The sequence below is a fragment of the Mesoplodon bidens genome (assembly GCF_964165515.1).
Source record: "Mesoplodon bidens genome assembly, chromosome: 7".
Classification (NCBI taxonomy): Eukaryota; Metazoa; Chordata; class Mammalia; order Artiodactyla; family Ziphiidae; genus Mesoplodon; species Mesoplodon bidens.
Genome location: NC_138164.1, coordinates 114,949,240 through 115,017,246, shown reverse-complemented (window position 1 = coordinate 115,017,246; position 68,007 = coordinate 114,949,240). Strand labels below are relative to the sequence as shown.

General features: G+C 62.0%; 3 protein-coding genes and 1 long non-coding RNA gene across 6 annotated transcripts; all 4 read right to left on the bottom strand.

Annotated features, from left to right (window-relative positions):
- Positions 1–11,547: 11,547 nt before the first annotated feature.
- IGF2 (insulin like growth factor 2) lies at positions 11,548–21,457 on the bottom strand. Of its 3 annotated transcripts, none has more exons than XM_081241040.1 (4): positions 20,512–21,457; positions 17,519–17,681; positions 15,331–15,488; positions 11,548–14,904 (listed from the first exon to the last, which is right to left on the bottom strand). In XM_081241040.1, exons 2-4 carry the CDS (start codon positions 17,673–17,675, stop codon positions 14,665–14,667), a joined length of 555 nt encoding a protein of 184 aa, XP_081097166.1. In that variant the 5' UTR covers positions 17,676–17,681; positions 20,512–21,457; the 3' UTR covers positions 11,548–14,664. The 3 variants fall into 3 exon arrangements, with proteins under 3 accessions (XP_081097166.1, XP_081097167.1, XP_081097168.1); XM_081241041.1 differs by having other exon boundaries at positions 15,331–15,479; positions 20,512–21,456; XM_081241042.1 differs by lacking the exon at positions 20,512–21,457 and adding an exon at positions 19,550–19,641.
- Positions 21,458–30,099: 8,642 nt separating this feature from the next.
- On the bottom strand, positions 30,100–31,561 carry LOC308621010. Its single transcript, XR_014016369.1, has 3 exons — positions 31,474–31,561; positions 30,603–30,756; positions 30,100–30,181 (listed from the first exon to the last, which is right to left on the bottom strand). It is a non-coding gene; the product is annotated as an uncharacterized lncRNA (long non-coding RNA).
- A 9,294-nt stretch (positions 31,562–40,855) lies between these two features.
- Positions 40,856–41,692, bottom strand: INS (insulin; the record flags this gene model as incomplete). Its single annotated transcript, XM_081241043.1, has 2 exons — positions 40,856–41,001; positions 41,506–41,692. The coding sequence occupies 2 exons, from the start codon at positions 41,690–41,692 to the stop codon at positions 40,856–40,858; spliced, it is 333 nt and encodes a 110-aa protein (XP_081097169.1).
- Positions 41,693–44,028: 2,336 nt separating this feature from the next.
- On the bottom strand, positions 44,029–51,164 carry TH (tyrosine hydroxylase; the record flags this gene model as incomplete). The annotated part of the gene is made up of 13 exons (XM_081239887.1): positions 44,029–44,375; positions 45,268–45,401; positions 45,705–45,800; positions 45,995–46,051; positions 46,567–46,636; positions 46,762–46,897; positions 46,988–47,133; positions 47,514–47,564; positions 47,860–47,927; positions 48,151–48,239; positions 48,506–48,680; positions 49,479–49,670; positions 51,075–51,164. The coding sequence occupies 13 exons, from the start codon at positions 51,162–51,164 to the stop codon at positions 44,216–44,218; spliced, it is 1,464 nt and encodes a 487-aa protein (XP_081096013.1). The 3' UTR covers positions 44,029–44,215.
- Between the last annotated feature and the right edge of the window lie 16,843 nt (positions 51,165–68,007).

Sequence of the window (68,007 nt, the reverse complement as noted above, 5' to 3'; positions counted from 1 at the left end):
CCCCAACGTATCTCTCTCCCCCTTGTCCACCCTGAGGTTCCCCGCCCCGCACGCCCATCGCTGCCCCATAAGCCCCGACTGCAGGCCTGGCAGCGGCCGGGCTCCTTTGGTTCTGGGAATTCTTTTGACCCCCCGGTGAACCGCTGAGAGCAAACACTGGCCTCTGTGCTAATTACAAGCAGAGCGTGGAGGGAGTGTGCGGCCCTGGCTGAACCGCCCTGTCCCGCGTCCCTCGACCTGCGCAACTTCCTAGAATGTCACAGGGAATTAGGCCTGAAATCCCTGCGCGCTGGGAGGGGTTTCCATGGAACTCATGGTGGGCAGGAGTGACCAGGATTAAGGGGCCTGAGCCCCCTCAGGCTTCCTCTCCCGGGAACCCCCAAGGTCGGGCGGGATGGGTGTTGAGCGCTCCAGGGGCCCTGCCCGAAAGCGGCCCCTTCTCTTCAGCTGTGCCTGGAAGCGGCTCTTGCCAGCAGGGCCCCGTCGCCCACAGGACGGGGTTCCTAGCCCTCGACCCTGAGCTCAGGGCATCTCCCAGACGCCCGCGGCCTGCAGGACCCCGCCTGTTCGATGCCTCCAGGTCGGGGTACTGGCCCTGGTAGGAGGGCCCTGGTCCAGCTGAGAGAACAGACTTGGCGCTGACCTGGCCCACTCCTTCTTCCAGGCCCAGTGGAGGAGACCTGCCTGTCCCGTGACCCAGGGGAGCGACCCTGGACACAGGGACACATGCCTCCTTCCCTCTGGGCCCCTCCTCCAAGCTTCTGGCGGTGTTTCTTGGGCCCTGGATCTGGGAGAGGCCTGGAGGGACTCCAGGGCACAGAGTGGCTTCCCTAGGCAACCTTGAGTGACCTTGACCTTCCTCACCATCTCCATCTTCTCACCTGGACAACAGGGCTGGTGACCACAGAGCCTGCCTTCCGGGGTGTTGAGAGGATGCAGGAGGGTGTGTACAGACAGCCCAAGAGCAGCCCTGGCCCCTGTGAGCTTTGGAAACATGCCGATAATTCTCACTCTTCACGTGAGGGGTCCAGGAGAGTCTGGGGGGATCCGCAGCAGGTTCACCTCTGCACCTGTGGCAGGGACAGTTACGCTGAGCTGGAAGTGAGGCTGCACCCGGCAGGGGCTGGAGATCCGACGCCACACCCCAGCCACACTGGCCCCCAGCTTGCCCTGGGGTGGCAGGGAGACAGCAGCGGGGTCCAGAGCACTGGAGAAGCGGAGTCCGGGACTTCCCAGGAGAGACTGGCCCACAAAGGTGTCTTGCCTCAGACTAGGGAGGCGAGAGGACCTGGGCCTGCCTCTCGGCCTTGGGAGGGAGTGGGATTGCCAAGACCGTGAACCCCGTTATTCTCCGCAGCCCGTCATCACGGAATCGGCTCATTAAACACCTTGTTAGTTGTCCAGCTCTCCCTCCAGATGGTGAGCTCCCAGGGCAGCCAGCCCACCAGTCCACACGGCAATGGCCAGCCTAGGGCCTGACGTCGGGCACTCAGGAGCTATCAATGACCGTTGACGAGTCTTGACCTTTCTCGGGAGACCATCTGCAAAATGGGGGGAATGGGCTCCACTTTGAGGATTAAATGATAGCACAGATGTACTGCGCAGGAAGTTTCCCCCGTTGGTGGAAGCTTCTGGGTGAAGGCTGACTTGTAAGTAGTAATTCTGGCCAGAAAAAAAGTCACCTCGGGTGTGCAAGGTGAGGGAGATGGGAGTTTCCAGCACCCAGAATGCTGGCTTGGGCAGCTGAGTGGCTGGGACAGCCATTCCTTGAGATGGGGAGCCCAGAAGGAAGGCCACATGTGGAACGTGAAGAATTTCGGGTGCCACTGGGTAAATGAGCAGACACTGGATCCATGGTCCTGACCTTGGGCAAGTGGAACCAGGATCCACGGTTGAGAGTCTTCAGGATGTATGTGATCACTGAGGCTGTGGGAGGATGCCCTTCCCCAAGGGGAGAAGTCCAAGGAAAGAGAGGAGAGAATGTGCTAAGGTCAGGACAAGGCAACCAACACTTAAAGAAAGGGGGACAGAAAAACTCCCAGAAGATGGACAGGGAAATGACCCTGCAGCCACAGCAGCCAAGAGGAAACCATGTCTGAAGCCTTGAAAATATGGTTCCATTGTCTGCTGGCCTCCATGGTTTCTGTTGAGAAGTCTGTCACCTTCAACACATTGTTCTTGGTTATGTAATATGTCCTCCTTTCAAATCTGTCTTTATGAATTTTCATTTTCATCAGTTGGACTTCAATGAGCCCAGGCACGATTTTCTTCAAATTGATCCTATTTGGGGTTTGCTGAACTTCATGAATCTGTAAGTTTATATTTTTAGTCAATTTGGGCAGGTTTTAGCCATTATTTCTTCAATATTTTTTCTCCTCCATTCTCTTGCTTCTCCCCTTGTGGGACCTTAATTACCCATGTGTTAGACATTTTAATACTATTCATGTGACCTTGAGTCTCTGTTCTTTTTTTTTAAATTTTTTTTCTCTTCTTCTTTGCATTGGATAACTTCTGTTGACCTACCTTCAAGTCCACAGACTCTTTCTTTTGTCATCTCCATTTTGCCCCTAATATCATCCAGTATTTTTTTAAATCTCAGAGGTTGTATTTTTCTGTCTTAAGCATCCACTTAGATATTTTTAATATTTTCTATTTGCTGAAATTTTCTATCTTTTCGTTCATGTGTATGTGTTTTCCTTTATCTTCACTGGCATAGTTATCATAGCTCTTTTAAAGTCCTTATCTTATCCAGTATCTGAGTGACCTCAGAGTTGGTCTCGGTTAATTGTCTTTCCCCTTGAGAGGAAAACACATGTTCCTAGCCCTCAGGCGTGTCATGTAATTTTGGATTGTATCATAGACTTTGCAACTGTTATGTTGTAGAGGCTCCCCATGCCAGGAACGTGAGCAGAGTTTATACTTAAAATTTGTAATGTCCCCTTCTCTGGCTCTTTTTGGGACTCCCATCTCACTCACTGATAACCTTGATTGCCCCAGGCACCTTCTCCTGGTTCCTCCAGCCAGAAAGATTGGGATTTTAGATGCCTGAACTGTACTGTGTCTGCCCTTCCAAAATGACCTGCTTTTGCTAACTAACTCGCTAGAGCCCTTGGGTAGTTTTTTGTTTGTTTGATTGTTGTCCAGGTTTATGATTGTTATCTTCAGGAGGGCTTGTTTGTTAGAAACTTACTAGTCCATACAGGAAGGGTAATCAAGAGAAGTTTCAGGATGGGGGTGGGGGTAGGTGTCAGCAGCAGCAAATGCTCCTGAGAGGCCATGTCTTATAAAGAAAAAAATGTCCATTGAATTTGACTGCAGGGATGTTGGTGGTGCTGATGAAGAGAGTCATTCCAAGGGTAGTGGGATAGCAGGGTGGGATAGATATGGCAGGGTGAATCATAAATATCCTCTCTTGTGTTAAGGAAATTTCTTTTTATTCCTAGCCTAATAAACATGTTTTATAACTGGTAGTGCAGGGGACTTCCCTGGTGGTCCAGTGGGTAAGACTCCATGCTCCCAATGCAGGGGGCCTGGGTCCGATCCCTGGTTGGGGAACTAGGTCCCACATGCTGCAACGAAGACCCAACGCAGCCAAGATAAATAAATAAATAATAAAATAAAATATTTCGGGGCTTCCCTGGTGGCGCGGTGGTTAAGAATCTGTCTGCCAATGCAGGGGACACGGGTTCGAGCCCTGGTCCGGGAAGGTCCCACATGCCGCGGAGCAACTAAGCCCATGCACCACAACTACTGAGCCTGTGCTCTAGAGCCCATGAGCCACAACTACTGAGCCCGCGAGCCACAACTACTGAGCCCGTGTGCCACAACTACTGGAGCCCGTGCATCTAGAGCCTGTGCTCCACAACAAGAGGGGCCACCACAATGAGAAGCCCATTCACCGCATCGAAGAGTAGCCCCTACTTGCTGCAACTAGAGAAAGCCCGCGCACACAACGAAGACCCAACGCAGCCAAAAATAAATAAATAAATAAATTTTAAAAAGACACTATACACTGTAAAAAAAAAAAAAAAGAAAAGCTACACATATAACTGGGAGTGCACTCTAAATTTTATGGAACATGTTTGGGCACTTATCTATATTACTATATGGCTTTTCTTCTCTTTTCTATCATACGGCCTATTAACGTGATGATATTAATGGATTTCTTAATGTTGAGTCATTTTTGCATTCCTGGAAGTAAACTCTACTTGGTCATGGTGTATTATTACTCTAATTCAATACACTGCTGGATTTAATTTGCTCATTCTTTTATTTATAAGTTTTGTGTCTCTCTTCACATGTGAACTTGGCCTGTGGTTTTTCCTTTTTTGTACTCTCCTGATTGGGCTTTGGTATCAGGGTTATGTGAACACAGAAAATGAATCAGAATTTTGTTCATCTTCTGTGCTTGAAACATTTTGTATAGTATCGGAATGATCTTGAACATTGAAAAAAAGAACTTACCCATAAAACTCTCTGGGCCCTGTGCCTTTTTCTAGGGTACGATTTTATAGCTTTCAGTGGGCAACTTGTTTATTGACAGGTTTAGATATTCTAGGTCCTTAAGACAATTTCCAGATACATATTCAGTTAAATAAGACCTGTAAATTCCATTTAATCAACAAATATGTTTCAATTCCTATTATGTTCCAGACTCTAAAGGCAGATATATTTCAATCTGAATCAGCATATAGAATGTCTACGAGGATAGACATTCAGTAAATTTCAGTCTCTTTGCTTTCCTCCCTCCTCCCCAACTAGGGATGTCACAAGTGACAACACAGTGGATATCCATTGACCTGCACTTGCCTTATACACACCCACATGTCAATTCATACATGTATCTATCCCTGTATCTACCTATTCATCCGTCCATCTATCCACCCACCCGTCTACCCACATGTACATACATACGTACATTCATATGTACATACATCCGTCTACCTGTCCACCCACTCACCCATCTGTCCATTCAGGGCAACCACACTGAGTCTCTACTCTGCAACAGATACTGGTCTAGGTATTGGGGTCCATGGAAAGATAAGCGAAGTGCTTAAGTGCTGGAAGACCAAATAAAGGATCAAAATGGCCGCAGGAGGCTACAATACGAATAGAACTGAACAAGATAAGATGCTGTGCTAGGATCCAGGGAACCAGGGGTCCAGAGCGGCAGATTTGAGTGACTGATTTCGGGGTGGGCCACCCGACCTGAGCAGGGCGGGTAGTTTTCAGCTCCTGCTTGGAGGAGGCAGCCTGGAGAAGGAGAGGTCCAGGGTCCCAGGTGAGAAGCCCCCTGGGGGGTAACTCCCCCGACCTGGGCATGCCCTCAGCTCTGTTGTCCCTGCTACCCTTGAGTTGACACACCAGATTCCTCCTTCACTATGATTGTCTTGAGGCCAGGAATGGAACCTTATCTGTCTCCGTGGCTCTGGGGCCTTGCTCAGAGCCCGGGCACCAACGTTTACAGGATAAAAGATGAGGGAAAGGAGGACCAATGGCTGGGAGGCAGTGCGTGCTCACACGGATGCTGCAGAGAACTGGGTAGGGCACTGCCTCAGCGTGGGTCTGGGTTTCTTCCCCTCCCACTGAAGCTCTGCACCCAGGTCCCCGGGGGTGGGAGATGCCCCCACAGCCTCAGCTCCCACCTGCTGGAACCCCTCAGCACACAAGAGGCCTGGAGAACCTTTCTTCCCCACAGCTGCCCAGCAGGGGCGAGACCCTGGCTGGGGAGCATCCCAGGCCCCTGGGCTCCAGGAAGGTGGGGGTGGGAGCGCTTGTCCTCCCTCCTCCCCTCACCGGCTCCGCTGAGAACCAAATCGCCTTATCAGAAACTCCCTCGAGTGACTGGTTAACCAAATAGCTAGAATTCCTGCTCAGAGGCACATCTGTTCCTGATCGAGGGGAGGCCAGGGATGACAAGGAGGGGAGTGGGGAGCAGAGGTACAAGGCCAGGCCTTCCCAAAGTGATGCCCGGGCCAGACCACGGGGAGCGGGGTGCCGGCCTGGCAGAAGCAGACCGGATTGTCTCCAGGGCTGGGGGCAGGACAAGCCCATGCCTGCACCACCCGCCAATAGTGGGGAGCTGGGACCTGCCCGCCAGAGTGGGAGGGAGAGGGATGGGAAGCACCCCACCCCCGTGCACTGGCTCAGGGATGCTGGGCCGCACCGAGCTCTTCCCAGTGGGCGTGCCTCCCCTCGGGGCTCTGGCCCCTCCACCCCCTAACACACCCCCAACCCTCAGGCTCCAGCTGGTCCCACGTGTAGACCATCCCTAGAACGGCACCTGAGCGGCTTTGCTGGTGGAGACCACAGGTCGTTCCAAAGCCGCCCGTGCTCTCCCCTCTGCCCAGAATGCCCTTCCGGCCTCAGCATCCAGCCAACTCCTCTGTGACTTCATTAGCAGACCCTCCCCATCAGGTGGTCCTCCTCGGGTACAGGGGTTTCCAGGGCGCCTCTGCCTCACCCCCACTGGTGTGACTGCGGATCTGCTCCACGACACCCGAGCCCTCAGCCCAGGAATTCCTTCTTAGGCTCTGGCTCCCCGGCCCCCAGCGCGGAGCACGAGATAACGGAAGGATGAGAGAGGCCTCGCAGGGAGAAGGCAGAGGAGGAGGAGACAGGCTGAGGCCGAAACAGAGGAAGGGATGAAGACGGAGGCCGTGAGGGGGAATTGCACGCAGCGGTCGCAGTGGGAAGGGCCCAGTCCCTCCTGCCGGCCAGAGCCCCTCGAGTCCTGCCTGGCACCCACCTCTGGGCTCCCGCGTGGGCCTGGGAGGAGCCCTGCCTCGCCGTCCCCCAACCTGGGCTGGGACCGCCAAGCTCTACACCTGCTACTTCATGGACACTAGCCTTCCCGGGTGCCCGCCCCCAAGGCAGAGCATGTGCCCCCCACCGTGGGCTGCATGCTGAGCCGGGTGAGGGCACATGGGCCCTGGGCCTTAGGGCAGGGAGGAGCGGGGAGAAGGGGCTGCTGCGCAGGGCAGGTGGGCGATGGACCGAGTCCGGCCACCCCGTGGCTCTGTGCGAAGAGGTGGGAGCCGCGGGGGCAGCGTCTGCCCACCTCCCCCTCTGGGCAGGGCTGTGCGGCATCCGCAGTCCAGCTAGATGGAGGGGCACTTCCAGCCCCCAGCACGCTCCCTGTCACCAACACCCCGGAAGAGGCAGCCTCCCGTCACTCCAGCCTGAGGAGCCCCCCACCTCGGCCAGGCCCCTGCACCCCTTCTGCGAGGCCGCCCATCGCGGAGGGCCTGGCCTAGGGCGAGGGCCAGTGTAAACAGATCATTTCTGTCTGCCTGGGGGGTGGGGGTGGGGGAGTTGTCTTGAGCTTTGTTATGTTCTGAAAAAAAAGGCAAAAAATTTGGGTCACAAACCACAAACTGTTTTGCTTTCGGCATAACTGGCACAAACAGGCATTTTCTCTGTGGTTTCTGGCCGCCGAGGCCTGGGCTGTCTGGGGCTGGGGCGGGAGAGGCTGGAGGCTGCGCTAATGAGGCCAGAGGGGGCTGGGCAGGTAGGGGCCAGGCCTCCTGGGGTGGCCTGTTGGCCTGTGGCCCCCGCGGGGTGGCCACACCTGTGCAGGAGTGCCAGCTGGGTGCTAGGCCCAGGCAGCCAGGAGGAGCGGGACCCCGGGAGCCAGCACCAGCCAGGCAGGTGGACACAGATTGCTGGGGGTGAGGCCTGGGGCCCAGGGCCACATGCACACTTGCCGAGGCAAGGAGGCCTGCCTCCGGGAAGGCGGGGTTCTCCCCTGAAGGCAGAGAGCAGACGGGGCTGCGTGACGAGGGGTCCCCAGGGGTTGGTATGATGGGGTCCCTCCCCACACCCTCTGGGGCCTTCTCCCTGGCTGGCTTTGCGCTGTGGGCTTCGCTGAGAGCTCCGGAGAGCTTGGGAGGACCTGACAGGAGGTGAAATGACGCACCTGTGGTTACGGCATGTCTGGGGGTCACGGGCAGGGGCTGCAGGCCAGACCGCTGTCTACACGGGAGGGGCCGCTCTGGACACCAGAGACCCAGGAGTAGGGGCTTGGTGAGCCAGGACAGCACAGAATGATGGAGAGGACACAAGGGCGGGGGGTTAGACGGCCCAGGAGAGAGCAGCCAGCCTGTGTGAAGCCTGAGGGGTCAGGGGGTGGGGACCGAGACACGATCCACCGAGAAACCGGAGGGTGCCAGGTGCTTAAGACCCCAGGAAAGCCTGGCCTGGCGTTTGCCCTCTACCCAGCGGCCCACGGGAGCCATGGAGGGTCCTAAGGGGAGAGCAGCAAGCTGTGGGCCTGCAGAGCAAGCTTGCCTAGTCGCACATGGAGAGTGTCTGGAGGAGAGACTGGAGCAGCGTCCAGCTCCCAGTGGGCCTTGGCGACCAACTGAACGTGGGGTTAGGGGGCAGAGGACCATGGAGCAGGTGTGGGGTGGTGGCCACGAGCGTGCTCCGGTCAAGGGTCTGCAGCACACTGAAGCAGCTGAACAGGCCCCAGAAGGTGCCATGCTGCAGCTCAGGTGAAAACACCAGGTGGAGACACAGGTGGGGTCAGCAGCGGGGAAGCAAGGCCAGTGCCTCCAGCTTAGCAAACTCGGTCTCCTCCCATGGCTCACGGTCAAGCCTTGGTGTCCTCCTGCCCTCACCCTGTCCTCTTCACTCAGCAAGTGGTCGGGGGACCGGAACACACGGAGTGCTCCTGAGAGGGTGCTCAGGGCACCCGAGGGGGGTGCAGTTCAGCACCGAGTGATGAGGGCAGGGCCCAGGTGGATGCCGGCAGGGAGAGGGGTCCAGGCAGAGGCAGCCCGTGCAAAGGCCCTGAGGCAGGAACATGCATGTGTGTTCAACCAGCCCAGCGGTGGGTGGGCCAGGGTGGCCTTGCAAGTCATCGCGAGGACTCCGTTTGTCTCCAGGGAAGCCAAGAGCAGGGGTGGGACCTGGTCTGATGTTTTAAAAGACCACCTGGGCTCCGCGTGGAGGTCAGGAGTGGAGACGGGAAGGGACCATCCTGAGGGGAGGTGCGGGCGTGGCCACCTGCTGGGCTCACTGCAGTGCCCTGGGCCTCTGGGACAGGGCCAGGCAGAGGAGGTGTGCCCTCGTGTAACTCGTTTCCTCAGCGACCACAAGCTGGGTGGCTTAAAACTATAGAAGTTCATTCTTTCTCAGTCCTGGAGGCCAGAGGTCTGAAACCAGTTTCACTGGACTCAACTCAAGGCGTCCTGGGCCAGGCTCCTTCCAGAGGCTCTAGGGGAGGGTCCCTCCTGCCTCATCCAGCTTCTGGGGGCTCCTGGCTTGTGGCCGCATCCCCCCAGTCTCTGCTCTGTCTTCACACGGCCCCTCCTCTGTGTCCTCTCTCCTCTCTGCCATGGTAGGAGCCCCTGTCCCTGGATCTGGGCCCTCCCTAAATCCAGGATGGTCTCACCTCCAGGTCCTTCACTTCATCACATCTGCAAAGACCCTTTTTCCAAGTCAGGGCACATTCACAGGGGTTTAGAACGTAGACACGTCTTTTTGGAGGACACCTTTCAGCCCACCCCGTGGGTGCCCTTAAATATTCCTTGAATGAAGGACAGTAGCCTCTGACCTCATCTCCCACACTTCCCCCGCGCCCCCCGCGGCAGCCCCATCCCCAGCCCCGGACTCCCCAGGTCCTGCTTCACCCCTCCTCCCAGGAGACCCCACCCCCACCCTCACCTCCTGAGTCACTTTCCCCATGAGGTCTAGCCACTGGAAAAAGCACCCCAATAATTCCCTCCATGACACCGAGCCTGGGGTGCCCCGCACATGGGTGCTCATCCACACATGTGAATGAGTGGATGAGTGAATGGATGAATGGAGCCCCGGGGTAAGCTGAGAGCTTGCAGAGCGTGTGGAGAAGCTGGCCAGATCCAGGGCACGGATCTGGGACACGGCTGGGCCAAGCAGAGCAGAGTGGGGGCAGTGATGGCGGTGGGGGAGGCTTGGGGCTAACTCAGGAGAGCCGCGGGAGGGCTGGCTGTGCCCTGGTCGTGGCGGTCTTGGGGCAAGCAGGGTGGGGGCAGAGGCACGGGCGAATGGGCTGCAGTGAGGGTGAGCAGGCTGGGTGATGGGGCAGCTGGGAAGGGCAGGGGCTGCCCAGAGCTGGAGGAAGGGAGACCCTGGCCCAGCATCCCAATGGTCCCGGGAGGGGCCCCGGGCAGGGCTGCAGTGGACCTTTCGGGGGTGGGTCCTACCTGGGGTTGGCAGGAGACAGACTCCAACCTGGTCTGGGGGTGGGCAGGGCTAGGCAGAGGGTCCCGAGCTGGGTCCACACCCCAACCCCCAGGAGTGTCTCAGCACCTCCTTGGCTGCCGGGTGGGGGGGAGCCTCTGCCCCGCCCTGGCCCCCAGGCTCCCCTGAAGGGCCCCGGCTGCCCAGAGGGCACGGTGCGCCCCCATCCAGCTCGCTCTTTCCCACCTTCCCAGCCCTCCTCATTCTTGATCCCACCTCCTCCAGGCAGCCCCTCCCCACCCCCTGGCTGAGTTCTCAGGGAGCGGGGGCAGCATGGCTGCCCCGGGGACGCCATCCAGACCCCAGAGGCCACAGCCCAGTACCAGGCCGGGAATAAGTTCCAGAGATGGAGTGAACGGATTCAGGTGCAAGGCCTCCCCCCCAACCCAGACAGGGGCTGAGAGCCCTGGGCGCCCACTGAAGGCTGCCCAGCCCCCGGGCACAGCCCACCGCCATCTCCCCACTGGGCACACCTGCTGACCAAGGGCTTGGGGATAGGTGGGGTGAGGGGAGGGCCCGGGCAGGCCTCGAGCATCTTGGATGCCAGCCTCTCTGCCTTCTGAGGGGCACGAGGATCCTAAAGGTCAGTGGTCAGAGTGGTCTGGTCGGCGGTGCAGGGCTGAGCGAGGGAGGGGGTTTCCAATGCCCTCTGATGCGGCCTCAATCTTGGGGGCACGGGGAGCCCATCTGCGTGTGCAGGTGGGCACACAGGTGACAGGTAGCCCTGAGTCCCTATCTGTGGCAACAGCTACAGTTTCCGGAACCTTTCAGAACCTGGCCCACGCCCTTCCCCCTGTCCCCCGAGGCTGGGAAAATTCCCTGGGGTTGACAGACAGCGACGGCATTTTAGTCCTCATCAGTGGGCTCTTGGAAAAGCCCCCCGGGACCCCTCCCATCGCCTGGAGCCCGGTCTTTGAGGATTTGGTTCGAGATGGTCCCAGAGCCTCCCGAGATCCACGACAGTGGCGGCACCACTGCTGAGAGCCGCGGGTCTTCGGGCTGTCCCCCCTGCACCCCATCACTGTCCCATGAGTCCTGTACACCCGCCTTCACTTTTTCTCTATTTTTTTTTTCCTCTTGCTTCTCTGATCGAATGAATTCTGCTGCCCTGTCTTTGAGTTCACAGATTGTTTTCTTCTGCTTTATCTAGTCTACTGTTGAACCTGTATGTTGAATCCCACAGGGGCCCAGAGGAGGGGTCCCCAGCTCCAGGGTCTTCCTGCCCCCCTTCCCACCTACCCTGCCCCCTCCCCAGGGCTCAGACCTCCCCTCCCTCCCTCCACCAGGTATCCAAGTGAAAAAAGCAGAGGGCTCAGAAGAAAATAAATTTAAATGCTTTATTAGGATTGCGAGCGTTAAAAGTTAAAGACAAAACCCAAGCTGTGGATTCTGTCAGAAATAGCATGTTAGGGGCGAGTGGAGGCGAACACGGCCGCGGGATGGACTGGGCGGTAGGTGACACTCGGTGTTCTGCGCGTGGGGGTCCTCAGATGATGGCGTAGAGACCCAAGAGGGGGTCCCGCTGAAGACAGCTGCGGGGACTCGGGGAAGAGACACGATGGAGGGCCACAACCAGGGCATGGAGGTCGGAAGGGGCCCGGGTCGGGATGGTGATGACCCACAGAGAGCTGCTCACTGGGGGACACAGAGGAGCCTCGGCAGACGCCCCCAGAGCCCCCACCCAATCGAGGCAAACGGAACCCTGGGTGGGTGGCATCTGGCTGAGTGGGAAGATAATTTGGGGTGCCTCGAAGACAATTTGGATCTCAGGCCAATCTGTCTGGCTTCTCCGATTAAGACAATTTAGCTCTTTGGGCTTCTGTCCAATGGTCCAAATGGCCCACTCCCCGGGCGCTGGCCGGGGGACCCTCTGTGTCTTGGGTGGGCTGTCACGGACCGCCCCCTGGGTCGTGCCAGCCCCGTCACCGGGGCCCAGAAGCTTCGGGCCTCTAGATTGCTAGTCAGGCTGCCGTGCAGGGGGGCTGCACTGGGGGCAGAGGCGGGGGTGAGGTAAACCTCCCAGCCGCCCGGATCCCTGCCGCAGCCCTAGGCGCTGAGATGGTGGCTGGCTCAGTACCGCCAGACCCAAGGGCCTCGGGGCCCAAGCGACCCCAGCTGTCGGACACACTCGCAGCTCTCCTGCTCTGCGGGGCTCGTGCCCTCCGGACCTCTCCTACTGCCCGGCATCACCCTACCTGGTCACCAGGAAGCCCTGCGGAGCTCCGAGCTTCCTGGGGCCCAGACAGGGCACTGAGGAGGCGGGCAAGCTGTCACCGAGGGGTACGGGGAGGGCTCCCCAGGTGCGCGGAAGGTGGCCACCTGCTCCCGCCCGATGGAGTCCCTTGCTCAAGCATCTGTAGCCCCTTCCCCCCCGGCCGGCTGGGCCAGCCGGGGGCCCCACCTTGGTGGCCTCCGAGCACCTTCCTGACACCTGAAGAGACGCCTCCCTGCCCCCTCCTCCGCCCCTCAGGACCCCCGGGGACCAGCCACCGTCCCCGGGGGCCAGGCCAGGCAGCGGCCGTCTCCATTCCCCTGACCTCTCGGGGGGCACAGTGGCCAGCACCCCCACGGAGGCTCCACTCTCCACTCAACCCAAGCGACAGGGACAGGCGAAAATCAAACCAAGGGTGATAAATGGCGGGGGGCAGGATGGCGGCGGGCGCCGCGGGTGACAGGTGGTTGGCTTCATGCGTTCCTTGTCCTTGGTCACTGCCCCCCTGTTACACGGGGACGGGAGTAAGTTTAATTTGGTACATGAGCGCGTAAAAAGCTAAGGAGGGATAAAAAAAAAAAAAAAGGAAAAAAGCCCCAGGAGAAGCCAATTAAAGGGGGGAAATAGATCAATTGGCGTCAATTTGGGTTCCTGATTCGATCTGTAATTCTGCACGTCTCCTCGTCAATCCTTCCTCCTGACCATTTTGTCCAAACCCTTGCTGAACCACTTCCTACCCCAGAGCATCCCCCCCCAGCCCCCAATGCCCCCCCACCCACCCCACCAACCTCCAGACTTCCCACACTCCCCGTCACCCTTGCCAGCCTCCAGGGGGCCCTCATTTCTGACAGGCTCCCCGAGAAGGCTGGCAAAGATGATCCCTAGGTGTGCTGGGGGGGGTCCCCAGATCTCACAGGAGCACACCTAGGGGGTCAGGCGACGCGGTAGGGCATGTCTTGCTTGGCCACAGCCACCTCCAGTCCGGCCAAACCCGTTCCTCGCTCGGCACGATAGTAGGTGCCTGGATGCCAGTGGGGTCTGAGGGCATCGGGACTCTCACTGCAGGTGCCGTGGGGTCAGGACGGGTGCCGAGAAGGAGGGGGGATCTTCCTCATCTCGGAAAGATGGAACCACCCGCGCCTGAGCCTGGGACACACACCCTCCCACCCTAGGGCGCATCCCAGGGGACCGGAGGGGAGCACAGGACGTGAAAACCTCTTTGCAGGTCAGCTTAGAGAAGAATTTGGGATGGAATGCGGTCTCATCCGCACAATGCTGGGTTTGGGTATCCCACATATCTGGGTGTGTGTGCGTGTATGGATGCACGTGAGGGTTGTGGATGTGTGTGAGCTTGTGTGGATGAGTGTGTGTGAGGGTGTGTGTGTGTGTGTGTGAGCGTGCAGGGTTGCGTGTGGGTGCGTGTGCTTTCAAAGGTGAGAATTCAGACGTAAGATTTTGGAGTGTGTGGGCGTTTATGCCAATTAAGTTTTATCTGCGCGAATTCGGGTTTTCTGTTCCGTGCACCGCTCCTCGGGTCTTGCTGGGCCCCCCCACTGCTCCACAGCGGTCTCAGTGATGGAAACTAGGGGGAGGAACGGGTTTGGGTCTTTGGTGTCACATTGCCAGAGCCCAGCGAGGGTCTGGTGAAGGAGGGAGATGGCTGGCAAGCAGTGACAAGCCTACCTGCAAATTTGGTGCCTTCCTTTCTCTTGGATGGTCAGCTCACAGCCAATTGAAGTCCAGGTCCGAAAGGAACGAGAAGGAAGGGTGGGGGCCAGATTCTTTTATTTTGCCAATTGTTTTGAAGCCAATTTATTTTTAGTATTTTTTTTTCAGCTAATTGATTTTTTTTTTAGGGTTTTCTGGAAAGCTAGTTAGCTTTTCCGGTGTTGCTAAGAAGCCAATTCGTTTCAAGGGGGCCGACATGTTTGTGATTGCAATTTTGGTTGTGTAATTTGGGGGTAATTTGGGGGTGATAATTTGGGAGAGAGAGCTAAAGCCAATTGGTTTTGTACATTTTTAAAGATTTTGTTGATTCCCTTAGCCCGATGGAGGGGGCCAAGGAGAGACCAGCCTGACGTGGGGAGGTTGGGGCACGGGGGCCAGGTCGGGGGAGCCCGCAGACAGGACGGTACAGAGGTTTTAGAGGTGGGACCTGATGGAAAGGTCCCGGTCAAGAGGAGGTCACGAGTGGATGGTGCCACTTTGCAGAATTACGACAATTTGGCTCACTTCCGATGGCCGGATGCCTCAAGAGAGGCGCCCCCGTGGGCGGCGGGGTCCTGGGTGGGCAGGGCGATCAGGGGACGGTGACGCTTGGCCTCTCTGAACACCTCCAGCTCCTTGGCGAGCGTGCGACCCCGGCGGGCTCGCAGGAGGGCAGGCAGACCCCTGCGCAGGCGTTGGGCGGACTGCTTCCAGGTGTCATATTGGAAGAATTTGCCCACGGGGTATCTGGGGAAGTTGTCCTGAGAGGGGAAGGGCCGGTCAAGGGGTGCCAGGCCCCCAGCCCCTGCCCCCAAGCCACCCAGGCCCCGGGGGGACATCTGGGCAACCTGCTGGGCGCTGTCCCTAAACCTTGCATTGTGCCCGATGTGTGACAGGTCAGTAACTCCCCCGGCTTCTGGCCAACGCCACCACGGGGGGTGGGGTGGGGGCACGTGGCAAACATGTAAAGGACTCCCTAGCCGCGCTTCCAGCTAAGGAGCTGCCGCGCCCTGGTCCCCTGGCTTAGAGGTAACAGCCCCGAGGGGCTCCAGAGAGAGGGGAGGGTCCCGGAGACCCCGGTTCCCCTCACAGGGGCCGGGCCATCCATGGGCTCAGAGCTGGGGGGCCGCCTACGGGCCCAGAGCTGGGGGACCGTCCACGGGCCCGAGCTGGGGGGGCCGCCTTACCGGAAGCACGGTCGGAGGGGTCGACACGTCCCTCTCGGACTTGGCGGGGGTGGCGCAGTAGGTCTCCAGCAGGGCCAGGTCGCAGCTGCGGAAGCAGCACTCTTCCACGATGCCACGGCTGCGGCGGTTCACGCGGCTTGCCGGCCTGCCTGGAAGTCCCACAGGAGGAAGGAAAGGGCACGTCAGCACCAGCGCCCCAGGGTCTCCCCAGGGTTCCTCCAGCCAGCCCCCCGCCCCTGCCCTTGGGACAGGATGCTGGTCACCTTGCAGGGACAGCCAGCCTCGGCCTGGAGGGGAGGAAGAAAGCGAGAAGGGGGCGCGTAGGGGCCCCAGAAAGGAGAGAAGGGACAGCGGGGTGAGCGCGCTCCAGGACCAGCCCCCTGGCCTCTCGGTGCCTCCCTCGTCGTATGTAAAGTGGGCACGGCCTCCTGGTCCACCACCAGGGGCTGTTTGGAAAATGCACGGGGCCCGGCCCCACATCCTGGGATCCCAGGGTCCTGACCCAAAGGCCGACTGGGACCCAAGTGCCATCCCCGAACCAACCAGGAGCCTGGGTGCCTGCGGCCCTAGAGACGCCGCGGAGACAGGTAGGAATGGGAGGAAGAAGGAGAAGACGGGAGGAGAGGAGTGAGGACCTGCAAAAACCACGCCCTCCTTTCTTCCCGTCCTCCCCCTCTCCTCCACGCACAGGCTCCAGACTCAGCTGCAAGGAAAAGCTCCCGGCCTGCCTTCCGCCGTCGGTGGGGGGAGGGAGAGGAGCCCCTAGTAAGGGGTCCAGGTGCAGGGTCGAAAGGGTTGGGGGCTCAGCCCGGCCCTCCTTTCAGGGAAACCTGGTGCCAGGGGACCACTCCCCGGGCAAGGGCCAGTCAGCACCAGACCGTACGGTGCCATCTCCTGCCCCCAAATGTGGCAGGAGACAGAGGCCACAGGAGAAGCCAGGGCAGGCAGGGGCCTCAGAAGCGTCAAGAAGCAGGAATGCTTTTTAAAGAGAAGCTTTGACATGCCAAGATGGGCATTTTCGGCCCATTTCAGAGGGTGGGTAAGTAAAGGCTGCAGAAAAGGTGCCTTGTGGTGGGTGATGGGCTGGTTATGATGAGCCTTACGGCCATTGCCTGCTTGTCCCGGCCATGTCCCCACCCACACCCAGCCCTGAGTGGTGTCTGGCTGAGCCCAGGGGGAGCACACACTCCCTCCCCCCTTGAGGGTCAAGAAACTGCTCCCCAGTTTCTCCCGTTATCCAGATGGACACTCTCCGGAACTCCCCTGACCCGTCCTACAGTTAAAGAAACTGAGGCCCAGATTGCTGGGAAGCGAGGGCAAGAGCCCACACCCCGAAGGAGAGGTCACCTCCAACGGGGGACCCGCCCTGCCACACAGGGCACAGGGGCGAGGAAGAGCCGAGGTCTCTGTGTGCCCAGCCAGCTCCCGCAGGTCGGGAATTAGAGAGGAGAGTGAGGAACAGCCAAACCACTCGGGCCGGCAGACGGGCACCCTGCATTGTGCCCTGCCCCTCGGGTGCGGACCCCACCCAGGCCTGGGGGCCCCGGCGGTCCCCTCCTGTGGACGGAGCCGAGCGTCCCCCAGCACGTGGGGCATGCACACTCACGCCACCAGCAACGTGTACTTTTATTCTTATTGGTTTTCAACCCGTTTGATTCCATTTAAAATCTAACCATCCACGGGTATCTGCCCATTGCCAAGATGTGGGCAAAAAGTGCGGGGAAACCAGTGCCCTCAGCCCTGCCCGTGGGCAGGTCAGGGAGAAGCAGGAGGGGAAGGGCTGCCTCCCTGCGGGGGCCTGGGTCACCCCGCCCAGAAGCCCGGCCTCCAGCCCGCTCTGCACCCCACCCGCACCTGCCACTTAAGGTCTGGTCCCCCTGTAGATACCACCGTCCACTCTCCCTCCCACCTTGAGTCACGTTGCAAGAAATCAGGGAGTGCGGGCACTGCCCAGGCACACCGTAAGTGCCTAATAAATGTGGACTGCAAGGACGTGACTGCGCTCTCAAAGGCTCAGAGCAAGGGCCCCGGGCTCATTCACCTCCAAGGGGCCTCCCTGGGCCCGACCCCCAGGCCAGGTGGGCTGAAGGACCTGCAGAGGTGTCTGACGTGCGGTAAGGAGGACTCCAGCATCTATCGAGCACCAGCTGTGTACACCCCTCCGCCCTTGCCCCGCTGAGCTACTTACTGAAGTAGAAGCCGCGGTCCCCGCAGACAAACTGGAGGGTGTCCACCAGCTCCCCGCCGCACAGAGTCTCACTGGGGCGGTAAGCAGCATAGCAGCACGAGGCGAAGGCCAAGAAGGCGAGCAGCACCAGCATCGACTTTCCCACTCGGATCCCCATTGGTGTCTGCGGGCGGAGACAAGAGGCGTGAGCCCGCCGCCCACCACGCCCAGGTGCAGGCCTCTCCCGCCGCCTGCCCGCCAGGGCGTCCCAAAATGCTGGCCCAGCAAGGGGACGAGGGCCTGCCTGCTCCCTTTGGGGCCACTAAGCCCAGCCATCTCCTAATTTAAAGTCCAGTTACAGTTTTAAAGCATGGCTTTCTCCTTAATCTTAACTGTTTTAATTACAGAAGAACAGGAGCTTTCACTGCTGAGGCAGGCAGGATGCAGAACTGCCCCATGTGAAGGACTGTGTGTGGAGCACATCTTTGAGGGGCACCAAGTGCTAGTCAGTAATTTCACGTGGGGATCACTGTCCCCACCGTTATTAATGCAGGGGCTCAGCCACACCCAGAGCTGCAGGGGCCAGTGCTGGACACTGGACCTGGCCTCCATCCTATGATGTCATGGGGGCGGGGCCGGTACAGGGCAGCGGCCACTCCTCGGGCCTCCCAGCGCCAGCCAAGATGGCAGACGGCCCCACCCCAGCACAGAACATGTGCATCCCAGAGGACCAGCTAAGCAAGGATGCCAGGAGGACCAGCCTCCCTCTCAAAGCAACAGGGGGGTTCTGCTGGGCCAGCACCACCCTTCTCCTTCCCGCACCGCCTTTCCCACTCTCTCAGTCTGAGGCTGAGCAAAGCCTGGGTCGAGGGTCCGACGGTCAGCACGGCGGTGCCAGCCACGCTCCCAGGAGCCTCCTTCTCCTACATCACTTAGTCCCTCGACTCCAGTCTGCCCTGGGCACCCCAAACACACATAAAAGCCAAAAGCCTCCTTTCCAGGCCTCGCATCACACTACCCAGGGCCAGGGACCTCAAAGTCCCTCCAGGACCACCAGACCCTCTCCCCATTTGGGGTACCCAACCCCACCCCAGGAGCTGGGGAGAACAGATCAGGCCACCTAGAGGCCAGACCCCAGGTCCCTCAGGGCACCATCTAGAAGGAGAGGCACATCTCAAGACACACCCCCTCGCAAGGCTTTGTGGCTGCAGACCTGGGGCAAGGGTTAACCAGGTCCCCTAAGGAGTCGGGGGGCTTGAAAGGGACCTTGACTCCTCTTGAGACACAGCAAGCCACCCCTGCCCCTCCAAAAGGTGGAAGCTCCCCAGGCAGGCAGCCCCAGCCTGCCCTCTGCAGGCCCAGGTACCAGCCCCTTCTGGGGGGACAGTCACGGCCGGGTGCCCCTGAGCCCCGTGGTACCCGCAGGCTACCCTAGTAAGGGCCTGGGTGGAGCTGCCCACGTGTGTCCCTCTTAGGCTGTGCACCCAGTGAGCACAGAGGCACCGAGCAGCACGCCCCTTGCCAGCCTGGAGCAAGGCTGCTGCATGCTGGGCCCAGGGGAATTTTGATGCAATAAATCGTGTAGGAAATGAGGGGCTGAGGAGGAAGCACAGTCTCGCTCAAGCTCCTGACGAGCAGGGCCAGCTCCATGGAAGATGGAAACCGCCGCCTGGCTCAGCTCACCTCCTCCCTGCACCAGACCCCAGCCTGTCTCCCGACACCCCAGTGCCGCCCCACCCCCTCCAAATTCTAAGAACAAATTTGTCCAGCTAGGGACTCGGTGCCGTCCGAGCGGCAGCCCCATCCTTCTGCAAGCCCAGCCACTTAGTGTGGGGTCCAGTCCAGGGCACCAGCACAGAGCAGAAGACTAGACGAGGGGCATGCAGCTGTGCGGGCCAGGTGAGCAAGCGGGCAGAGGAGGGAGGGCAGGGGCGAGAGGGCAGAGGCAGAGAGGAGGGATGAAGGGGCTGAGTGGGAGGCCGCGGGCAGGGGCCAAGGGGCTGAGGCCGGAGCGGGAGGGCAGCGGGGTCCTCGCTCAACAGCCCTGGTTACCTGCAGCTGGACAGGAGGCTCGCTGGGGCTGGAGGAGGAGGATGAGGGAGGAGGAGGCTGGAAGGCTGCCTCAGAGGAGAAGCTAATGTCCAGTTTGCAGGCTGGTCAGTGCCTCAGCTTTTATGTCTGAGCCGGCTCCTCCCAGCCGCGGCTCCACCCTACCCCCACCCCTCTCCCTGCTGACCACTCCCCCCGCCCCCTTTGCTCCCGCCCCCTCCCTCCTTCCAGCCGTTCCCTTCTCTGCGGCACCCCCAACCGCCTTCCCCACCATCTCTTAGCAAAGAACGGGGGGCGGGGGGGCTCATCCTGCACCCCCAGCCCATCTTGGCACCGGGAAATGGGGGCGGGGGGTGCAGGGAGGGGGGCTGCTTTCCACCTCCTTGTATGGAAACTTCCATCTGCCCACTGGGGCAGGGGCAGTTACCCTCTCTGGGTTGTCCACTGCTGCCCTTTGGAGCCCTGGACCAGGCCCTCTCTCCAGATTCCTGGTTGGCAATGTTGGGGACAGGGAAAGGGAGGCTGTAGGGGGGTGCGCTGCGAATGCGGTGTCTGGCAGGACTCTTTTGCCAACTCGGCCCCCCTCGCTCCATCCTGGCCCCGCCCACCCAGTTTTCCTCTCTCGGTCTTGCTGGCACGGAGTCAACATACCAGGGTGGGTTTCTGAGACTTGCGCCCGTCCTCGTTGCACTGCCCCCCGCCCCCGCCCCCGCGGCACAAATCACAAACTTTCAGCAACACCCCCTGCACCCGCAAAACGACCAGGAAGTCGCCTTGCAGACAGCTCACACCTCCCTTGGCACTTCCCAAGTCCCCACCCCCGCCCCCCCACCCCTCGCCCCCTCCTCTGCGGCACAGAGCAGAGCGCGGGGTTCGCGACGCGGAACGTGACCGACAGCCCCCCACCCCGTCTGCCCCGGGCCCAGCCGCCCCGCCCGGCCCGGCCCGGCCCGCACGCAGCTTACCTGGAAGCCGGCGCAGGGGCCGCCCACCTCCCTGCTGCGTATTGCAAACCGAACAGCGGGCGTTGGCCCTCCTGCCGGGCACTCCTCTGCCAGCGCCGCTCTGGCCGAGTCGCGGGGGCCGAATGTGCGACGGGGCAGAACGGGGGGATGGCTTTTTTGGGGGGGTGGGAAACTCGTCTGATTGTTTGGGAAGGACGGGCTGTCTGCGGGCTGGGGCGGGCCAGATGTTGTACTTTTAGGGGGGGAAAGGGTATCGGGAAATGAGGTCAGCTGTTGTATCAAGGATAGAGAGGGGCAGAGATAGTGAGAGAGACAGAGTGAACGTGAAAAGGGGGGGCCGAAGAGAGGGCGAGAGAGAGAGAGAGGACAGTGAGAGACGGGCAGGCGCACAGCGGGAGAGAACAGCGGAGAGAGAAACAGAAAGCGTATAATTAATCCACTTTGGGACGGCGAAGGCGAGAGGGCGGGCGTGGAAGGGGAGGGAGTTGGAGGCAAGGAGCTGGGGGGGGCGGGAGGGAGCAAAGGGAAGGCTGCGGAAGAAGAGAGGGGGCCGGGACCAGAGGCCGGAGAGGGGACGGGGAGCGCAGAGAAGCGAGGAAAGGGCGCAACGTCGGGGGCCGGGGAAGGTGCTGAGGGGGGCGGAGCGGAGGCGTCACCCGGGCCGCGGGCGCCCAGCTCGGTTTGGGCCGACGGAGCCCTCGGCCGTCGCGAGCCCGGGCCTCGGGGGGGCGGCGGTGGCGGCGCCGGGGCCGCTCGGGACGCAGCGAGGAGGGGGAGCGGCCGGGCTGCGCGCCGGGGAGGGCCGGGAGGGAGCGCGGGGGATGACAACGCCGGCGGCCTGCGAGCCGGACTGCCTGCGGGGGGGACCGCCTCCTCGGGCGAAGCGGGACGGGCGTTGAGGTAGATGAGGAGGAGGCGGCGGGGGATCCGCAGGCCGGCGGAGCGCGACCCCGCCGACGGCGCCCGAGATGGGAGTCAGCAGCGTGGCGGCGGACGGCGTCGACGCGGGGCCGCCAGCCGGGTGGAGGCGCTGGCGGGCCGAGCGCGGGCGGGCGTGGGCCAGGAGGCGGGGGCGGCCGGAAGGGGGGGGCCGGGGGCCGGCCTGGCCTCACGCAGCTCCGCCGGAGAGCAGGCGAACTCCGGGCGCCAACGCCCGGCTCTTATAGCCGCGCCACCCCGCGGCTCGGCGCCCGCTCGGGCCCCGCTGGCCGTGCGCCCGCGCCAATGGGCGCCCGCGGGGCCCTCGCCCCGCCCCCGGACCGCCCTCGCAACTCGAGCCAAGGGCGGGGGGCGGGCTTGGGGTCCCGGGGGGCGGCGGTCGGGGGGGGGGACTGTGGGGTGCGCGGGGGCGAGATTGGATTGGGGGCAGGGATCGGCAGAGTTCGAAAGAAATCCCGAATCGCCATTCTAAAGTGTTTGGGGGCCCCGTCTTAGGTTCCGGGGTGCCAAGGTCCCCGCATTAGTGCACGGGGGACGCGGGGCGACCAGGGTGGGCGGTGTCACACGCCCTAGAGACGGCCGGGTCCCCGCGCCCGGCCAGGGGGTTACGCGGCGATGGTGCCCTGTCGGAATGTGGGCGCAGGTGGCTCGACACTGTGTCGGGGGTCCCCGAGTGCCGCTGGGATGTGCAGGGGAAGTGGGGAGTCCCTGGGCGCGGGCGGGGCGCGCAGCCGCCACCTGCCCGAGCAGGCGCAGCACCTCGAGCCGCAGCCGGAGCCCGAGCGCCCCCCGGTGCCGCGCGGGAACCGGGGAGCAGCCTTGGCGGCCGCCAGGTGCGGTACGTGGGGAGGGCCGGCCGGGCCAGGACCGAATCTGGCCCAGGCATGGGGCCGGCCCGGCCTGCGCCTGCCGGGAGAGAGACGAGCAGGGCGGGAAACATCGCTCAAATCCTACCTGCATGACCGGGCTCACCGGGGTGCATCTAAGCAGCTCGCCTTTGGGGCCCACCCAAAATATCCGGATAATAATTCCCCCGTCCTCTGTGCGTTGGACTTGCGTAGACTCGGGTTCAGCCCCAGGGGCCACCACGATAATTTGGGGGTCTGGGGAAACCATCTCCTGGAGAGTTTGGACGATGTAAGAAGTCGTTGTGATTTTTACCAAGTCAAAACCACGCACGAGCCCCCGCGCCCCGCCCGCCCCCAGGAGCCCCGGCCGCCAGCGCCCCTCCGAGGGGAAGGGGCCGCCGGCGGCGGAAGCCCGCGCCCGATTCGCCCCCTCGCTCCGCCATCAATCACGTCGCCCGCGCTCGGCGCGCTCCTCCCGGAGTCCTCCGCCCGGCGGCTGGAGGCGCCGCGCCGCCCGAGCCGGGTGCGCCTGTCCTCCGCGTCCCTCCTACCCTGCGCCCTGCCTGCCCCGCTGGGGGGCCGCCGAGGCGCTTTCCCCACGACCGTGATCTTTGCAGAGAGCAAACGAAAGCGGCGCGGGTTTCAGGGCGCCTGGCCTAGCGAGCGCGGCCGCCGAGGGGCTAGCCCGCCGCAGGCTCCCGCGCCCCGCGCCGGTGTCCCCGGCAGCCGCTCGGGACGACGGGACGGCGGCGGGTGGGTTTGGGAGCCGGGCCGGGACGCGAGGCGGCGGGGAGCTCACCGCGAGGCTGGAGGCCGGAGGCTGCGTCCGCGGGCGCGCTAGGAGCCGAGGCAGAGAGCGAGCGCTCTGCAACGGGCTGTGGACGCGCTGAAGGTGAGCGAGACCCCGGGGGCAGTCCCCAGTGTCCGGGGGCAACGCCCAGTCCGTTGGAAGACCCGGGGACAATGCCCAAATTTGGGGGAAACTGGGGGCAATGCCCAGTCGTTTTCCTGGACGCGGGAGAAGCACTGCCTACGTCCTGGAGGACACGCTGCCGGGCCAAGTGTGTTTGGGGAGCACAAGAGAAAGTTTCCAACTCCGAGGAGCTCCGGGGACTTCGTAGGAGACGCAGAGAGGCCCAGAACCAGTGCCCGTGGTACGCGGGATTGGGGAAGCTGCAGAGACCGCGGCGGGGCCGGGAACAATGCCCAAAGGCCAGGAACGCAAGTCAGAGCCGCCTGATTTGCGGGCGAGAAAACGAGTGTCCCGAAGTGGGGACCCAAGGGAGGTTGCGTCGGTGTGGGGAACTGCGATTCACGACTAAATTCGAGACTCCAGAAAAGGAGTCCGAGTCTGAGGACCGGGGGGATTTCTCCCTGCAACTGGGGGACAAGGGAGCCGCGTCTAAAATGTGGGGACCCCAGCTTCTGGGTCAGCAAGCTTGTGGGAGGTCCCACTTTGTGGGGAAGTAGGTTTGGGGATGACCCGAGGAAAATGCTCAGCGTGAAACTTGGGAGAACCCCAGAGGCGTACTGTCTAAAACTTGGGGAAGAAAAACAATGGACACATTTTGGGGATCTAGGCAAACTGTCTATGCTGTGGAGAAGAGTGGAGATTAATTTCCACAACTTAGAAATTCAAGTTAGTGGCCTGGACGCTTGCAGCACCCAAGGAAAGTAACTTGCATAATTGCTATGGCTTTTGAGAAAGTTTTCAATGTCCTTTAGAGAATCAAGAAACGCGATCTAAATTCGGGGCAACCTGGGGTGTGATCAGGACATTTGGAGAATGCAGAAAATCAATGTCCTTTTATATCTTAATTTTTACATTGGTTTCAATTAGTTTATTTTTGGTGAACAGGAAAAAAATATTTTCCTGGGCACTGTCTGAATTTGGGGAACCCTAGTAAGACGAGGCCCAAGTTTGGGGGATCCATGAAAATTGTTCAATAGAGATTGGTACCTAAATTTCAGGGAACCTGGTTAGTAGCAAGGAAGCTTGTAGGACGCGGCCTGTAATACCTGGGATTTCCAGGACCCGGGGATATTTTTCGGTATCTGGGCAATTTCACTTTGGAGGCCTGTGGAAAATTGCCTAAATTTAGGGGGGACTCGGGGCAAGGATCATAAAGTCAGGGGACCCATAAATCAATGTTCCAAAAAAGTTCAATTCTTTTGTGGAGGGGGGAAAACAATCTCAGTTTATTTTGGAGGGTTGGCAGGCAGTACCTCAATCTGGAGGCCCCAGAAAAATCATTTTTGAATCTGGGGATCCAAAGAAGTTCTTCAAAGTCCTCAGGAGAATTGAGGGTCAATATCTAAGTTTTAGGGGGAAAGGATTCAGAGTTCCTAAATGGTGGGGCCTGAAGAATCAGTGCCTGAAGCTGGTTATCTACAGGGGGTTTGCAGTGTCTGGGAGACTCAGAAAATGTCGACTAAATTTGGGGTGACTCAGTGGGTGCGCGGGATGCTTTGGAGCCCAAGAAATCAGTGCCTTTCTGTGACAGAAGTGTAACATTGAATGTGTTTGGGGGGCCTGGAGGGCAATGCCTAATGTTGAGAGCCCAGCGTGTCCAAATAGAGGAAAGGGTCCAGTGTTGGTTGGCCTGGGATTTGGGATCAGTTCTGAGTTTTAGAAAACCTGGATTCTTGTCAGTAAGCTCGTGGGGCCCAGGGAATTTTTTAATATTCAGAGTGTTATGAGGCGGAGAAAATATTCAGAATATTTGGTTACTGGGACACTCAAAAGAGCTTGGTCTAACAAGATATAGGCTCTGTGAAAGAGTTTGTTTTGTGCGTGGTTTGACCCAGGGGGACCTGGGAGGTTTGTGATTTGGGGGAATCTGCCTGTTCCACGATCACAATTGAGCACACCTTGGATAATTGCTCCGTGTGCTTTCGGGGCCTGGGTAACAGTGTCTTAAATGTTAAGGAACCTGATAAGTGGCAAGGAAGCTTGGAGATCCCCGGAAATGAACGTCCCGTATCTTCATGGCCCACCAAAAAAAAAAAAAAAAATTGGGAGGGGGACCAGAAATCAATGCGTTTTGGGGACCAGAAATCATCCTCTCAATTTTGTGGAACTCAGGAGATCAGAGCGCAGACTGTTTATGATTCAGAAAGGGGATCGGCGGGCTTTGGGTGTAATGCCTAAATTTCGGTGGAGGTATGGGAAGCAACGTTCAGACTCTGAGGGTCCCGGGGAAATGGCTTAGTGTGTTGCGGAGGTGGGGGGCGCCTAGGATTCTTTGTGGAAAATTTAGGGAACCCAGGGTGAGGCCAATACATTTGTGGAACTCAGCAGATAATGCCCCGAACTCTAGTGAACCAGGGGAACAGGGCTTCAGTGTGGGGGGCCCAGAACAGGGATGGTAAGCTTGGGAGCCCCTGTCGTCCAAAATTACGGGGACACAGGAAGAGAGCTCCACTTGTTTGGGAATGATGCCTAAATGCCAGAAAAACACTGTGCACATTCTGGGGAGCCAGGCGAATTGGTCAGCCTGACCACAGGACCCAGGGTTAATGTTTAAATCTTCCTGAATAGGGTTTGCCACTGTGTAACTCTGCAGAACCTGGGGGTGGGGCTGGGGGGTACAGAAAATTGTGAAGAGCCTGGGAGAAAACACCCAATGAGTTTGGGGACCCAGGCCACTAGTACAAACCTGGGAAAGCCAGTGGGGGTTATGCGTTTTCAGATCCCCAAAATTAATGTCCAAAAAACCCCAAAACAAAACAAAACAAAAAAACCCTTGTGACCTGGAGAAATGTTGAATGTACTGGGGGGACCTGAGCAAGGCTTAAATTTGGAAGAGACCAGAAAATATAATGTCTGCGATCCGGAGGAGCGGGGAAGGTGCTGGGTGGGTTGGGACCCTGGGAATGGAGGGCTGCGTTTGAGAGGTTGAGCTCCGGGGCCCGGGGAAGCACCCGCCGCTGGGGATCCGCCGCCCCCGGGACTCGCGCGGAGCAGTGGCGCCCTCCCCGGGGGACGCGAGCGCGGGTTGCGCGGCGGCGGCGGCGGCGGCGGCGGCTCCGGGGCTGGTGCGCGGGACTCCCAGGGGCGCCCTCCACCCCGCCTGGCACATGGCTTCTCCCGCTTTTGCCTCCTCGCCCCTGAGAGCGCTTCCGTGCAGAAGCCCGGCCGGGCGGGCGTCGGGGTGGAAGGGAGAAACCCGAGAGCCGCGGGGGAGCGATGGGGCGCTGCTCCCCCGGCGCTCCCGGGGCTCCGGGCTCCCCGCTCGGCCGCCTGCGAGGAGGCCCGCGGGCTCCCCGCCGCCGCCGCGCCCCACGCGCTCCCGCGCTGCGAGCCTAGGCGAAGCCGCGGCCGGGCCGCCGCCGCGGGCAGGCTCGTCCCCGGCTCGGTTTGGGGGCCCGGGAGCACCCCCGGCGGCCACCCCCTGCTCGCCCCGGCGCTCCGCGAGCGCCGTCCGGGCCTTCCCCAGCCCCCAAACGAGAGCGAACCCAATTTTGTTCTGGTAATGCGGGAGAGCAGAAGGGCTGGGGAAGAGGAGAAGAAAGTGGGGGGAAGAGATGGGGGGCAGGCCTGCACGGTGGCTGGGGGTCAGGGGTCTCCTTTCGTTTTTCTCGAAGAGAATTTTCACGAAAAGCCTCCCTCTCCGGGCTGTGGAAGCCTAGTTCCTTGAAGACAAACACTGAACCCTACCCAGCACCAAGGCACTGGCCGGAACTGGATCACCCATTCACAACTGGGCAATGTGGGAAGTGGGGGGCAGCCACCCCAGGGGCATCTGTGGGTTGGGGGCGCTGCCAGAGAGGGTGTGCTGCTGGGGGCAGCAGAATGGCGGGGCCCCGGGACCGGTACGCTGGCCGTCGCTTGTCCCCGCTGTCATCCCACAGAGGGACCCCAGCTAGAAGGGGGGCACCTCAAAGCCTGACACTCTGGGAAGGCAGGGGTTAAGGCCATTGGACAGGTGTGGGGACTGGGCAGGGCTGAGGCAGCCCTTTCACAGGAGCTTGGCAGGACAGGGAGGACACCCCCCCACCTATGAAAAAAAACAGCCCATTTTCCACCCAGAGCCCAAGGCACGTGGGGAATGTTCCCCCTTCAAATTCCAGTCCGTATCAATCACCCCCGTGTCCATTCCAAGAACATCTGGCCTGTCTCGCCCCCCCCCCGCCGCCCATCACTGCCCCCCTTCCCCCCTCCACCAGCCTTCTGCAGTCCCCCGCGTCCCTGGCTTTCAGGCCTATGCCTATAGGAGGGAAGGCAAGGAGGGAGCCTCCGGAAGGGAGCCTTGCTGCGTAGCTCCCTATTCTGTGGCAACTTGTAAATTTGGGGCGAAGAGTATTTTTAAGTGCCTGTCTGCGGACCCGGCTCCCTGGGATCCCAGAGCGGATTTCAAGTCCTGGATGAGGGCCTCTGCTGCCCTTGGCCTTGCTCTGGGTTCCCCACCTCTCCTCCAGTCCTGCTTCCCAGGCTGGGGGTGGCGGAAGGCTGGGGTGAGACGTGTGTCAGTGGGGCTGCCTGGGCGCATCCATGCCAGCGGCCCTTTGGTGAGCCCCTCCCCTGCTTTGTGCCCTAAGCAGGCGCCAGCCCTGGAGAAGCTGCCGCCTGTGCTTGCAGACCTGGACCTTGGAGGTAAGACGGCTGAGGCCACCTTGGGGTGCCAGGCTGGGCCATCAGGGCGAGGGGGAGGGGGGCAAAGATTCACTTCCTCCCCGTGAGGGGCTGCCTGCTGAACCCTCGCCTTATTTAGTCACGAGTTCGGCTAAAGGGGCAGGGTTGTCGGGGGGGCAGATCCGGGTCGCCGTGGGGCTCAAAAAGGGCACTGGCCACCCCCACCAGTACCAGCCGCCCAGGTTGCCCCGACTTCCGGCCCCCCACGGTAGGAAGGGACCTGCCAGCAAGCCTGGCATGTCGTGGGGCTGGGGTCTCCCCCAGCACAGGGCTTGGCTGGCAGGAACTTCAGCCCCAAGCGCCATTCCCCCCCCACCCCTAACGACCTCACCCCCGCCCCCCACCCTGCAGCAGCCCTGGCCGCCCCTCTAGATCTGCAAACCATATTCCAAAGAGAATAATCATCCCCCCAAAGATTCGGACTCACCCCAGCAAGCCCAGCCCCTGCACCCAGGCCCGCGGCTCCAATGCTCCTGCCTTGCCGGTTCCCTCACTCCCGCCCGCCCTGCAGCCGGCCTTTCCCACTCCCCGGTTTCCTCCCCCGGCTCTGGCTCCGAGCTGGCCGCCCCCCCCCACCTCCCTGGGACTAAGCCCAGCATTTTACAAACCCGGCTCGTTCTCCGAGAGTCCCCTGAGCGCCCCTTCTTCACCCCCCACCCCGCAGGGCACCCGCCACTGGGGGCAAGGACCCTGCCCTCCAATCTAGGAGGGACACCGGCTCCGGTCAGCCCAGCTGGAAGCAGGGGACCCAGGCCCCAGCTGGAACGCCAGGACCCGACGGCACAAGCCACCCAAGGCACAAGGCACCACAAGCCACTGATCAATAAACCAAAAGTCAGAAGTACGTATGGGTCGGTGTGTGGGCACCAGGGGAGGGGGCCAAGCAGGCGCCCTCGGGAAGGACCGAGGCGTTGCCACTATTGTACTATTGTACTATTTTATGTAGTGTCTGAACTAAAGACACCTTTAAAAAACATTCTTGGTTTCTCTCTCGGATGGGCAGACCAGCCTGCAAGGGGGCACCTGCTGGGTCCCCCACTGCAGGCCCTGAAGAGTGGCCTCTGTCGCTTTGGGGTCAGGAGCAAGAACACAGACCCACCCACCTCCACCTCCAAAGCTCTCCAAGAGCCTGGAGCGAGCGCCCCTCTGGGGCAGCTTAGCCTGGGCCCCCACCCCGGTACCTGATGCGTGAACCCTGCGGCCACCACCACGGAGCTGGCTCCAGAAGTGTCCAAGGAGGCTCTGGCCCCTGGGCCTTTCTAGTCACCCCCCCCCTCCGGCCCCCACTCACACACAGGAAGCCCCGCCGGCCTGAACACAATGGACTCATGACAGCAGTGCTCAGAATGCCTCTCCCGGCCTCTGGTCCTACCTCACTTGTGCCTCACAATTCTCAACAGCCAGGAGGGCTGCGACTGTTGCCCACTTTGACAAATGGGGACACAGAGAGGTCAAACCACTGGTGTGAGGACCCACAGCCAGCAGCCCAGGGCAGGGAGGACTGGGTCTCACGTGCCCCAGCTGAGCCCGGCTTTCCTGGGGTCCCCTATTCCTCCCCAGCGTGTGAGTTTTCCCCTGTGCCCTCCTCCTTCCCCCCCTCCTCCAGGTCTGTCCTCACCTTGACCCCCTCCCTGGCTTCTCCCCTAGGCTGCTCCCCTCCCCCTTCCTCTGCCCTTCTTCTCCCAGGAGCTCCCCTCTGAGGACCATGCCGCTGCCCAGACCGCAGGGAGCCTGCTCTGCCCACACCTGAGCGCCCCAGGGAGAGAGGCACCTGGAGCCGACCACCTGAATCCCAGATTCCAGCTGTGTGACTCTGAACACACCCCCAGCCCCTCTGAGCCTCCACTCCTTGTCAAAGCGGGGATGGGAACTAAAACTGCCTGGGGGGCTCTGAGCGCCAAAGGAAATCAGGCCCCTGTACAGAGCCTGCTGCACAGAGATCTGTACCAGGGGACGCTGGGTCCTGTCCTGGGAGTCTGGAATCACTCACCTCTGCAGGGCTGGAGCTGACTGCCGGCTTCAGTTCTGAGCGGGTGGGGATCGCCTGGGCCACAGGCCGCAGCAGCTGACCTCCGGGCTGGGGTCTCGGGTGGCTCTGGCCTGCTGCAGCTCAGGCTGACGCTCAGGCTGCGGCTCAGGCTGGGGGGCAGCCTGGGCAGGGAGCTGACCCAGAGGAGATGTGGGGCCTTGGGGCTGGGAGCTAGAATCCACCTCCTCTTCCTCAAGCTCAGTGGTGACTCTTCGGCCCCTGGGGAGAAGCAAAAGGGTGTTCCTAAGATGACCGCTTTTAAAACAACCCCCCCCCCAAGCCAGGGCCCTGGTTCCCTGCCCCTCCCCTGGCTGTTGGGTGGAGAGGCCTGCAGGTCACCTTGTCAGGGTTTGGGCGGTGGCTCCCCTTCCGGTCCCTCTGGCTGCCCAGCTCTCCCTTTCTTAAAGCACTAGGGAAGGAGCAAAGTGCCCACAGTTCACCCAGAGCTGGGCTTCCCAGCAGCCAAGCCTGCAGAGGTGCCCATGGAACAGCAAGACACCCTCTTGTCGGACAGGCTGCCCCTTCCTGGGGTGGACTTCTGCCTGGGCATGGGGGCTGGGGGCCGCACACAAACAACCTGCCTTGGGGGATCACAGCACGTGATATCAAAATTCTCCCCCCTACTCTCCGACATTCCCACCTGGAATGGAAGCAAGGAGGGAGCCAGGCACAAACCGGAGGACACAGCTCTGCCTTGGGAAGGCAGCTGAGAGTGGGGGGAAACTGGGCTTCTCCGTGGAAATGAACCCCTTCCCCACGAACACCACCCTGGCTGGATGGAGGCGTCTGGGACCCTGGGTGGTGGGAAGAAACACGTCATGCACAAAATAATGCACTCCTGGAGAAACTACCCAGGGCAGGGGAGGCTGGGAGGAGGCCCAGGGGAACACTGTCTGGAGGAAAGAAGCTTCTTTTTTAAAGCCTGCTGTGGGGTCCCAAGGGGCATTGCCCCTTCATGGTCCTGCTCACTCTCCAGTGACATAGTGGGATTCTTTGGGGGGCGGTGGTTTTAGGGAGTGGGGAGAGAGGGAAGCTTTACTTTTTAAGTGGCATCCCAAAACCAAAACACAGCTCCAAAATCTCAGGGCCCCGGCCCCTCTGTAGTGTCCTGTTTGTCTCTGGTTACCGTCGGGGAGGGTGGGGTGCAGCAAGAGGGAATTTCTCACACAGAAAACCCCTGCCTTTTACATTTGCAAAAACAGCCGTGCCTTCCTGCTGAAAAGAGCAGCCCTACCCTCCGCCTCTGCCCCTCCCATTTTGCAGATGAGTGAAGGAAAACTTACTTTCCTTGCAAAAGACTCGAGGGCTCTGGGCAGCTCTACAGAAGAGTCCCCTCTCCACCTGTCCTTCCTGTCCCCTCCGAAGTCGAAGCTTGCCTGGGTCCTCTGGCGCAGAGGTCTCTCTGCTCCTGTTAACTGCCCCAGCCCCAAGCCCCCAGCCCACCCACACCTGAATGCTCAGAATGCAGCTTTTCTCACACACTCAAAGGGGAGGGAGGGAAGCCCAGTCACCTGTACTCTAGTCGCTGCGTAGTCCCCGAAGCTCCTGGGCGGTGGATAAAGAGGACTGGGGAGTCGCTGGTGCCCCAGGCTCTCTGCCGAAACTGCCTGGCTGATGATCCGCTGGCTGGGCCAATATTAGCAGTCGCCGCCAAAGCAGGGGGTGCTCTGGCTGTGCTGCCCAGACCCTCCAGCCGGCTTGATGCAGAGGCGGAGGAGGAGGGGGACGAGGCTGAGGCTGGAGAGACGATGAAGGGCACTTTCAAAGTGTGCATTATAACAGGCCCCTAGAAGCAGGGGAGCCTCGCCGCCACTGAGCACGGCACCTGCTCAAATGCCAACTGAAACTATAGTTTTGCCCCTCACCTCCTCGTCCCCTCCACACCTTTCCTCAAGCCCCTCCAAATTTGGGTAGCTTTGCACCAACTTGGTGGTGCTGGGGCAGCTGGCTCTGGCACCTTCGCACGTGAGGGCATAGCGCATTAGGGGGTGGAGATCTGGCCCATCCCTAGCCTGGCAGAAAGGCATTTGTGGGCGTGGGCATTAGCCGTAAGCACTCCCTGCCAGCTGGAAGGTGGGACTCTTTGGAGGGGGTGGAGAGTGGGTAGAGCCTCACTAGATTGACAGTTGGCAGTCACTTGACACCCTGGCACGCCAGTGGGCGTGGCACGGGTAAAATGGGGGCGGGGCATACTGGGGAAAAAGCCAGGGTTCGAGAATGGTCAGAAAAATCTTTCTTCATGGGCTCCCAACACAGCTGCAACACAATGCAGCCATGTCCGTCCTTCTTCCAGAGACAGGGGACTCACCTGGGAGTTTTCTCCCTTCCCTAGTGGCATCTGATACTACCCCCTACACCCTATGTGTGGTGCTGGGCACCAAGGATGCTGAAGCAAATGGCAGGCAGCAGGTGGCCAGCAGAAGTGTCCTGCTCACAGGTACCCCTGGGTGGGATGACTGGGGTTCACAGCCTTTTGAGCTTGGCTGAAACTCCAGTTGAGGCACAGACTCAGAGGTGTCAGAAGCTGCTGGTGGTGGTGGTGGGGGGGACCCAGATAGAAGTGCTGCCTGATTAGACTAAGTCTCACTGGGAACTTAAACTTTCCTGAGCCTTCAGGTAGAGCAGGAGGCAGATCAAAGACTCACTGAGAGGCAAAGACATGTGCCATTCCCAGAAGACCACCAGTCCACACCCTCCCTGTGCCCCTGCACCCCTTACCAGCCTGTGTTGGGGTTTAATTCTCCCCTCTCCCTTTTTCTTTCCAGCCCTCACCTGAACTTCCTTTCTTAGCTGGAGGTATACGTCATCTGGTGGGAGGACAGGGCTTTCAGTGGGGAAGAGAGTCAGACTTGGGGGGACTCAAATCTGGTGGGGGTGTCCTAAACAAAATGCAGAGGCCCCAGAGCCATGCCATCCTCTGGGAGGAGGGCAGGTGGGCCTCCTCACTGGTCTCTTGGGTGGGGAGGGGTGCAGGGATGCTAAAGGTCCTGAATCAGGTCCAGGGCACAGAGAGGGGACTCAGTGTGAAGCAGCCCACAATTTGGGGGATGCAGCAGTCACTTGCTCACGCTGGCTCTGCTTTGGGTTCTGTGGCTTGGAGTCTCCACAGCCTGTGCCACACACCTATGCCCGCCACCCCCCCAACCCCGGTGTCCGCTGCCAGATGCCCAGATGTCACAAGGAGCTACTTGCAGGTCCCTAGAGAGAAACTTAGCTGGGACTTCCCAAGCCTCAGGTGGGGCTAGGGAGGGTGAAGGGCTGACCCCACATCAGATAATGGGGTTCCATGGAAGGTCCACCAAAGGGGGTGTCTTCAAATTGAGAAGGTGGGCAGCTCAGGGGTTGAAAGGGGAGCAGCATTTCAAACCCACAGATCAAACTCTTGGAAATGTGGAACCTCCCACCCCTAAAACAGCGTATCGAATCTGAGCTCTGCCCTAGTGTGAATCCCCATTTCTGGCACAGCCCCAAAGGGGATCACACCAATGCAGGGCTATTTTATTCCATCAGAACCTTGAAGCCCAGAGTGTTTAAGCAAAGGAAGGGGAGCAGAGAAAGGGTTTCAGGGTGGGGAGGACCCATGGGGGACTAGCTAAGCCATGGTGCCCCTGAGTCAGGCCTAGAAGTATTGTGGGTGTGAGGGCTGTGACCCTCAACATCTTATTTCATTTACTGTCCATGGTGGGAACGCATGGCCTATAGGGGCTACAGGGTAGTGGGAGAGAAGGGACACATTTGGGGTGCACCTCACAACATAAACCTCATAGCCCCACTGCCCCTTAGGCCTGAGAGAGGGTTATCCCATCCTGGGCTTCTGGTCAGATCCTATTTATGCTGGAGAAACTTGAAGGACCCTTAGAAATTCCCAAGTTTCCTCCACTTGGCTGCTTAAGTGGCCTCATGCTGACACCTGGTGGCCACTTCTAGGATTACAGTGCCCAGCTCAAAAGTTCTTCGGAGCGGCAAGCTGGGGCACCCTGGGGAGAGGGCTGGGGGCAAAGTGACAACGTTCTTCCTGCAAGGGGGAGACCCCCTGCGGTGTCGGGGTACTGGTGGGCTCTGCACCTTTGCGCTCGGATCTGAGGCCCTCCTCTGCCCCCACCCTGGCATTACAGAACTGACGGTGGAAGGAGGCCCAGGGGAATTCCTCTCTGGCGGTTCGGATCCCAGGGGTGTGGCGAGGTGGTGCCTAGAGCACAGGTTAAATCCGGGACGCCTTCCCAAAACATCAGCTGTGTTCTGAGAATTAGAGAAAACTGTATTATGTTTATATCAGAATAAAATCAGATTCATTACTGAGAGGCTCTGGAGCAGAATGTTTGGGTCCCCCATCCTGAGGCAGGGTCCCCGAGACCAGATTCAGGGGCTGAATCTTGCGCCCGAGACCCACAATCCCCGCAAGGCTTTCCAAATCTGACCCGAGCCTGGCACCTTGTGGCCACATCGAGAAATGCAACCGCAGCCTCAGAAAGCACCTGGCTGTCCTAGAAATCAATATGGCCATGAGGATAACAGAAGAGCCACTTTACCAAACCTGAGAGCCGAGAGAAGAGGGGGAGGAAACGGAACCCCCATGCTGAACTCACCAGTCGTCCCGAGAGCCCCGCACCACTGGGACCCATCTGACCCAGCCACCTCTGTGCGGGCAGCCAGAGAGGCCAGGGTGAGGCCACCCCAGGGCAGCAAGACCACAGTGGGAGGGCCGAGGGCTCATGCTGTACCGCTCACACTGCGGTGTATCCAGAAGGGGAGAGGAATGGGCAGGAGGAGGCCCGGAGGCTGACCCGGCTCAAATCCCTGCTCTGCGGAAGGCCCTGGGCAAGCCCGGGCATCCCTGGGCTGCCACGTCCCTCTGACCTCACAGGCTTGACATGCTGGTGCCTGAAAGCCCTTAGGTCAGCGTCCAGCACAGACCACATACTAATATGTGTTTGTTATTGTTCATCATTATACGCTCTCAATGCAAAGGTATGTTTGCCCCTGACTCCCCTGACCAACGGGACTAGAACTTTCTTTCCTGGGTGTTGATAGCTGAGTCATGGCCCCGGCTGGTCCTGGGTAAAAGCGGCCACCTGAGAGGACTCTGGAGTTTGGGGGGAGGGGGATTGGCCAGGCAGGGAGTCTTTGCCCTGTTCCTGGGCACAAGGGAGCCCCAGATCCCCTGGGCCATGCACACCCCTTCCCTCATCCTGCTTTCGGCCTCATTCAAGACGTGTGAGCCGGGCTTCCCTGGTGGCGCAGTGGTTGAGAGTCCGCCTGCTGATGCAGGGGACGTGGGTTCATGCCCCGCTCCGGGAGGATCCCACATGCCGCGGAGCGGCTGGGCCCGTGAGCCATGGCCGCTGAGCCTTCGCGTCTGGAGCCTGTGCTCCGCAATGGGAGAGGCCACAGCGGTGAGAGGCCTGCGTACCGCAAAAAAAAAAAAAAAAAAAAAAAAAGACGTGTGAGTCCTCCACGACCCCAGCTCTGGGCCTCCTCCCTTGGGGAGCTGGCCTTCCTGGCAAGCCCCACCCAGCACCCCGACATGCCCACGGGCCGCCCCCGCTAGTGAAGAGCTGCTCCTTTCCCGTGGAAGACGCATCAGCTACCTTTTGCCTTTGCTGCCTGGAGGGGCAGCAGGCTGTGGAGCACTGAGGCCCAGAGAGGGGAAGTAACTTGCTGGAGATGCAGAGCAAGAAGCCGCAAGAAGTGCCCTGCGCGCGTAGCCCTCCCTCGGCCTTCCTCACCTACAGGCCTGGCCCACAGAAGACAGCGCAGTGCATGCCGGGCGCGTGGAGGCAGCCTGAGACCGTGGCCTGTCCTACTGGGGAAGGAGCTGAGAATACAATTCAGAGGACCTGCGGACACCATGGCAATGGGCCTGGGGGGCTCCCCACTCACAACATCGCCCCACTGGACCCTGACCACCAAGGCGGGGAGAGTCTCCTTGCGTTCCCTTTTGATGTTTGAGGAAACCGAGGCTCAGAGATGTTATGTAACTTTCCCAAGGCCACACAGCCATGGGCAACAGAGCAAGAACTTAATCCCCAGGTGCCTGGCCCACCAGCTCTCACCCTTCAGCCCTGCACTGGCCCGAGTGGACCCCCCTGCTGACCCCAACATGCTGAGGGCGTTCGGGAGGTGAGGCGTCCACGGGACTTGACCCATTGTGTCCTCCAGACCTCAACCTGCACCTTCTTTTTGGCCAGGGCCTGGAGGACGACATCTCTGTGTGAACACGGCTCCCAGTGTGGCTCCAGGGAGGGTGGCACGGGCTGTATTTGCCCCACGGCAATCCCTGGGCTCGGTTTGCACCCTCGGACGTGACAGCCAGATGCGGACACAATCTTAAGGTCTAGGCACCTGAATGTGGACACAGGACTCTTCCTCCAGGAAGCCTCCCAGCCTGCCTGTTCTGACCTCCTCTGATCTGTGCAGCTGGGGTTAGGGGGCCCCCCTCAGCCCTCCCCTCTCCTGTTTTTCCTCTAGCTCTTCCTCCCACCCGGAATCTGGCCTCTTTGCCCTCCCCATTCCCACAGCCGGACCCGGGTCCAGGAAGCAACCCCAGCAGGTGACCAAGAACAGACCCATCATGTAGGCCTCAAGGGAGGAAGCCCATCTTCCATCCTCTCCCTCTCCCTGACCCTTGGAGGGTTTCTTGGACAGGCTGAGTTTGTTGGACCTCAGGTGGGTGCCAGGGAAGGCCAGGGAGACCATGGAGGGCTATGGAGGACCAGAGAAAGCCAAAAAAGGTCCCGGAGGGCCAGAGAGGGCCAGGAAGGACCATGAAGGGCCAGAGCCTCGGGTCAGAGCCGGGGCCCCCACATTCACCTCTTCCCAGCCCCGTTCTGGCTGCCCGCTGAGCTACCACGCAGGCCTGACCCACAGCCCAGAACCTGAGGCCCAGAGAGGGAAGGGGATTTCCAAGGTCCCCCAGCAAGTGGGTCATGGGTGTGGGAGGGGCAGGCAGGGTGCCCCCAGGGAGGCCAGGCTGGAACAGGGCCAAGTTCTGAAGTGAGGATGGACTTTGAAGAAGAAAATCGTGTGCTTTGAGACGCAGTGTGAACGGCCTCAGGCTTCAGGGCTGCCGGGGCGCCGGCTCTGTTTTCCAAAAACACAGATGGACTGGGCAGGGGGTCAGTGAGGCTGGCGGAATGCGCTCCTTGCCTTCCTCCGCCCCACCCCCACCCCCGCCCCACAAGGTTCTGATGGGCCAGCAGCCTGGTCCACATGGGGCTGCAGAAGGTGGGGCACCCGGAGCTCACAGGCTCTGGACCCCCAGGCTGGGGACCTGGAGGCCCACCTTCATCCCTGGCAAAGCACAGAGTCAGGCTCGGCTGGGAACGACCCTGTGACCTTGACCCTGGGTCTACGTCTCTGAGCATCTCTGGGTGAAGGGAACCTGGGAGGCAGCACCCACTTGCAACCCCCTCCTGAGGCTCCAGGGGTGCCCCCAAGATCCCATATCTCAGCCCAGTGCTTTGGAGGGTGGGGACTGTGGAGTGACGGACCCAGGCCCAGCTTCTGGGGACAGCCTCAGGGACCCATCTGTGGGCTCCTGAAGACTGTCCCAGGGGTCTCCGGGTCAGACCCCCGACAGCGGCAGGTGGCAGGAAGTGGGAGGTTTGAGCAGGGGGGTGGGGCTGGCGGGCTCCCTGGGGAGGGGGCTGAGCTGAGGACCCGGGGGTGGGGGGCCAGTGCTTGGCTGGGGAGTGGTAGGGAGCCACCTCCGCTGGTCTCCACTTTCGAAGGACTCTGCCTCGCTGTTCCTGCACCAAGGCCAGAAACAACAGTGCCGGAGGGAGGGGCGTGGGCCGGTGCCCCACCACCCTGCTTGTCTGTTTGTTATCTCCACGGCTCCCAGACCCATGACCACCCCCTACCCCCAAACATTCTTTCTGGAACTGACCTCTCTCTCCTCCCAGCACCGGGAGGGGGAGATGGGGATGGACATGGGAAAGAGCTAACCCTGACCCAGCTGGACCCCCGCCAGAGGCCTCGTGGGCCCAGGGTTCCTGGCCCCGAAGCCCCCGCCTCACGTGAGCCTTCTGGCTCGAGTGGCCAAGGTGGCTACAAGCAGAGCGAGAGGGGCCGCCTGGCCTGATGGTGACAGCCACCCCTCAGCCCCCAGCCTCAATTCCCCCAGGCCCTGGAGACCCTCAGCCAAAGCTCCAGCTTGGCACGGGAGCCTGGCTTGCTCAGCCAGGATGGGGGCCCTGGAGGAGGTCAGCCCCAAGGACTTCCGGCCCCAGGTCTCTGATTCTAGAGGGTCAAACTCTCACTGGAGACGTTTCCAGAATGTTGGGGGCCCGGCACATTTGTCCAGCTGCTCCCCCAGGAAGCCTGGGCCCGTGAGGTGGGGTGTGGGCTTGAATGGGGGGGGGGGCTGAGACCTCAGCACCCTCTCCCCTTCCTTAGCCTCATGGCCTCCAGAGTCCGGGGATGCCAGCCCGTTGGGCATCCCCCGGAGCCCCTGTGCCTGCCGGCAGCGGGGAATGCGGGCGGCGTGGGCAGCAGACCCCTGCGGAGAGGACCACTGTCCAGGACAGTAAGCCCAGCACAAAGTGGAGTGTGGCAAAAGTGAGGTTTTGGCGCCCTCTGCTGGTTCTATCTGTGAATGACTGCTCTGACCGCCTTGCCTCGCGTGGACGGGTGCCCACCTGGTAAAACCGCCCTCGCAGGGGACCCAACCCTGCCTGGGTCCCGGGGCAGGCTCCCCAAGGTAGGGACTCACAGCCTAACTGGACACACACACCGGCCGGGGCTCTGCCGGGGCTCTGCCAGGAGATCAGGCCACTGGTTCCTGGTGTTGCTCCCTCTTCCCAGCCTGGCCCCCACCAAGCACCAGGACCTCAAGGGCAGAGAGCCCACCCCAGCATCCTTGCGTCCACCTCCCATAGCCCTCAGGATCTGCTCAGGCCCGGAGAGCAGCAAGGACAGTAAATATTTACTGCCAACAGGAGAAGGCAAATACAGCCCCAATGTCCAGGTGGAGCTGCCAGTCCATCCGTGCCAGGAACAGATGCAATCCAGGGAGCCAGCCTGGAGGCAGCCACACAGGCAGAGTGTCCTTAGTGGGTGGGCACCAGAGGGCCTGACCCCAGCCTCAGTCTCCCCATTAGGGACACAGGGGCAACAGCACACACCCGCCCCCCATGGCACGCGTGACAGTGCAACACGGAAGACGCAACAGTGAGGGAGCGGAACGTGTGGAGGGGCTGCACTCGGCACTTGGACCCCACCGCCCGCGCGAGGGTGACACACGGGCCTGCACACCGCTGACGGCCCCCGCCAGCTGCAGGGGCCAGTGAAGCCCGGGGCCCAAGGGCAGGCCAGGTCCGCCCTCCAGTTCCCAGAAGCGGCGGAGCCTGGGCCTGGGTGGGGTGGCAGAGCCGAGGTCTGCGGGCCTGGCTTCTGTGGGGCGATGTGGGGGGTCCAGAAGCAGGGGCACCTGCGGTGCCGAGCAGGAGACGGGGTCCGATCCCGCCCTCGCCCCCGGGGCCCTGGCGGCCCTGGGCAGCCACTTCTCCTTCCCTCCGTGACCCCGTCCCTGCTGGGGGTATGGAGGGCCCCCACCCCAACTGTTCGAAAACACATCCGCTGGTACCCAGGGGCTGGTGGGAGCGGCTGGGGCGGGGGTGGATCCTGGGCCTCAGAGCGGCAGCGGGTCTCAGGAGGGGAAACGAAGACAGGCCCCAGCCCAGGCAGGGCGCCGAGGGCCATGTCACACCCTGACCCACCGCGGTCCCCACCTGGTGGACTCCTCTCCCGAGCCCCCCGGCACCACCCAGCACCAGCCGTGCTGTGAGTCCTGCTGGCCGGTATGGCCCCGCCTGCCCCGGGACCCCAAAGGCCTCCACCCACTCCACAGAGTCTGTTGGCACCTGAGGGGGAGGGGAAGCGTCCGAGTCGTCCCCAGGGTTTCACTGGCTGGCGGGGCCTTGAGGGCAGCCTGACTCCGACCGGCCCACTTCCCAGCCCCAGCTGCGTGCGGCCCGGCCTCGGGCACCCACATACCTCAGCTCCTGCGGGGTGTCCCTGCCTCTACCCGTGCTAATGGGGCCGCCTGGGTGATCCCACGGGCAGCTTGCCACTCGCCCTGGCCACCCGCCCCCTCCCCCTCCTCTTCCGGGTCCAGTGTCCGGCCATCCACCTGCCTGCCCAGCCCTGGCCTCCACTCCAGGGGCGGGGCCTGCTGGGGGCCTGCAGCGTCTCCCCTGGGGGGCGTCGATGTGGGCCTGGGGTGGGACGGGGGTGAGAGCCTCGGGGTCGCAGGGAGGGCCACCCAGCCGGCTGGGTACCAGGCCGGCCTCTGAGTGGTCTGCAGCGACTGGGGCCCAGGCACCCAGCCCCAGCCCGGCCACCCCGAGCCCTGGCCCGGGTGGAGCCTTCAGGAAAGCTGCAGATTGATTTGGCTTGGGCGGCCGGCAGGCTGGCCAGGCCTTGGTACGGCCAGGTCACCCTCTGACCTCCCGGGCTGTGACCAGCCAAGGCACCCCTGGGCTCTTTGGCGTGACCGACAGCGGCCTGGGCGGGTGCCCCGCAGAGCCACCTAGTGCAGTAGTGGGGCACTGAGGAGGGGGTTGTCATGGCCCCCGAAGACAGCAGCTCACCACCTTGGGGAGTACTGCCATGAGCCCTGGTGCCCATCTGCCCACATGCCTATGGGCACCCAGGGCGTGACGCAGAGAGAACAGAGAGGGGTCTGGGGCAGGCGCCCCCCCACCCCACCCCCCGTCACCAGGGCCTGGGCAGGTGGGCCGGCCTTCCTTGCCCCTGCCCCCAGCAGCGCCTCAGCCCCCCCAGGCCACACAGACGACAGCAGCAGGGCTCATTCAGGGGGTTTATTGACCATCAGGGGTGCGGGGAGCACGGTGCTGGGCTGCCTGCCTGGAGGGGGTGCCTGGCCGGGCCCTAGTTGCAGTAGTTCTCCAGCTGGTAGAGGGAGCAAATGCTGGTGCAGCACTGCTCCACGATGCCGCGCTTCTGCGGGGGCCAGTCCAGGGCTGGGGGCTGCAGGCCGCCGGCACCGGGGCCTCCACCCAGCTCCACGGCCCCCACTGTGGGGAGAGACAGTCAGGCAGATGGTGCTCCCCTGCCCACCCTGCCCGGCCCTGGAGCGGGACCCTGAACAGGTGCCCTGGCGCCCATCACGGGCCTGCCCCACATCCTCCCCCTCACCACAGCCCGCCCAGGACGGGGCCCTCTCCCAGGGTGACGGGGCGTCTCCCACAGGCACCCCCATCGCAGACACATCACCCCGAGACCATTGGCACCCAGGACTTGACTCACTTCAGAAGATTCCTCCCTGGAGCTGCCCTCGGTGGGGAGGGGAGAGAGTGGGGCCGCGGCGCTGGGCGAAGCCGGGGCGAGAAGGGTGGGGGGTAGGGGGGAGGGGGGAGGGGCAAGCCCACCCTCAGGCGTCCTCCTGGCTCACCCCCAGGGAGCTGGTCACCTTTAGGATGTGACCAAGTGAACATCATTTTCCTTTTAAAAAAAATCCCTCCTGACCTCCCACCGGGTGCCAGCTGGAAGCAATGGGGCGGCGGGGCAGCGGGGCTCACCCTGCGGGCCCTCCACCTCCCGACGGGCCTTGGGCGTGTAGAAGAAGCCACGCTCCCCGCACACCAGGTACAGCGCCTCCACCAGGTGCGAGCCGCACAGGTGCTGGTTGACGAAGGCCCGGGCAGGGGTGGGTGCCCAGAGGGCCAGCAGGGCCAGCAGGGGCACAAGGCGCATCCACAGGGCCATGGTGGGGGCACAAGGACCTGGGGGACAGGGGGGGTTGAGGCCAGCGAGGGGGCACCCGGGACCGCCAGCCAGTGCTCACCCCCAAACGCTCCAAAAGAGGAGCCCATGCCCTCCTGCCGCTCAGCAGAGCTTGGGCCTGGGGCCCCGACGCACTGGACCCCAGTGGGGCCTGCCCGCACCGAGGCTGACGCAGAGCCCGCAGGGACAGACCTGCTTGCTGACGGCCTCGAGTGCAGCTTGTCCCGAGGGCTGGGGGCTGCTGGTCCCTGCCAGCTTTATAGCCCCTGACCCCTCCACCTGGCCCATTAGAGCCTCAAGTGGGTGGCAGATGGCCCGGGGGCTGAGGCTGCAATTTCTGGATCATTTCCCCGCTGCTGGGTCTGCAGGAACCTCTCCTTGGTCGTCAGCACCTCTTGGGGCTACGGGGTCATTAGAGTCTTAACGAGGGACCTAATGCTGAGCTGTCCCCGCTCACAGCTGGGGGCAAACGCCTCCACGGGAGCCGTGCCCCACCCGGCCTTGCTTGGGTCCCATCTTCCCTGTTGGTCCGGGGAGTGTGGGCAAGAGAGAGGACCCCTGCCCGCTGTCCCTGGGGCTGCCCTCGGGGCCCCAGAGGTGGTCCAAGGCCATGGGAGGGCAGTGAGGGAGCGTCTCCTTGGCCCCATCCTCACCCACCTCAACACTGCAACCCGCTGAGACCCCCAGCTCCCTGGGGCGCTGCCGAGTGGGCTGAACTCAGGGACCTGCAGCCATGAGGCCTCTGAGGCTGGCCCCTGTTCCTCATCTTTGAAGATGGGGCCACAGGACGCGTGGGTGGGGCCCCGCCACACCCCGCCGAGGCGGCCTCTCGGCCTCCAGCCCTCTTCCTAGAGCCCTGCTCATCCCCCCCGTGCTGACCCCTTTCAGACCGGCCCCTCAGCCCCACTGCATCCTTTAGCTGTCGTTTGCGCCGAGCCCCTGTGGTGCCCCCAACCCCCTGGACAGGCCCCTGGAGGGAGGCCCGGACCCTAGCAGCCCCCCACACCGAGGAAGGGGCTGGACCCTGACTTCCCAGGGTGTCATGATGTCCGGAGGCCCCTCTGCAGCCAGGGGAGATCTGGAGGCCTCTTAGAGAGGGGTGTGCAAGGCGAAAGGCTGGATGACGGAAGTCCCTGGTGGGAGGGCAGAGCCCAGGGCCCAGGAGGGCAGGAAGGAAATGAGGCCGGCCATTAGCCCTTCCCCAGGGTCTCAGTGGGGCTCACAACCATCAAAAGTGGCTCCATTTGATGCCTCACAGGCTAAAGGGACACAGGTACAGGAGGGCTAGTCACAGACAAGGTGCTTGAGGTGCAACTGATGGAAGGACAGACCACCAGGGAGGGCTGGGACGGAAGGCTTTGCCCAGGAGGGTCTTGACGGATGAGTAGGAGTTTACCAGGATTAACATCCTAAGAGCTTAGAGCCAGGGTCCTGGTGGTGGGAGGGGGAGGTAGGGGGAACCAGAGGGAAAGAGCAGGGCCTGGAAGATGGGCTGGTGTCTACCTCCTGCAGGAAGTAAGGAGCCAGCCACCTCCCGGGAAGCCCCAGGCTGCTTGCTCCGAGGGCCAGGGCCAGGATGGGAAAGGGGACACCCTGGGCTGGGCCAAACCTGGAGGATTCTGGGGGCTGTAGCTGGAGGGCCAGGTCCAGACCTGTCGAGTAAACAAAGCCCAGAATCCAGCCCCCCGCCCACTTTGCTGGGGAGACTGAGGCCCAGAGAGGTTACCTAGGGGCCAGCTCAGCTGAACGCTCCATCAGCACACATTGTGGGGGTGGGGGTGCGTTCCCAGGTCCTGCTCTGGGTGGGGTGGGGTATGGGGATCAGAGGCAGCTATGCCTTGGACGTCCCCCGTTCCTCTGCTTGCTCTCACAGGCTGGTCCCTGGAGTCCCGTCTTCCTCCTAATGGGGCCATCGGGCTTGTGGGGAGGGCCCAGCCTGCAGCCCTGCCTAGGAGACCACGGCTGTGAGCCCTGCCCCCGCAAACCCAGGCCAGGCCCCCACCTCCACGCTGCCACCCTACAGAGATGGGACAGCTCAGCCAGGACGCCCTCAGCCCTCTGGAGCTGCCGGTGGCTCAGCACAGGCTGGGTCCCCTGGGCGAGCAGGTGACCCGGGGCTGCCTGGAGGAGGGGGGGCAGGCAGTGGATGAGCCTCTGAGCAGGGATGAGGCAGAATGTGAGGGGCGCAGGGCTGCGGGCTGGGCCTGGTACAGACACAGACAGAGGAGCCAGCCAGGTCGGCACCCAGAGGGGCTCTTTCGTTTATTGAGAATGGGAGCAGGTGGCACACGGCACATGGGCAGCACACGGCACACAGTCACCTGAAGGCGGAGCTGGCAAGCGGTGGGCGGAGCAGCAGGGTGCCCTCCAGCAGGGGGATCTCTGGCGGGCTCTCGGGGTGCCCTGTGAGCCAGCCCTTCACGTGGGCGGGGGCCAGGGCCGGCAGGGGGAAGGCCAGGAGACCTGGGGCCGGCCTATGGGGGCCTGCGGGGTGGCGCCCCGCGTCTAGCTGATGGCGCTCAGGGCGTGGGTGAGGACGTGCAGCTCGTCCCGGACACCATCCAGGGCGCGTCGGATGGCATGGGGACTGTCCAGCACATCGATGGCCAGCGTGTATGGGTCGAACTTCACGGAGAAGGGGCGCTGGATGCGGGAGGCGTAGCTCCTGGTAGGGGAGCCGGCAGGGACCCTCAGTCACCCAGTGGGGGGGGAGCCGGAGGGGTGGGGCCCGGGTCTCTGTCACAGCAGGCTTAGAGCTCCCAGGACTTTTCTGAGCCGCCTGGGCCCCCAGAGCTCATTCTGTACAACCAGCCGGACAAGATGGGGGACTGAGACCTCCTCCAAGGGCTGGGGGCTGTTTACGGCAGGGAGGGACGGGCCTTTCCAAGCGAGCCTCTGCAAGGCACTCCACCCCTCCCTGCTCCTTCCCGAGGCCCCGCTCAGCCAGGCCTCCTCCCTCAGGAAGATTTCCAGACCGTGCGCCCTGCAGGGTCCATTGCATCCCTGTCCTTAAGCTTGTGTGGGGGATCCAACCCCCCCCTGCCCCCCACCCCGCCACTGCAGGCACATAGATCCTGGGCCTCAATCTCCCCGGTGACAACAGGAGCCAGGCTGGAAAAGAGGCCTCTTCCGAGGGCAAACAGGTGGGCCGTGTCGGGCTCTGCCCTCCTCCCCTGGGGAATGCTGGTCACTGCACCTCCAGCCCTGGAAACTCCCCGCTACCCCCAGGCTCCCCACCCAGCCCTCAGTTACCCCGGCCCCTGTCCTCTGTCCCCACCGCGGCCCCAGCTGCTCAGAGGGCAGGGGACTGGGAAGGACCCCACACATCCGTCTTACAAAGTCAAACTTCACCTCCTCAGAGCCTGGCCTTGGCCTGGCCTTGACGTGGCCACCAGCCCCGCAGGTCTCCCCACCCCAGACTTTTTGGGGGTCCTGCTGCGGGAGGGGTGCTCTAACCGAGGTGTGCACAGTTTTCTCCACTGTGAAATGGGTTCACAGGCCCAGCCTGCTGGCTGGCTCTCCCAGTTTGGGGGGCACAGTGGGGGGTCTCGGCCTACCTGAGCTTGTCCTTGGCATCGCTGAAACTCTCAGACACGAAGTAGACTGGCTGATAAGTCTGGTCCTGGTAGGGCTGCACGGCCGCGGCGTCGGGGTCAAAGGCCCGGATCTCGGGCCCCTCAGACAAAGAATGCTGGCGGGAGCCCAGGATTGGGGGGGGTGGGGATCTCAGGGCCCTGAGGGAATTGGAGCCCCTTGGCCTGACTCCACGGTGGGCTCTGGGTGTGGATTCATACCCGCCCCTCTCCACTGGGGGTCCTCCCGAGGCCTGGGGACAGTGTGAGTGGGACGGGGCAGGGACAAGTTTTCTTGGCCCCCCTAAAAGGGCAGCCCCAGCCTCCTGGGAGGCCCGAATCCAGAAGGCACGGCCAAGGTCGCCCTCCCCGTGGGGACCCGGGCTCCAGCGCCTTCCTGGGGGGGACGGGGAGCGTCTCACCAGGAGCTCCCCATAGGAGGACAGCAGCCCCGCTCCGTAGGCCTTCACCTCGCCGTTCTGTTTGCACAGCCCAAACTCCACGGTGAACCAGTACAGCTGGTGGGGGCAGTTGGCAGGGTCAGCTGAGAGGTACCACAGCACAGCATTCCCCACTGACCATGGCCCCAGGCACCCACCACCCAGGCAGAGGCGAGCCAGGCTCCGGGCGGTCACGGCGTGAGAAGCGGAGGCCTGAGCCTGGACAGGAGGGCCCAGCCTGGACCCAGCGTCCTGCAGGGGAAAGAACCCACCGTGGACAGCTTCTCAATTTCTTCGTCTGATGCCCCCAGGGATGCGAGGCCGATGTCCTGTGGGGGAGGGAGAGCTGAGGGGGGAGAGGCTCAGCCCACCATGGCTTGGGCGCCTGTGTGAGGGGAGGGTTCTGGGGCTGTCTTCAGCCCCTCCAGGGGTCTCCTGGACACTGCCGGGGTACAGAGACCCTCCCAGGGTGCAGGGACCCTCCTGGGATGCAGGCACACTCCCAGGATCCATCAAGGGCCCAGGACCGCTTTCTGCCGTTCCTGGGAGAGCCAGCAGGTGGCAGCACAAGCCGCGGCACTCTGCCCCCAGCTTGTCCTCTGGGCACCGTGATCTACTGACTCTCAGGACGGGATTCTTCCCTGTCTTTGTTCTAAGGTGGTCTTCCCAGAAAGGCCCGCCCGCCCCTCTCTTCCAGGACGATGCAGTCTCTCTGAAGTCTCATGACCCAGGTGTGGGCAGCGTCCAGCCTGGGGGTGGGGAGGGGCAGGCAGCACCCATCGCTGCAGGTGCCACCCCCTAGCCCCTCGGCTGACGCCCAGCTCCTGAGGCCTCGAGGACACACCTGGGAGAACTGGGCGAAGGTCCGGTCGGCCAGCATGGGCACGTGCCCCAGCAGCTCGTGGCAGCAGTCCCTGTGTTGGGGGTAGACAGCGGGTGGGGCTGGGGGCCGGGGCCGCGCCTGACCCCCTCCCCCAGCAGCACGCACCGGCCCCTGTCCTCCGCAGGCCCCCCACGGTGGGCTGGGCTGGGCACTCACGGCTCGGGGGAGTGCATGGGTGAGGAGGCATGGCGGATGTACTGGGTGCACTGGAACACGCGGAAGGCCAGGCTGGCCAGGAAGTCCCGGGCGGACAGCAGGCCGGCCACGGGCCGCAGCTGGAAGCCGGTCCGCTCTGCAAGGGCAGCGGGTGGGCGGTCAGCGCGGGTGGGGCCGCCGGCTGGCCACCTCAGGCCCTCCCGCCGGGGCCTCCACAGCGTCGCACCCTTCAGGAAGCGGGAGACGTCCTCCAGCTGGGGGATGCTGTCCTCCCGGTACCCGCAGAAGTGCTCCAGCAGCTCGAAAGCCTCCAGGTGTTCCCGGCACGCGTGGGTGGCGTAGAGGCCCCGCAGCGTGGTATAGACCTCTTTCCTGCGGGCAGGGGGGAGGCTCAGGCTGGCCGGGTGCCCCCCAGTCCCAACCTGGACCCCCACTGCCTGCTCCAGACCCCTCCCCGCATCCAGCAGCCCCTCCCGTGGGCGCTCTGCTCTGCCCTCTGCAGACCCCAGGCAGCCTCACACCGCAGGCCTCTCACTGGCCCCAAAGACACTGGCCACTGGGAGTGGATGTCTCCCACCTGCAGCTTTGGGGGGTTTCAGGGCACTGTGGGAGGCCTCGGGAAGTCCCTCCTCCACCCGGACTTAGTCTGTCCTCTGGAGGCCACCACTCTTCGTGCAGGGATTCTGGGGGTCTTCCCGGGCCCCCCTCATTCCCCACCCCGCCCCTCCCCAGCTGCCATCACGGGGTCTCACCAGGTGGCAGTCTCCTCGGCCGTGTACTCCACGTGGGGAATAGGGTCGCCTCTGGGGAGGGGGTCAGCAGTTAGTCCAGGCCCCCTTGGGGAGGGTGTGTGGGGGTGGACAGGAAGGGCCTGGGCTGAGCAACCCTGGCTGTGTGGCCGCAGCAAGTTGCTTAACTGCTCTGTGCCTCTGTTTCTTCGGCTGTGACTTGGGGACCCCGAATCAATGACCATGGTGACAGTGAAGGTGATGGCATTGGTGACAAAGACATCCCTCCCTTCCCCCCGCCCAGGTCTAGTGTGAGCCCACAGGACGGGGTCTGGGTCTCAGAGAATGAGGTCCCGAGGGGGGTCCTTACTGCTTGTACTGGAAGGCAATCTCAGCAATCAGCTTCCTGCGCTGGCGGTACACCTGGTCCGAGAAGCCCTGACGGCAGAGTGGACGCCATCAGCCGCCGCGGCCCACCAGCCCTCCCCATGCCTCCAGCCCAGACGCGGCCTGTGATACCGGCGGGTGCCTGGCAGCTGCACCCAGCCAGTCCTCAGGGTTCCACCAGGAGCCGGCGGCAAACAGACACCCCGTCCCAAGCCGGGGTGCACGCCCACTGCCCCAGCCAAGAGTACAGGGACAGGTCGGGGCCCCGGCTCACCGGATGGTCCAAGTCCAGGTCAGGGTCAAACTTGGTGACCAGGTGGTGACACTTGTCCAGCTCAGAAACTTTCCTTGGGAACCAGAGGACTTCACGCAGGAAGGAGAGTAGAAGGACCGGATTGGGTGTTGGGCTGTGGTAGGAGGGCCCCCCTGGAAGCAGCCTCCCGCTTGCGACCGGGGGCTGGAGGTGACCCAGGCCCGGACACAGACGAGGAGGATGGGGGAGGGCCGGAGCCAGCAGGGGGGAGCCCCCAGGCCATGCACGCGGTCACTGGGGTTCCCCTGTGGGACCCCTTGCACCCCGATGTCTCGAGGTCATGTGGTCGCCCTCAAGGGCATAGGGGCAGCCTCACCCTTGCTCTCCCCGGCGCCCTGCACATCTTCGGCCACGCGGCGGAGGGAGCTGAGCAGGGTGGGCAGGGCGGCGCTGGGTACCTCACAGCGCACGAAGTACTCCAGGTGCGGGCCCCCTGCCCGCGGCTTCTGGGCGGGCCGGGTCTCCAGATGGTGGATTTGGGCTTCAAATGTCTTAGGAGCAAACGCAGGGAGAAAGAGGGAGGGAGAGATGGAGAGACAGAGACAGAGACAGACAGAGGGGGGAGGCAAGGGAGCTGGGAAGCAGGCACCGGAGTCGGCCCGCCCTGCCCTGCCCTGGATGCCGGCAGCCAGCAGCCCACAAGACCGCTTTCCAGACTCAGGCCCACTGCTAGCTGCCTGGGTAGGTTTCAGCTGGGAAAATGGCTCTTGTCTAGTTGGTCTAACAGGGGTTGTCACAGGGTCCCCCAGACCCAGTGTTTCGGGTGGGGCCTTCACCCAGGCAGCCTGATTTCCATCCCTGGTGGCCTCGTCCGAGACCTCTAGACACCCGGGGCTGGGGGTGGGCCCTGATCCCACTGTGGGCAGGTCGGGAGGCTCAGGCCCCCACCAGGCAACACTGAGCGCGGCGGGAAGGGGTGGGTGCACTCCCCTGCCAGCTCCCATCACCCAGCAACGAGGGAGCCTGTCTTCACAGCCCTCGGGCCACACGGGCATCAGCCATCGCAGGAGCTTGAGAGGAGTCGGCTGTAATGTCATTTGGGTACGTGTGCCAGGATCCAGCAGCTAACGCCATCAGCTGTCACATGAGCCCAGCCCCGCCAGGGCCAGGCGGGCATGGGGGGCCCTGCGTCCCTGGCTGCCCTGGGGGATCCACACCCACCTGCCCCCAGGGTGAGGTGCTGGGCACTGGGGAGGGCAGGGGGCCGGGCTCAGGGAGCTCCTGAGAACAGAAGGGTGAGGCAAGGGGCTGTGAGCCCCCTCCTCACGTGGCCCCCAATGCTCGCTCACCTCAAACACCTTCACAGCCCGGGACAGCGCGGGGGGCTTGGTGGCCCGCAGGGTGAAGAGGAGATTCAGCACGGCCTTCCCGTCCCGTCCCCCCAGGGCCTCGCCCGGCTCCGCGGCGGCGGCCTCCGCCTTCTGTCGCTCGTTGCGGGCGTCCTGGATGAGGCTCTGCCGCCTCCCGACGAAGCGTGGGGACTGTGGGGACAGACGCGCCAGCTCCCCCTGCCCTCAGCCGGACCCACAGAACCTGGGACCCAGCTCCAGCGTCGCGCCTGCCGGGGGCCGCAGCGGGGGGGCAGGGAGGGCGCTGGGAGCCACAGCTGAGGGTGGCCTGTGCCCCCAGGCCACATCTAACCGGGTTAGGTGACAGGAGGGCTGAGTCGGGAGCTACCCTGCTGCCCCCGGGCTGGGCAGGGCCAGGGGACATGGTGTCTGGCCCCATGGAGTGACCTCTCCTCACGGCCCCATGCCCAGCCCTGCCTCACAGCCCAGGGGCCCTGGCCACACCTTGTCCACAGCCAGTCCCGAGACCATGAGCCCCCGGGGTCAGTGCGTCTGCCCCGCCCCCCGCCCCACCCCCCGGCCTGAGTAGAGAAGAAGCCCCCTGTCTGGGGCTCATCATTTGCAGCTGAACTTCCAAGAAGCTTCTGGGGCTCTTGGGTCTTGGAACACGGCAGGGGGCCGCGGGGGAGCCCTCCCCAGATCTCGCCTCTACGGTGGGCGGTGTAGACAGAGGAACAAGGGGCCTGGGGTGGGCACTCTCTACCCCACAGCCAGTCCCCTGAGATAGTGCCTGCAAAGTAAATGTCTAGAGCCCAGCCTATGTTTTCAGGAAAGCTCTATAAACAAGAGCCAGTTTAAACCTGCAGGGAGCTGATTATTCCAGGCTGTCCCTGAGGACGAACTGGAGACCCCTCTTCCAGGCCAAGAAGCCCCCAGTTTTCCAGTCTCAGAGAGGGGGTGGCCCGGCGGGTCTTCCCAGCACAGCCTCCCTTGAACTCGGGGGCTCCCAAGTGGGGGGCGAGGCCTTGGGGGCCATCCCTGGTGGCAGGGAGGCCCAGGGTTGCTGGGCAGGGGAACAGGGGAGGTGGGTTTCAAGACAGGAGATCCCACGTGGGACACGGACTGCATGGCAGGTGGATGGGTGAATGATGGATGGACAGCTGGACGGATGGACGGATGGATGGTGGATGGACAGGCAGATGGTGGGTGGTGAATGGACAGGTGGATGGGCGGGTGGATGGGCGGGTGATGGATGGGAATCACCCTGGAGCTCAGACCTCCCTACAGCTCAGCAGAACTGGGGCCTGCACCCCTGTTTGCCCAGTGCCCCCCACCACCTTGAGCTGCTGCAGGGCCTGGGACACTGTTGCACACACACTGGGTCCAGCAGGACCCACCCACAGAGATTCAAACACCCGGGCACAGGGGTTGCCCACGGAGTCCGGGCAGGGGAGGTGCTTGCGGCCAGGACTGGACGCCAGGCCTGGGTCCAGGGCGTCCATGTGGACCCTGATCCTGGAGCCTCCCGCCAGCCTTCAGGGGACACCCCTGGGCTTCTGGTTCGTTCCGGCCCGTGGGCACCAGCCTGCCTCTTACCATGATGGCCTCGGCCTGCTTGGCGTCCAGCTCGGAGACGGCCCTGCGGAAGCCCTTGGCCTGCGGCGAGGCAGCGTTGGGGGTGGGCATGATGCCGGCGAGGTCCGGGCTCCGTCTCCACAGCCCTCTGCCGGGCGGCCTCTTATAGGCTGAGCTGACGTCAAAGCCCCTCTGGGTCCTCCACCTCCCACCTCCTCTGCGTCCCCCTCCTGCTGCCGCCTGAGGGAGGTGGGGTGGGCGAGGAGCACGGAGACGCAGGAGAAAGGGCTCCTGTCCCATTAAATCTAATTGCATCCACCGTCACAGGCACCCAGGCAGGCGGCCGGCCCTTCCTCTGAATCATCTGGGCTCCGGCAGGCGTGCTCCGCAGGGCTGGGTGCAGCTGGGCCCCTCGGCTCACACACAAGCCGGGTGATGGGCGGGTACACGGGGAGGTGGAGTTCTGGACACCCCACCGTGTTCGTTACACAAAACCCTGACCTTTGGTGGCCATTGGTCCAGAAAGCCAGGCTCAGACCTCAGGTGTCAGGAGGCAATTCGCTTTTCCAGAAGATTCTTCACTTCACCAAATTTCCCAACAGGGTCCCGAGGCATGTTCCTGTTCGATGTCCTCAGAGGGAACGTTATCTACCCACCCCCCCACCACCACCAGGCACATCCAGCAGGGCCCAGAATGTTCCAGAAGGGCCCATCCTCCAGTGTGCAGGAGAATGAGGTATGCGGGGGTCAGGGAAGTCTCTAACAATTGCCCCACTCACTCCTGCATGGCCGTCTCTCCCCATCTCCTGGCCCGCCCCTATCCCCCAGCGTCCCTCAAGGCTCCCTGACCACTTATCGCTGGGGTGTCACCACCGCGGGGATGCACCCATCCCTGAGCACTGAGGCCCAGTCCCTGTGGCCCAACCCTTTTCACGTGGTCCCTGGCATCATATGGGTCCCGGGACAACCCCAGCCCAGAGTTTCTCCTGAGTTCCATGCACGATGTTCCTCTGGTGGTGCCTCAACCCCGGCGACCGTGGGACCGGAGGGGACCCCCCCACCTTTGGCACCAGGCAGACGTGAGTCCTTCCCTGTCTACCCCGCCCCGTGGCCCATCCCCGTGTTCAGGCACAGCTTTGGGAAAGGTGTGAGGCCCCCGGCAGCTCCAGCTGGTCACCATGTTGTCTCAGGCCACCTCCCCAGCAGCCCTCATGCCCCAAAGAAGCACCCACCCTTCATCACAGCGGCCATCCGCACTCCTCTCCTCCTGGACCTTCCCCACCCCTCTCCTCCTGGACCTTCCCCAAATGTGGTCTGACCATGCCATTCCCTTGCTCCACAATCCTCTATGGCTCCCCATTGCTCTCTGGAAGCAGCCTGAGTGACCCCTCCCCTCACCCACCCCTATTGATCTCACTCCCAACCATCCCCATTTCCTGCTAAAGAAGGGTTTGGACTTCACGACACCCAGTTTGAAATACTGCCCCTCACCCTTTTCTTCTCCTGGCAAACTCCTATGCATCCCACAAAACCAGCTCAGCTACCATTCACTCTGCAATGCTTACCCCTTCTTGCCCCTGATATTAACCTCCCCCTCCTCTGCTCTCTGAAAGCAGGAACCTGCTGGCTTGGCCTACAGCTGCATCCCCGTGCCTGGCTTGTCTCATCTCCTAGACTCTGGGCTCCTGGAAAACATGTCTCAGTGGCCCCTGCCCCCAGGGCCCAGCCCAGAGGAGGTTCCACAGGGCTGTGAGCCCTAAATGGTGCTAAAAGGATCTGCCCAAGACCCCAGTGGGAAAGGTGGGGCTGGCTCTGCCCTTGTGGGCTGATGTGGAGGGCGGTGGGCTTCCACTGCCCCAGGCCGCATCTGCCCTGCCTGAGTGCCCAATGGTCTCCAGGGGTGGCCAGCCTCCATGCCCAGCATCAGGCCTGCTGCAGCCCTGGACAGGTTCCCTGCTCCCCCTGGAAGCCCCCTGGGGCTCTCATGTGTCTCCTTCTGGGAGGACTGCTGGAGACCCCTTGGTGACATGGGTCCAGCCCTTCAGTGGCCGGCTCATGTGCTCAGAGGGGGCCCCCTGCAGGGGGGTGACGTATCCACTAAATACTGCATAGGAGGAGCACGGGCCTCCACCACCGGCTGTGGATTTAAACTTTCGGCAAATATCTCCGCTGATAACAAATATTGTTTCTAATCCCTTTGCTTCCCTGAGCCGGTGCCTGCGTGGAAGCTGTGTGGAGCCAGCTTTCTGAGTCTGCCCTGGGGCCAGACGACCCCCAAGTGAGACCCCAGGCAGGAGCTGAAGGCGGGAAGCTGGTGGACACGCTTCGGTGAGCAGCGCGGCCCCCTCCTGACCACGCGTCCATCTGCCCATCCATCCTAGGAAGACTTTCCCACACCCCTGCCCCTCCAGGGCTGGCTGGACTGGGCCCAACTCTGGGGCCCCCAGAGCACAGAAGTGCTCCCTTTTCCTTTAGCCACGCCTCCCTCACTGTGTGTTGCACCCTCTTCCACCCCAGTTGGTGAGGGGACCCAGGGCGCCCCAAGCCTGCTAACATCCTCTCCCCTGGTTCTGCGCCTTGGTCTCCTTCCCGCCGAGGGTCCCCTCTGACCTGGGCCTCCCAGGTGATGGCAGTGTCTGCCTTCAGACGGGTTTCATAGACCCATTCCACAGATGGGAAGACTGAGGTGAGTGGTTCCTCTGGGTCACACAGTGAGTCTTGAGCCCAGGTTTCCCATCTCCTGAGACATGGCTCTTTCAAGGACACAGTGGTGTCCATCCCAGGGGCTGAGGGGGCTCAGGGCCCCAGGCCCCAAGGGGAGAAATCTAACAAACCCACGCCAGGCAGGCAGACACCCCCGAGGAGGGCAGGGCTGGAAGGGGACCCACGGGGGAAGGTCAGGCATGAGAGAGCCCTGTGGCCTGGACACAATCCACAGGGGAGGAGGGGCCGGGCACGGAGGTGGGAGGACAAGGGATGTGGCGTGAGGCCAGGGTTCCGGTAGCCCCTGCCGTGCTCCCACCTACTCTGGGCCTCAGCCCTCGCTGCCCGCACCCCTCCCCGGGGCAGTCCTCTCTGCCACAGTCACACTGAGTAATTACAGCCGCCTTGCCAGGCAATTAGGAGGTGCTGAGCTGGAGTGTTTTCTCTCTCAACAAGCGAGGCCCCCAGAGGATGTAATAACCCGTAATGACAATGTGCCCGCTCCTGGCATCAAGCCGGCGCCTGGCATGGGGCAGGGGCAGGGTAAGTAGCATTCACCCCCCACCCCGCCCCGCTTCATGACCACAGGGCCGTTCCGAGGCCTCAGGCTGCTCCCCCAGGTGCCGGCCTCTCCCGCCATGGGACCCCCAGCCTCTACTGTCCTCCGCAAACCCCCTCAAGAGGGTTGCTGAGCAGGGCCCCACCATCAAAAACTATGAGCAAACAGTCAGGGAAAGCGCTCCTGGCAATCCAGGGGTCAAAGGTCATGTCCGAGGGTGGTCTCTGTGCACGAGCATCGTGTGTGTCCTGGGAAAGGCACACATCTGTGTGACACACACAGCCACGACACACACCTCCGAGGACTTGGGGCACTCAGGGTGTCACGCTGCCTGGGCTGTTTCCGGTCCCCTGTGTTCCCAGGGGCGGCTGGGGACAGCAAGGGCTGCATCCCACCCCTTCTGCCTGGGGCAGCTACACGGGCCCCGCAGAGCACACGCCCCGGGGATCAGGGACAGAGGTCCTGCCTGAGCCGCCCACCTCCAGCCTCGCCCAGCCTGGGCCCCAGTCCTCTTCCAGCCGGACCCCGTGCTTGGGGACAGGCAGGGAAACAGCTGCCCAGCTCCCTTCAGACTCGGAGAAGCAGATCCATGATATCCTGACACACAGGCCTGTCCACGCTGAAATGTCAGAGCAATTAGCCCTAACGAGGACGAGGGAACAGAGGCGAGAAGGCGGGTGGTGGAGATCGAAGAGCCGGGCCAGGAGCCGACCGCCCCACTGGTCGATCCGATGCGCTCAGGGATAATTGGGCATCTGGGAGTCGGGGGAGAGCCGGCTGAGCGGGCCACGTGCCCCCTGCCCCCTCAGAGATCCCCCCCACTCCCACTCCCTCCCCCTGCCAGGCCCTCAGGCCCAGGGGCTGGCCCTCCCTCCTCTAGGCTGACCTCCCTCTTGCCCCCTTTCTGAGCTCCCTTCCCGTCCGCACTGTCGCCTTGGGTGGGACCTGCCCTTGGCAGGAGGCTGGGCCCTTGGCCCCGTGCTGGAGACACCTCTTGGGGGGGCAGCAGGGGGCCCTGGCTTAGCTCCTTGCGCTCCAGACTCTGTTTTCCCATCCAAGCAGTGGGAGCGCGGGTCGCTTGGGCACCAGACGTTGGTGCTCTCAGGCTTCTGGAGACGCACTCCACACCTTCCCAAGGGTCCCCATCCCAGGATCCTCGCAGCAGACATCTGTCCAGCGCTGGGCACGGGGAGGCCTGGGCCGGGCACTGCAGTGCAGAGACGGCAGATGGGGTGGGGCCAGCAGCCGAGATGCTGCTGCCAGGTTTGGGACCCGCGATTGGGAGCTGCAGCTGCAGCTTTATCGGTCTGTGTGTGTGGGTGTGCATGTGAACATGTGTGCACGCAGATGCTTGTGCAAGTGTGTGTGGGTAAGTGTGTGCATGTGGTGTGCAGCAGGGGCTTAGAAGGCCTGACCAGCCATGGTCGGTGGTACACAGGGTGACCCCTGGCTCTGTGTCCCTCCAGACCCTCACACCAAGTCACAGCCAAGGCCCCAGTTTCCTGACAGGTGCTCTTGGCTTCTGGGGGTCCCTCTGCAGACCCCCCTGCCTGGCCCCCATGCCAGTGACTCAGCCTGCCTGCGGGCCCCCACCCACCTGGCCCTTTCAGTCTTCTGACAAATTAGCCGGAGAAAAGCAATGAGAGCCACATTCAGTTCTCATTAGTCACTCCCGGGCAGCCTGTGGCAGCTGTGCTTTGACAGCCATCAGGTCTAATTGCAAGACCAGTGTCCCTCCAGTCCTGGTGCCACGGGCCCGGGTCCCAGTCACCTGCCCCTGTGGCTGCTTGGGGCACCCAGGGCCCTTGATGGTGAGGGGCTGCCTCATCCCCCGTCTCCACCCACCCAGCCTCCCTCACATCCTAGGGGGAGCCTGGCTTCCGGCATCTGACTCTCCCCACATGGTGGCCCTGGGCTGCATTAACAGAAGTACAGTGGCCGAAACACGGGAAGGGATAGCCTTGCTCTGCTCAGTGTGGCCAGACCAAACCAGCTGAATCTCTCAGCGGAACATCTGGGAGGCCAGGGCCCCAGGCTCTGCTTCACCTGGCTGTTCCAGGGGTCCAGCATCTTCAGGCCTTCCCCGGCCCTGCCCGCCGGGAGCGCCAAGCAAGGCCCGTCCACCTGTGTCCACCTGGGCCCATAGGCTGCCTCCGCAGTGCTTCCTGCCGCCGGGCTGGGATTCGGGAGCTGGGTGGGACCGAGGCCCCCTCTCTGTCCGACCCCATCCCATCCTCCCCTCCCGCACGGCCTCACGACCTTTCCTTCCGGGGTGGGGAGGGCAGTGCAGCCCCTCCCCATACTCCTGCTTCAGTGAGGCCCGGGGAGCTCTCTGAGGTCCCACCTTGCCCCCCAACACTGACATTTTCAGGACCCGACGGCAGCGGCGATGCCCACCTCCTGCCAGAACAGGTGGTCCCAGGAAGTGCTGTGACCCTGCAGGAGACTCAGTAAGCTGCCAGACACAGACCCAGATCCAGATCCAGCGTGGCAGCAAACATCTGTATTTTCCCTCTGTCTGAGCTCCCGAGACACGTTTTGCCCCCTCTAGCTCTGGGAGCCCAGAGCTGGAGAAACTGAGGCAGAAGGGGTGTGGTCTGCTGGGTCTCCAAGCTGACAGCCCCGGGCAGGGCAGGGCCTTTGTGGGGAGCCTGAGGCTTGGAGAGAAAGCCACGCACGCAACTGCCCACTGAGAGGGGCTTGGAGGGGGGCCTCGCTGGTTCCCCTACACCTCGCCCCCCCACTGGGTCCGCAGCGGGCAGTTTTCTCCCTGGGGCTGCCTGCCACCCTCATCCCCCTCTCCTGGTCTGGACCCAGATGCGTGTCCTCCACTCCGTCCAAGCCCCACCTCCGCTGCAGCTGGCATCCTCTCCCGGGAACCAGCGGGGCTGAAAGAAGGGCCCCGGCAGCGTAATCCTCTGCGCCTCTGCCAGGTGCCGGCCGGGGTCTCGGGCGGGAGGGGCTGCTGGCACAATCCTTCCAGGTGCCATTGGCTAATCCCGGGCTTGGAGGGGCCCCCGCCCCCCGCTGACATTTCCAGGCCGCGCGCCGCTGACCCAGCTAGTCGTGATATTTAGACAGGGCTTATTTGCGATTACTTATTTCTGATGACTTTGAGGCCCAGGATGAGCTCGGCTGAGACCGAGCTGGCCCAACTTGATCCCAAGCTTGTGTTTTATAATATAAACACGTCCAGGCTGCACCGGCTCTCTCCTATGTGGGAGGATAGAGGGTGAAGCCCACGTTTTCCGGGACTATCACACGAGGTCTGGGTCTCCACACCAGGGGCGGGTCCCGCGGGGCCCCCAGAAGCCGAGGCTGCCGCTCCACCCCCACCCAGCCCCCCGGGGGTGAGGGTCCTGTGGGGGCGAAAAGGCTGCTGCTTTCCTTCCTCTATTCCCTCCATCCGTTCACTTGTCCAACAAGCCTCTGAACCAGGGCCCCTTCCCTTCAGGGCTCTTATAGTCGGTGGGGGGAGACCCGTGGAGGGTCATCACAATGCAGGTGTGAACCTTCTAGGGCCTCCAGCCCCCCAGGCTGAGTCCTGAATGGATCACTCGCAGACCCTGGCCCCCACCCAGCACGGCCAGGGGGTGGGGGAGGAAGGGAGACCCCACCACTCTCCAGGAAGACAGTGGCCAGGGGTTGCACTGCTAGACAGCAGGGTGTAGGGACATGGGAGGCCAGAGGTGGGAGCTTGGGGGCACCTCCCCTCACTCCAAGGTTTCTGGGAGAGATTTCTAAATTCCTGAAAGTTCCCCAGATTTCGGAGCCTCGGAAAGCCCTTGTGTGGGGTGAGGGTTCCTCTGGGCCCTTCTGTCTGTCTGGCTGCTTCCCTGGGCAGGAAAGCCGTGAGGAGCCTCAGAAAACCAAGGCTGGGAGAGGCCACGCCAACACTCCAAGAGCCCTGAGAAGCCAGGCTGGGAGCGGCAAGCGGGATGTGCAGACCCTGGTCCCTGGCAGCCTCTGTGGGCCGGGGAGTCCCCGCTCTCTGCACCAAGTGGCTCCTGCCTCCCTGGTTCCCTCTGCAGCTCTGGGCCCAGGCCTAGCCCCATCCTGACAAAGCCCTCCTCTCAGCTGTCCCCCTGGGAGACCAGACCTGTACCGGGGATGACCACACCGGGCAGGGGACTGACAGCGGTGGCCCAGCTGCTGCCCTTGAAGGGGGACCTGGAGAGGGTGGCCAGGACCTCCCTCCTAGCACAGGGCCTGGAACCCTTCTGCCCTCATCTTCTCCAGGCCTCCCCGTTCCCCAGACACTGGGATGCTCCTGGACCCCGCAGATCCTGGACACCCAGGCCCACCGCAGCACTTACTGCAGCTGTGACTTTGTTGTTTCTTCATGTGACTAATTAGTGAAAGTCTGGGTCTTCCCGCCTGGAGGGTCGTCTTGGGCTTCCCCAGTGCCTGCACAGCGGCAGAAACAAAGAGAGAATTTCAGGGGGGAATCAGGCTCCAGGTGGCAAGGTGGGGGCGGGGGGGGGACTGTTGGCCCGTGAAACCCACCCTTCCTTCCTTGGCTGCCCTGCAGGCCCCCCACCTGGCCCTGCCCCTTGTCAACACCCCAAACCCACACACTCCTCCCCCGGGGCAGGGGTGCCCCTCAGGGCCCTCAGGATGTCTGCAGTGGCGCCAGCACCCCCGCTTCCCTCCCCCCAGCCTCCATCCCAACTGCCCTTTATATTATTGTGTTTTTACAATAATTAGTTATTTATTAACATTGTAAAATACACATAAAATAAAAGGTACCGTCCCAGCCATCCTTAGTGCACAGCTCAGGGGCACGAGGCACATTCACACTGCTGTGCAGCCTTCGCCTCCATCCGCCTCCAGCACTTGTTCGCTTCCCCAGACTGAAACTCTGTCCCCGTGAAACTCTAACTCCCCTCTGCTCCCCCAGCCCCGGGCCCCACCGTCTACTTTCCGTCTCTATGGATGGGAGTCCTCCAGGGACTTCATAGACGTGGGATCAGACAGGATTTGTCCCTCTGTGTCTGGATCATTTCACTGAGTGTACTGTCCCCAAGGCTCATCCATGTTGTAACTGGTATCAGGACTTCATTCCTTTTCAAGGCTGAAGGATATTCCATGGTGTGGATGGATCCACGCATCTGTTGATGGAGACGTGGGTTGCATCCACCTTTGGCTGTTGTGAATGACGCTGCTGTGAATACAGGTGTGCAAGGACCTATTTGAGGCCCTGCTTTCACTTTGTTTGAGAAGATACCCAGAAGTGCGATTGCATAGATCACACGGTGATTCTACCTCTAAATTTTTTATTTTTTGCGGTACGCGGGCCTCTCACCGTTGTGGCCTCTCCCGTTCGGAGCACAGGCTCCGGACGCGCAGGCTCGGCGGCCATGGCTCACGGGTCCAGCCGCTCCGCGGCATGTGGGATCTTCCCGGACCGGGGCACGAACCCGTGTCCCCTGCAGCGGCAGGCGGACTCTCTACCACTGCGCCACCAGGGAAGCCCTACCTTTAACTTTCTGAGGACCTTCCATCCTGCTGTCCATGGTGGCCGCACCATTGTACATTCCCCCCGACAGTGCACAAGGCTCCAGTTTCCCCACGTCTGTGTCATTGTTTTTAATTTCAGTTATACAAGCAACAGACTCTCCTTCAAACACACACACGCGCACGTGTGCACATGCACAGAGACACACACGCAGCAATAAAAGGCCTCCCTCCTGTGGGCCTGGCCCTCCCGCTCTCCAAGCCGGGAGGGTGAGCCTCTCGGGAGCAGTGACATTTGGGCCCAAGGCACCTGAGCTTTAGGCCTTTATTAGGAACACCTGGTGCCTTCCAGAGTGACTGCCACAGGAAACTCTCCCATCGTCACCCATCCTCTGCTTCCCAAGTCTGCACCAACACTTGATAGAACCAAACGTTTTGTGTTTCTTTTGTATTTTGCCGAAGGGATGGGTGTGAGATGGATCCACGCTGGCGTTTCACCCCAGGGCCCAGGCCACCATGTTTCTTGTGCTTTCTGGCCACATCCACTCCCTCCGAGAGTGGCCCCTTCTCCAGTTTTCCCTCATCTTCCCTTTGGTCCTTGTGCTTTTTGTAATGAGATAGAGAGGAGGATTCATATGCTCTGGACACGAATCCTTTTTTTCAGGAACTCTCTTCCCAGCCGCTGGTCTTGTTACCTGGTTGATGGAGCCTCTTGGCACCAGAAGGGTTTGGCTTGGATGTGACCCCGGTGGGGTCAAGAAGGTCAACCTTTCCCTTCACAGTCTTTGCAGTCTGGGTCTTCTTTGGGAACCCCACCCCAAGTGGAGCAGGGACCCCTGAAGGGGGAGACACAGCCCCTCAGGCAGCAACCCCAGGGGCCTCCAAATTCATCGAATTCGCCGTTAGAATGCTTCCATCTTGCATGTGGATGAGGACACCCCGAGGCATGCTGTTGCTTTCCTTTTACAAACCGCAGCTGGGATCTGCTGGTCTAGGGTGTGGTGGGTGCATGGCCTGGGGGAGTGGGGCATGACCTCCCGGGCGAATGTTGAGGTTTTGATGTCCATCAAAAGGGTCAGGGGTCACAAAAGGCAGAGTGACAAGTGTTGAGATACACCAGGCACCCCTGAAGATGGAGCTGCAGGGTCTGTGCCCCACTTTCTATTGGGGGGAGCCATTCTGCCCCCTCGGTAATGTGAGAAGCCCTCAAATTGTCTGGGGGCTTGTGTGAGGGGCCTGGGCCAGGGCCTGGACTCAGGCTGAGTAATTACCGCTTCGCTGATGACTTCAGAGCCGATCCAGGAGAACAGGCCACAGAAACTCAATCCACCTTGCAATCACCCTCGGATGCAGGGGATTAGGGATGGAGCCAGGGGGTATGGCAGGCGCAGGCAGGCAAGGTGGACTGGGGTGTGCAGGATCGGATTTCGGGGTTCTGGTGGGGGGCAGGGATGCCAGCTGACTCCCTCTGGAAGGAACACCTTCCTTCCAGCTTCAGCTCCTTGGGCGTCCAGCCTCCTGGTCCTGGGAGGGCTGGAGCCCACACGCCTGCCCCACAGTCCACCAGGCCATGGGGGGGTGGTCCTCGTCCCCACAACCTGGGTCCGCTCTTCCTCTGTGCCCTGATGGGGACCTTTCAAGGACCGTGCCCTGGTCCCACCTTGCGCCCAGATGGGGGTCTCGATGGTTGGGGTTCATGCCTCCCACCCAGTCGGCCCCCTTCCCCTGGTTCAGCACACTTGGCCTCGGGGTCTCTCTCTTTCTCCACATGCCCACAGGCATTTGGGATTACAAACAAATGCCATGGTCTGCTCAGGACATGTTTCCGATCCGTGAGACCCCCTTAGTGGGTCAGGACCCCTGAAATATGTCTGGAGGCCTCTCAGCTCCTCCAGTCACCCCCAGCTCTCTTCTGACACTGGTGCTCCAGTGATTTCACCAAAATATGTTTCCTTGGTCACTCTCTCCCTCAAGCACCTTCTGTGGCTCCCAGTGGCTGTCCATGACAGCGTGACCTCATTACCATGCCAACCCAGAGCCCCCAGCCTGGCCCAGCCATGCCTTTCCAGAGCTCCCCCTCCCCTCTGCCTGCATCCCCCCCCCCCACCCTCAGAGCCCAGAGGAGGGGCCACCCTGGACCCCATAAACAAAATATCCAGACGTTTTTGGACATCAGTAACAATGGACATTGACTCTGACCTGCTTCTGATGCAACAGGGGGGCTTGTTTTACAGGCAACCCCACAAAAAGGGCTTCTCAGCCACCGCTGCTGGGACTCTGGAGGGGTGACGCCTAGACTGGGACCACTTGGGCAACATTTCTCCAAATTCTCAAAGACCCAGCAATTCCAACTGGACTGGTCCTCCGGGAAAAGTCACCGCAACTCCAGCTAGAAAAGCAAAAGATTCCAGCCCACTCAAGTCCCCTGGAGGGGGCTGCTTAAACAGGGGGTCGTTTCAGAGGCTGCTGAGTAAGAGAAGGCATGAGCTGACCTGACAATCGGCCTGCAGATCAGTGCTGGAGGGGACGCCGGGGGCAAGCTGCGGAGGGCCTGCTCTTCATGATAAGCTCCTAAGAAGATTAAGGCTGATACACGTATATGCGTGTGTGCACACAGGCACTGGAGCGTCCTTCCGCACTGACTATGGCGGGAGGACCTGGCAGGGGTTGTCCCGGGGTGGGGGGGCGTGGATACCCTATTCCAACATAAAGAGGGGAAAGAGGGCTTAAAAGGACGCCCCAGAGCGAGCCCTTTTGCAGTCAGGAGCTGACTTCCGTTTCACTTTCCTTGGCCCATTTGGAGCGTTCACATCTCGGTCATCAAGTCCAGAGCCGTGACCGGAGGGCAGCAGGAGGGCTGAGTCAGGGTCCCTCTCAGCCACACTCCCAGGAGGCCAGACAGCCTCGGAGACACAGAGACACGAGCCTGGAGGCCCCTCCTCCCCTCCCCCTCGCCCCCAGAGGCCCAGGTCACCGTGGAAACTGGGGGGTACGGATCCAGGGATGCAGGACCCCAACAGTCTGCCTCCCTCTGCCAGGGAAATGCCCCATCTGGGTGTGCAGGGCCCAGAGCGCAGGCCCCCCAGACCCACCCTCCAGGGCGGTGGACCAGTTACAGAGCCCCAGGCCAGCTCCCCAGGGCCAAGGTGACGGAGCCCCTCCCTACCTCCTCTGAGGGGACACAGTCTGGGGACGGGGCTGGAGGTAGGGAGGGAAGGATGGACTCTTCCCCCAGGTCAGGGACGTTCGCTGCCCAGCCTCTGGGAGCCAGGTGCCGTCTGATCTGATTAGGGCTTCAAGCCCCCGCCAGGCCGGGCACAGCCCGGGGCTCAGCAGCTGTCGCTCCAGCCATTCAGGCTCGGTTTCTATTTATTTCCTCTCCATTAAAAGCGTCGGGACCATTTATTGATTTTCTAAATACTGACGTGCTGTCTCCTGTTACACAACAAAGTGAAAAAAATTAGAGCAAATAGCGGCCAGGGCTGAGCCCTCATGTAGCCGCCCCTCCGACCTGGGCCCTGCGCCCGGCTCAGAGCACCTCCTCTGCAGAGTCTTCGGGGTAATCTGAGTGCAGGACGCACCGGGCATCACACCTGCCACCATGCGGCTGCACGTTCGAATCGGTCCGGCGTCTCCACAGACAACCCAGAGGACAAAGGAAGAGCACAGCCCTGGCGGCCGCAGCCTGGAAGGTGACGGCATGATTTCACCAGAGCTGCTGTTTAAGGAGGTTTGGAAGTCGTTCACTTTTGTCTCGTGACGCGCGGTAATCCGGTATCTACGGAAACAGCTGCGCGTTAACAGTCAGGCCAGGCGGCTGCCTTCCCTTTATCTGTCCAGCATCGTTGCTGCGGCCACGTGAAGCCCAGCCTGCTGAGTTCTCGCACGAGCTCCAGGGAATCGTTGCAGAAACAGAAATCCAGCCCCCCACACACACCTCCACCTGCCGGCGGTGCCCCCTGGGTGCTGAGAAAGCCCAGAGCACCTCCCCTGGATGGCCTGGGTGGGGTGGAGCTGTGTGCATGGGGGCTGGGGGAGAGAAGAGGCCTGCCTCTGTCTGCGCTTTGGTCTCCAGAACTCTCAGAGCCGGGCCCCAGGCTGCTCTGGAGGGGCCCCCAGGGCCTGGAGGCCCCGGCAGAAGAAGGACCTGATTCCCCCCCACCCTGCATCCCTTTGTCCTGCTGAAATTTTCACCAGATACACGATGATATCCCTTAGAAGTCACAGGGATGGGGATGTTTTGGGCTTTATGTTTGTTTCTCAGAAAACTGTTTTAACCGGATATATATATTAGGTTGGCCAAAAAGCTCATTTGCGTTTTCCCATCAGATCTTATGGAAGGACTTCCCTGGCGGTGCAGTGGTTAGGAATCCGCCTGCCAGTGCAGGGGACACGGGTTCAAGCCCTGGTCTGGGAAGATCCCACATGCCGCGGAGCAACTAAGCCCGTGCGCCACAACTACTGAGCCTGCGCTCTAGAGCCCGCAAGCCACAAGTACTGTAGCCGGCATGCCTAGAGCCCGTGCTTCACAGCAAGAGAAGCCACCACAATGAGAAGCCCACGCACCGCAAAGAAGAGTAGCTCCCCACTCACCGCAACTAGAGAAAGTCCGTGTGCAGCAAGGAAGACCCGACAGAGATGGAAAAAAAAAAAAAAAACCCATAATAAAAAAAGATCTTATGGAAAAACTTGAACAAAGTTTCTGGCCAACCCAATATATAGGTATAGTTTTTCCTGATGATAAATGTAATCCGTGCTCATTAGAAACACTGAAAAGGTATAGACACGTATGAAGGTGAAAATAACAGACGCCTCTAATACAGACAAACAAAATGTGTGGCGCCCCCCGTGGGCCCAGGTAGACTAGGGTGCTCTGTATGGACGCCCCGTGTGCAGTCGGTAGGGACCTTCATGGTGCGAGGGACCGCAGTTCAGGATGTCACTGTATCCCTGTGAAGGGGGGGACGCTGGGCCTCAGCTCTTCCTGTGTTTCTTATACCTTATTCTTTAAGGCAGGAGGCGACAGGCTGTGCTGCATCCCAGGTACAGGGCTCAGCGGATACTGGTGCTGACTGTGTCTGTGAGCCAGGGGTTGATAATAAACCCCCGGCATGGAGGATCCTTGTTGGGGGCAGCACGATCTCAGAGCAAAATGGGCCACTACCTCCAGGCTGGGACCCGGCCTCACTCTCCACAGCTGGAGCAGCAAGAAGCCCCAGGCCAAGGCCAGGGCTCCGGCCACCCGAACTGCCATATTCCACACCCAAGGAGGCGGTTTCCACCGCAGGGAGGAAGGAGTGGTGGCCGGAGCCCGTTAAGGCCCCTGCGGGGTGAGGGTCCCTGACCAGGAGGCCTGTCCCCAGCCCCTGCCACACTGGCCGCTGCCCACAGGAGCAAGAAGGGTCAGGCACCTGCAAATGCACCCCTGCTTGACGAGGGGAGGGGCATCCTGCCAAGCCCCTGGGCTAGCGGGGGGCACGGGGGTTTGCACGCAGGCAGGCACTCCCCTCCCCCCTGCCTCCCTCTCTACTTCGGGTAGAGCCAGCTACAGCCCCTGCCTACCGAGGCTGAGCCGGGGGATCGGGAAGGCTGTCCTGAACTCTCCTGCTTCCGGCATGGGGCCTGGGGTCCGAGTCCGATGCTGCTTGCAGCAGAGGGAAATGCAGGGGAGCATGGATGGGGTCGGCCCTGATGCCATTCAGGAAAGGGGACCCTGTGTGGCCGCTCCCTGGTGGGCCTCGGTGTCCCCACCTGTACAGGGATCCTGACGCCAACCCTGAGGGCTGCAAGTGGGAGGTGGTGGGGTGACAGGGTGGCACCCTGAGCCGGCTCACAGGGCCTGGCAACCCCACCCACCCCCGGCTGTCCTGCTGCTACAGGCACGTGGCGCTCTCTCCTGATTCAAGTCCTGACCTTGCCTGCGGGCACCTTGCAGCCGCTCCGCTCCTCCGGCCCCTCCACCCCGCTGGCCCTGGTTTGTGTCATCCTGACAGGTGCCACCCACCCCTCCACCAGGAGTCATAGGCAAGGAGAGTGGGGGAGGCGGGAGGAAGTACAGCTGGGATGGAGGACGGGCGGGGTCGGGGGGGTGGCAGGCGGTAGCGGGGGAGTGGGGAGGGCCCGTAGGGGCGGCGGGGGGCGGGAGAAGCCCAGGCACCAGGAGGACGGGTGAGGGGCAGGAATAGGGGCGGTGGCAGGGAGGAGGGCGCTCAGGGCAGGGGCACCAAGCCTGCCCCTGCTGGCAGGCGCCCAGCTCCAGGCCACAGAGAGGCTCTGATTCCTTGAGTCCCAGGGAAGGAGGGCGACAGCTCATCCTGGAGGCCTCTCCCTCCAATGCTGCCCCAGCCTGGGCCTGTCCAAGACAGGCGGACGTGCCCCAGGCCACATGGCCAGTGACCCTCTCGACCTCAGCCCAGTACTCTTCCCCCCGGCCAAACAGTTATGTCAGGAGCCTGAACCCCGTGTCCAGGGCCCTGCCATGCCCTTCGTGGACTGCTTATGTGTGCGCGTGTGTGTGTGTGCGTGTGCGTATGTGTTCGTGCCTGTTGGGAGTGGTGACAGTGGCTGCAAGAGGGATACAGCCTGCCCTGGGGAGGGGAAGGGACAGCAGCTGTGGGGGCATGCGGCTCTGTGACCCAGATGGATAGGGGCCCATCCACAGCCGTGATCACCAAGACCCCACGGCCGCAGATGGGGGTGGGGTCGGGGGACCGATCCGTGATCCCCGGCAGGCCCGGGGCCCTCTCTGGGCACAGGGTTCTCCCTCCAGTGGGGCGGGGGTGTGTGCAGTGGAGTGTGTCCGTGTGGGTGCATGTGGGTTGTCCCGGGGGGATGACGTATGTGCGTTTGCGTCTGCAGGGGTGGGCTGGAGAGGGCGTGTTTCTGTGGGAGCATGTGGGCATGTGCATGCACACACCAGGTGAGGGTGTGGATGGGGGTCCTCGGGCCCTCCCAGTGCCCCCCGGTCCACCCAGAGCTTGTCCGTGGACCCCAGAACCTTACACTCAGGCCCCACTGCCCACCCGGCAATGGAGCGCTCTGGGGTCCAGGCTCCGGCCACAAGTACCACCCGTGTGCAAGCTCCCCGGGGGCAGCGCACATCCGGCCACCTCTGCCAGGCCGTGGAGAGTCCCCGGACCTCGTGGGTCAGCAGCCCCCCTGAACATCCAGCTCTTTCCACGGCTTCCCTGGGGGCTGGCGCCCACACGTGGCCGTCTGTGGCTTTGCCTCCCTCTGGGCTCCGCCGTCGCTGTCGTGGGGAGCGGTGTCTGGGCAGGAAAGAGGAGGCAGCCCCACCCCGGGCAGGGGCCCGGCACGCGGCTGGGGCTCAGGTGAGTCCTGCAGGGCCGTCTATGGGGGACGCCTGGGATACTCGGGGACTCAGGGCTGCAGGTTTGGGGCTGAACTGTGGGCGGAGCCCACGGTCCCCAGTTCCCAGATCCCAGGCCTGGAGGCAGGGTTTGCAGTCCTTCCGGGGTCCCCGACCCCCCGACGTTGGTGGTCCATGGGTGGTGCTTTCCAGGACAGGGTCAGCTGCACAGGTCAGAATGTCGGAGGCGTCCATACGAGCCCCAGATGCCCGGGAAGGTGCGAGAACCACGCACAGACCTCTGACCTGGCGTGAACAGTGGCCTGGGGAGCCCCCCACTCTGGCTCTCGCCCAGGGACCTGCCCACAGCCTCACCAGCCAAGCAGCGGCTGTTCCTGACCCGACCAACGGCAGGCCCCCCTGGGCAGCTCCACGGTCGTCTGTGGGTCTCCACCAGCTGGGAGTTCTTCTCTCAACACCTCCACTTGACAGGTGAGAAAACAGGGTTCCAGAGGGGCAGTGAGTGAGCATGGATGCAGGCTTTCAGACCCCACTGGACCAGGCTTCCTCTGCCACCTTGGGGAGGGGACTTCGAGGGAGGAGGTGTCCTGCTTCTGTTGGGGGGTGGCGTCCATCCTCACATCCAGGTGGGTAAGGCCACAGGGGGTGTGTGCCCACCCTGCCCACATGGGGCAGGGACTGGGCCGGGCCTGGTGCTGGTCTGGGGGCTGAGGCTGGGCCGTCTGTGCTCTGCTGCTACAGCCCAGACAGCTTGGGGTCCAGTCACCACCACTGTCCCCACCTGGAAGCCTGGGGATGGCAGTGGACCACTCACTCTGGATAGGAGGCTTTCCTGTCTGTAGGAGGGGGCAGGAATGCGGCTGTGTGGCCTCTTCAATCTCCCTGTCTCTGTCTGTCTGTCACAC

Excerpts from the sequence above, each read along its gene's own strand:
- IGF2 (XM_081241040.1), bottom strand. The coding sequence starts at position 17,675 with ATGGGGATCCGAGTGGGAAAGTCGATGCTGGTGCTGCTCGCCTTCTTG. Across the intron at positions 15,489-17,518 it reads GGACCGCGGCTTCTACTTCA|GACTTCCAGGCAGGCCGGCA; the intron begins GTAAGTAGCTCA and ends TTCCTCCTGTGG. Across the intron at positions 14,905-15,330 it reads CCCCTCCGACCGTGCTTCCG|GACAACTTCCCCAGATACCC; the intron begins GTAAGGCGGCCC and ends TTCCCCTCTCAG.